General features: G+C 41.4%; 1 long non-coding RNA gene across 1 annotated transcript; it reads right to left on the reverse strand.

Moving 5' to 3' along the window:
* Nucleotides 1–5747: 5747 nt before the first annotated feature.
* On the reverse strand, nt 5748–46493 carry LOC119915566. Its single transcript, XR_005446969.1, has 3 exons — nt 46351–46493; nt 43175–43236; nt 5748–7483 (listed from the first exon to the last, which is right to left on the reverse strand). It is a non-coding gene; the product is annotated as an uncharacterized LOC119915566 (long non-coding RNA).
* Nucleotides 46494–66310: the final 19817 nt, after the last annotated feature.

The following is a 66310-nucleotide window of genomic DNA, read 5'->3' on the forward strand; positions in this document are numbered from 1 at the left end:
CCTTTGTGTTTCACTTGTAGTATGCCAAGAGAATAATTAATAAGTTCTGACCCCCTCCTACGCTGGTCAAAGGAAGACCTATAGGCCAAAGTGTTGTTGGCCTGTTTAGAATAAAATGAGGGCGCTAATACCCGGAGACTCAATTATTTAGCAAATAGTTTGGTTGACACTGCAGGTTATGACTTTGAAGACCTTAAGCTAGAGGTAATGCTGGTATTGGCACTAATTATAGATAACAGTAGGCTATAGCATGGGTTACTTGAAATTATTTTATTCAAAACAATTTTTACACCTTTGTGGTAATAAAAAACACACAAATGTGTTATATGCAGATTTATGGATCATGTATTTTGTGCCTGGATATTTTTAATATTATGAATCAAAACAAAGGAATTCAAGTCTAAAAAATAAATCTGGTTGTATTTTTGCTAGCCTATCTGGGGGAATCGTATTTTGGTGATTGAATATTTTATGTTTTTTTTAAATTACACTCATGATACAGCTCATATGAAGAACATGGCAGAGTGTTGTGATTGCTCTGATTTCGGTTGAATCCCACCTCTATGTCAGCTCTTCACTCTTGCCTGGTAGATCCAGACGATTCTCTTTACCCATAATCCCCCTGCTGACTCCTTCCCCTTTCTCTCACCTGATTAGAATTTCTGCCGTGGCCTCTGGGATTGGACGATTTCAACATATTTTATTTAACTGCTTTTGTAAGCCCTAATATTCAGCAGCTGTGATCTATGGCTGAATTACAATTTTCAGGGTCAAGGAGGGACTCCGCTGTGGAGAAGGGGCTGGTTACAACTGTTGTGCTGGTGGGGAAGTATGTGTGTGTTTATGTGTGTGTGTGTGTGTGTGTGTGGGTTGGGGGTTGGGGAACAGAGAGAAAAGGGGAAGGAAGAATCTCACGAGTTGTCTTTAAAAATGAATGAGAAAATGGGTAATCCCAGAGTCGCAGCATGAAAAGAGGGAAAATCAATATGGCCTCTCAGTTCACTGGGGCCCTCACAAGTCCTTGAGATGAACAAAAAGTTGTGCATTTTGTTGCCACATCCATACGTCTCAATAGAGGTGTGTTTTGTGTGTGTGTGTGTGTGTGTGTGTGTGTACAACAAGCCTGTTTGTTCTAGGAGATGTAGCTTTCTGTTTGCAGGGCTGTATGTGCAGTGAAGAGGATGCACACAAGGTTTTTCAGGGCAAGTTTCATAATTTGGATCTTGAGTGAATTATGTAAGTAATTGGGACTAGTCAAAGGGTCTGAGACTTGAACACCTGCCTTTAAATGAACAGATATGGACAAACCAGTATTCTTTCATGTGCTGTGAAAGAAAGAGTGCTTCACTTCAGGCAGAGGGATATAAGAGGACATCATACAGGTTCTGTAACCTTTGGACTCCCGATTCAATTGACCCCACGCACCAGCCTAAAGCAGACTCCCTCGTAAGTATCTAATTCTACTTCTTGGCCTATGTGGAGAAAACTGGCCAGCGAGCTCTGAGATTGGATGCCCTCTCATGAATATTTAATTACCACCAACCATCTGAGGCGGAGGTTTCATGGGGCGGGGTAACAGGCTGCTGGGGGTATTGGAGGGGGTGCACTTTTTTTACCCAGACAATGCAAACACACATTCCTGTCTCGCTCTCATCTAGACACCCTTCCATCCACCTGCATGTCTAGGATGTGATGTTGCTCCTCAGCAAACAAGTGCACACCTTCTCCACCATACATCCATCTATCCATCCATACCCCACTCCACCACCCTTCTTCTCTGTCACGCTAAGCGATGACTCCCCCCCCTCCCCCCCCCTCCCCGTTGATTAGCGAGCTCTTCAGTAGCCTGTCATGGCGGATGTGCTCCATCAAAGCTGATCGTCTCCCCGTTTTTCCAGAAAGATGTCGTGGGTTATCAGTGCGCGCTCAGATCTCCGGCTACGGGAGGAGCGTGACTGGCAGGCCGTCTTTTGAAGACAGTGATTCCTCCACTGATGCCTCCCAGTTGGAAATTTAGAATCGTGTCTGCTAAGACACCATATGCAAAGTAAATTACTGTACAGGGATGAGCTTGAGTAAACCCTCCTCTCTCTGACCGTCCAAGCCACTGAGTGCCTTCCGGGCAGCCTGGCCTCCTTTGCGCTCATCCTCACTTTTCTTCTGATTCGTCCACTCTAAAAGTGGACAGCAGCACATTAAAAACTATACTGTTTTTAACACTTTACACCTCACCTATTACACCTATTTAATATCTTAAATATCTAATTGGTCACACTGTGCAGTTATTTACAAACAATAAACCACAGCTAGGAATTTAATTCAAAGGGCAAAGGACTGATAAATAAACAAATAAATGAATGTAAGCAAAAGCTTCTGCCGCTATACAACAGCTCCATTTTCTCCAACTGCCCATTATCATGCAAATGACATTGCTGGTTACAACTGTATGTCTTTGTAGTGGTAAAGTGTTAATTTCAGTTCAAAGGCTGCCGCAGTATTCTACAGGGAGTGAGATAGAAGGTAAGATGGAGGGGGGAGGGGGGGGGGTGTCTTGAGTGGTTTAGCCTGGCTCAGCCTGGCTCTGACCCAGCTCTTTGTGTTTCTATTGTCTCTCCGGCAAAACAGCATTAGAGCGTCTTCTGCACACGGCTAGCTGTGCCTTGAAAATCAAAAAGAAGGCAGACAGCGCTGCTATAGGTTTAAAAAATGTCAGCTCCTGGCTTTACCACCTTATTTTTTCCCGAGGAATCATACAGATTCTTCCCTGAGTGTTTGTGTGTTGAATGATGGCGCATGGCGGCTAGAGGAGGGAAGTGCAAGTTATGACGCAGCATCTTGGTTCCCGAGATTCAGGACTGCTTTAATGACAGATGACGACACTGACAGAGATCACAAAAGTCATCTTTATAGTTTTAGGAGAAGTCCAAAGTCTTGATTGGTTATACTGAAGGGATAAGATAAATTGAAGCGGTCAGGGAAAAACGAGTCACGGACACAACCATACAATTCAGCATAACCTTCAACACTAAGCACTCCGGCTCCATCACAACCCCAGGGGGACACATCCTGCTAGCACATGCACATAAACATCCATGTATGTATGACTGCAACCCTCATGACTTCCTCATATAATGGGGGGCATTGTCATTTCTTTGTGAGCGCAAACACCATTAAAATGGACGACAGCTCTGACGAAAGAAAAGACAGATAAAGGGCCGAGGAGAGAAAGAAAGCCATTCTGCTAGGACTGGTGGCATGTACAAAAAGAGAACATGGCTCCTCTTCTAACAGCCGTACACTAGAGCGTGTGTGTCTTTTTATTGGGGAGCGTCCACCATACGTGGGACAGTGTTTGTGCGCTGTTGTGTGTGCGCTGAATCAAACAGTAGAAGATTCATTGTAGTTCTCAAACAGTGCCATTGTGGGTTTTTCTTGGGTAGCTGTTGTTGAGGGCCCCTTTAATGTGTGTGTGTGGCAGGGGGTGCCAGCATCATGGACACTCCTGGAGATGAAGCGCCCACCCTCCCGTCGTGATCCCACCACTGGAGCTGTTTATCCCATTTAAGTCCCGCCCTTCGTCGGGGGACAGACAGCTCAAACGATGCTTGTCACAATCCCTCGTCGTCTTAAATGGCTGACAAACATCAGGCTTTTTGCAATGGTGGTGCATCACAGAGGTTCCTTGTTGAGGAACCGTCTTTTTTTTTGTACCTTTATGTAAACCTACTAGAAAAGACGTGGGAGAACTGAACTGAGCTTGGCACAAGGGATGTTAGCGAGAGAGTCTGACGCAAGACGGTGGTGTAAAAAATTATAATTTCCGCTGATGAAATAAGACACCAAAACCACTGCTATGTGATCACTCGTGTTGTCATTACTGTACCAAGCCAGGCACAGCGGAGCGAGGATCTAAATGTGATTCGAGTGAAGATGTTCCCGCTCTCACAGGACAGCCGGGCTGAGGACGTGGTTGGTGTAGAAAATGAACAGGGACACCCAAAGACTCGAGCCTTTCTCTGGCAAACAGGAGAAGGCAGGGAGAGCTTCAAAATCACTTTTCAGACATCAAATAATTAATTGCTCTCCCCTCTTGCTTGCTTCCCCCCTTTTCTCTCCTGGTGTCTGTATGGAAGACACAGCTCCAGTCACTTAAGGAGGGTTAACACCCGTCTAAATTAAATATTAAAAGGTGTCTGTACCTGCTGCTATTGTTGCCCCTTGGAATAAGATATAACCTATTTTTGACAAGTTTTCATCCTCAGCCTTCTGCGGTGAGACGCTTGTCGAAAACCAAATCAGCGAATGGGGGGAGTGGTGCTGGGGAGCGGGGGGCACTGATGAATAATCTAGTTCATATTCCAAAGACACCAACCGCTCAGAGGGAGAGAAAGAAAGGGATGAAGAGAGGGAGAGAGATGAGGCAGGTGGAGAATGAGAGATGGACAGAGGAGGGGAAGATAAAAGCTGGGGGGAAAGTGAGGGATGAGTGAAGAGGAGAAAAGAAGAAAAAGAGGGGGAAAAAGGGAGGAGTGGCAGATGATAGCCGACGTCTGCCAAGGTATCACATGACAGTGCTCCTGTTTAAATTATAAAACAGGATGGGGGCTCTAAACAAATCGTTATCTTCCCACCTCCATACATCCTTGCCTTCACTCTGCCCCTCCCTCCCTTTACCCGCTTTTAAAAACTTGTTTTAATGCCATTTCTTAATGAACATAATAGCTCTGCGCTAATAATGAAAAGAAAATAAAAACATCTAAAAACGCGGAGGGGCCCCTGAGTTGTCGCCGGCGCTCAATTATTTCCTTGTCAAGTGGGTCTGTTTTTAATGAGGCCCTGTGGGACTGACGTCTGTCAGTCAGCCCTGACTTTTTGACACCATTACAACTTCAAATAGAAGCCGCCGCCACGCTGCCTTCCACCGCTCACTCGCTAGCTACTGCTCCGCTCATCTGACAGGCTGGGAGGGAGGGAAGGAGGGAGGGGAGGACAGGGAGGGGAAGAAAAGGTGGCAGGAGAGGTAGAGTGAAGGGAGGGGGCAAGAGGGATGGGGAGGGAGAGAAAGACAGATAGAAAGAGAGAGGAAGAGAAGAGAGCACATTGGCACATAGGTAGGCGCGCACACGCACGCACGCACGCACGCACACCACTAGGTCAAAAAACAATCACTGAGGGTCATTACCAGATGAGGTTTGTCATACTGCCAGGGATTTCACCCCCCTCTCCCCCACCTCCATGCTTCCTTGTTCACTTCCTTCCATCTCCCTCTTTTTTCTTACTTCCTTTTTTCATTATTCCTTTACTTTAATGATAAGTCTTGGTGGGTCGGCCCCGCATGGGACGGTCAGAGGCACACTATTTTGTTGGCCATTAATTTGAGGCTTTGAAGCAGACGGCGGCGCTGCGGCTGGTGAGGGCCTGTGAAATGGTGGTCGGTAGGAGTGTGTGTGTGTGTGTGTGTGTGTGTGTGGGGGGGGGGTTGGAGGCTCACCACCTCGACACCCCCGCATATTTGAAAATGAAGAGCATGGCCCTGAAACAGAATAGCAAATGTCCTCGCCGGGAACCACCACAACGAACACAGGAGACACATGCGCACTGCAATGCTGCACCCGTGTGTGTATGTGTGTTTTGTGGCGTGCACATCATCACCTTCAAGTTTTGAAAATTCTCCAAATGTGCTCTTAAATTTAGATTTTCCAAGACCCCCTGAAGAATGGCTTTCCCCAGACGCATTAAAACAGCAGTAAACTCACGCACACATTTTTTTTCAAACACCTGCAGATGTATCACATCATCAATCAGCGTACAGATAAACACAGAAACAAGAACTGCATCACAATCTTCAGAACTTGACAAGAAAAATATAGAACAAAAAGTACAAGTTCTAAAACAAGTTAGATCCATTTAAAAGAACAGAAGAAGAAGAAAAAAAAACTTTAAGACACAAAACTTGAAATCTACACATTTCAGTTGGTCCTGGTGTACAGTCTGCATTTTAGTCTAATCACTGAACGAGAACAAGAAAAAAAATAACATGTTGCTAATGTTAATTTTGAATACACCTTAACTTCATAAAATAAACAGTTCTTGTACAGAAACTTTAATTCAAAACTCATTTATGCATTTATAAATAAATAGTAACAGAATCACTTGTATTGAGAGCAAAACACTATACATTATGTAGTTTTAAATGTTAGTACATACAGTATGATGTCTATACTTTTCCACAATGGTAGTTATGCTAAATGTCCATGGGAATGAATTGTGGAAATCTGTGTTTGGGAGGTGCAGGGGAATTTTACCAAATGTGTATAATAAAGATGGTTATGATGTCTGAACCTTTCTCTGTATTTTAGTATGTATTGTATATGCCAAGGTTGGGGTCAGTTCCATTTTGTATTAAAAACATATTGAAAGAGTATGTTTTATTTTATCTTTTCAATCTCCAAATTCTATTAAAATGTTCATATATCCTTTCCTGAACACAGTAATTGAAACTAAACAGTTTCCTCTTTATAAAAACAAACAAAACTTTCACCTTGATCGACTACACTTAAGTTGAACTGACCTCAACCTTTTTATGTGCATCCTCTTTCTAAGGCAGCGCCACTTGTCTATTTTGGGCTCTGTTGAACTTTTTAAAGATGTTGTGAACAGCATTTCTTATCTGAAGGCACTGTCCTCTGTGATGTGTAGGGGCTACATGAAGATCAGCTGAATCATTTAGTTACAGAAGCTCATACATACTGCAGTTTGTGTGTCTACTGTTGATGTTAATAACAAACACCGTGCGGGCCCTCAACCCATGACTGTCACTCATGCACATGTGAACATGCATACATGTGCACAACACTCGTATCTCTTCTTCTCTGTCACTCATGCATGCACACACACATCCTGAATAACACTTGACCTACCTCCATCACAGAAAAAAAAATCTACATATCTGCTTTGAGTTGGGGAAAAAATCCCCAGGCCTTGTTCACCTGGGGACAGGATGGGCTGCAAAACCACACCGAGGACGATACCATGAAAAATATTAACTATCATAAAACATCTCCCCTCTATTCTTGTCCCTGGAGATGTAAGAGTGAGCCGAGCAGAGAGAGGACAGGACTGAGTGGAGAAAAGAAAGAAAGAAAGAGAAGCGCAGAGTGGAAACAAAAGGTACAGAGAGGGAAAGAAAGGGAGAAAGAAACAGGAAAGGAGAAAGAGCTGGAAAAAAGCTCCCTGTCAGGCTTTGGAAACAGTGATTCATGGGGACCATTTGTCCAAATTACAGCAGAACAACGCTTTTGTCGCTATTAATCACACGTGTGTGTGTGTGTGTATTTGTATTTGTGTCGGGGAGGTGGGGGGCGAGTGTATATGTGTGTAGAGGGGAGATCAGTGGCCCCGCATATTGAAATAGATGGCCAGGATTATGGTGAGAAGGATGATGGCTCCGAGGATGAAGACCAGGACGCGATTCTGGATGATCCTGCAGAGAGAGAGAGAGAGAGAGAGAGAGAGTGTCATATTATGTCTACAGAGAAAAGTTAAAAACACGTAAACCAGTCACATGTTTATGCCCAAACTAAATGACCGGCCATCAACTGGAGGCTTATCATGCTTAATAGCTACCATGAGGTCTGTATACATTGTATTTACTGCTATACAATCGCTGGCAAGGAGTGTAAAACACACAAACATACAAAATTTCCAAAACTGCCACACTTTTGTGCAAAGATCCTGTCTGAAACTTCTGAGTTATTGAGGTATGAATTATTTCTGACTTGCATACACATAGTGTAAAAATTTCATACTGACGTGTGTACACATACGAACAGAGCAAAAACACTAATGAACAAGCGTGACACACAAACATGCACACACAGGCTCTAAAAATTTATTTGCACGATAAAGTGGAAAAAGTGGCTCAGTAGTTTCCTGGAGGTAATAAAATCACTGAATTACCGATGGAATTTGCCATAAAACGACTCACTCTTTTGCACAGTTAAACGTTCCCACTGTGACCTAAGTAAACTTGACAAGAGGGGGCTTTGAATGAAAAAACAAAACAAAACACAAAGCTGCAAAAAGAGAAAAAGAGGGTTGGAGAGAGGGAATGGGTGTTGGTGTGCGGAGGCGTTGCAGGCCTTTAGAGAGAGTGTGAGCAACTCATCTCGTGTGTGTGCGAGTTTGCATCAGCACACACGGACGGACACAGACAAACACACACTCCGAACCGTTCGCTGCTCCTGACAAATGAGAGAATTATCACATTTGCTGACATGTGGAGGGGTGGAGGAGAGGCCAAGGAGGGGGGCACTGTCCACTTCTCTAAGCAGGAGATGAATAGCCCATGCTGTGGCCATTTATCACTGGGTTGGGGGAGGGAGTGGGCGGGGGGGGGGGGGGGGGGTGCGCTGGTTGCTCAGTCACCCCTCTACCCTCTAAAGCCCTAGTCTCAGCCCGACACATCAGCCGAGCTCACAGCCTCCTCCAGTCCACCAGCTCGGACCTGCAGTAGCCTCAACTAGCCACTTAGTTTAAAACCCACAGCTGCAGAAGAAAGGACGACAGAAATATTACACCATACAGTGTTGTTATGTATCACAGTAGTGCTTTTCATGCTTACGTCTTTGTATTTCCTTGGTGTATATTTTTCGCAAGTGACAACCCTTTGCACAAAGGACCCTCCAGCCACATACAAAACATGTTTATACCCACTGCTCTATATCGGTTACAGAGGATACTGTTATAAAACCTTCTTTTCAGGAACAAGACACATTGTCTTTTCATTGACTTACTGTGATGCTCTCACTGGATAACACCAGAAAGCTCATTACAACTACTGCTTGTAAGCAGCACTGCTTTATAAGTAGACTGTTTATCCTTGAATATCTGCATACATTATCATGGCAGTGTCATACTGTATACAGTAAACCATGTTTTGTGCAGCACAAGTAACAGTTATGGTATATTTGAGGTGCTACAGGTCCTGTCTTAAACTTTGCTGAGGTTTCACCCTAGTAATAAAGATAAAAACATCATATGCCCACATATCTATGTTGTGGTAAGAGTTGAAACAGTATTAGTGATGCTATGATAAGCCTGATTCTGGATGAGGCTTAAATGATTGGCTGAAGCCAGCTGGGGAGGAGATCCCACTGAAACACTAATCAGAGCATGCTTAGCAAGGCCACGTCTCCGCCTATTAATTGACATTCATTATTTAGAATGATCCTTTATCCTAGCCAAATACCCAGATGAGGTGCTTGTGTGTTATGTGTGTCTCCATGTGTTGGGAGAATCCAGATTGCTTTGTGTTGTTTGTTACTTTTTCAGCTGGGGAGAAGAGGGGAGGGTGACTTGAGGCCCGGGGGTGGAAAAATGAACAGGAAGTTAGTTTTAGCCTCATGCTCAAGGAGCCCGGGTACTAGGAAAGAGAAAAGGGGGGTTCAATTCTGTAAAAAAAAAAATTGCATTCATTAAAAAGGAGTCTGATTTGGTAGCAAACAACGCTGAATAACTTCAAACACTAAAATGTTCAAAGCTGTGAGGAATGTGACAGTGCCGCGATTCAAGAACTTCTTCTCAGGGGACGGATATTTAAAAAATACTTACTTTGACCTAAACTGATTCTCTGTACACCAATCTCACAAAACACATCTTGAAGTCTAATGTAAAGTAGCTGATCAACTCAAACACTTAAACAGAAGCTTGATACAAATTTAGCACTGCCCAGTCAAAAACTTTTAGCTGCTGAAAGAGAAACAATATTAAAGGTTAAATTCAATCTGGCTTCAACTCAAACTCTAAGCATGCCTTTTCACTTTTCTAGCCTTGTGTTTTAATCCACTGTAAGCAACAAAATGTGACAGCAATACCAGTAATCATAACCTCCCATGTCTCTCTTCTAATGCTTGCAGTAATTCAAACGAAACTACAAGAATGCGCAAAGGTTATGAACTAAGGGACCTGCAGGCACACACACACATAGACACATACAGACCCAGCCAGACAGAGTGGGAGGAGCTACATGTAGGGTGGGGGGGGGGGGGGGGGGGGGGGGCAATGAGCAATGTTGAAATCCATCTGAAAAATAGTGTCTGTGACAGTGTAAAGAACCACAGTCTTTTCCTCTGACAGCTTGAGGAGCGAGGATATTAATGTCATCACTCTCCTTTCTCCACCACAGAGGTGAGAAGGCTAGAAAGTCACTTCTTATGTTATGTTATAAGGTGGGCAGGACATTTTTCTTTTTCTATTAGAATCACAATCACACAAAGATATACAAATCAATATTTAATCTCCAACAGAACACAACTGACAAATAATAAAGTTATTTTGCTCATTGCCATTTAATCTTTTTCCATTTGGTCACTCGTAACAACTGGTGTCTATAAAAAGAAAAGAAATTCCCTGCAGACAGATCACTTTCAATCCACTGGACTGCTCATCTAAATACTGTCACTTGCAGATTTAATCTACAGATTTGTGTTCTGCAACGAGCAAAGCACTTTGCTATGAGCTTGCTAGTCAAATGAGCTTACACAGCAAAAGTCTTTTTAGTTTCCATTTAAATTCCTCAGGCAACAGAAGCAACTAAAATAAAACTTACCCACTTACACCCCCCCCCATCCCCCCAAAAAAGAAATAAAAAAATCCCCAAAATTGGGAGGAGAGTGAAGAACATGATTTTCCTCTGCCGTATGGTTGATCCCGTCCTGACACGTGGCCAGACAGAACAGAATTTATCAAACCGGATCCATCCTCTAGCTTTGACACTTGACATAGAGGTGGGGGGGGGTGAGGTGTGTGTGTGTGTGTGTGTGTGTGTGTGTGTGGAGGGGAAGGTTTGGGAATGTGTGAGTGATGCACACAGCGCACGTACAAGGGTGCAGACGTACATGTTGACCCACATATACACACTCCTACACACCAAGTTTGAGTTTGACTTATCTTTACCGTGCTCCCTACTATGATACTATGATCCCAAGAATTGGGATCTCCAGGAAAGAAAAAAACATATGTAGACAGACCAACAGTAATTGTAACTGAGATGCCAGCCAATAGCAGCAAATAATACTGGTCGTTCTATTGGCTCCTGATGTTCCTTCATCGCATGGAGCCAGTCAGCTAACACCTTACTAGACGGAAATACACAGATACACAGCACTAATGTTAGAGAGAGAGAGAGAGAGTCAAAATGATGAGTGCAACGAAGAGCAAAAAATAAAGCAAGCAGGATGGACGGAAACGGACAATAAAGCAGCTGAGAGTGAAAAACAAGAGAGTGGAGAGAGAAATAGAGAGGTGGAGAGAAACAGGCAGAGTGAGATAAGAAAGACAGAGAGAGAGAGAGCGAGAGAAAGAGAGAGAAGTCCGTTTACCCGGGGAGGCAGAGCTGGAGGAGAGGCTCCTCGGAGACAGATGAAAATAATGAGGACTTTTCTGTCAGGAAAGATTTACAAAATCGTACCAGTGTTATTAAAATTTAAAATCTCCCGTTTTTTTTTCTTTTTTTCCCTTCCCACCCTCTTCCTCCCTCCCTCTTTTCCTTTCCCTGTTTTTTCCCTCCTCTTCCAGCAGCACAGCCTTATTACCAGCTCTAATGAGCACCAGGATACACCTCAGCTGTGTGTGTGCGTGTGTGTGAGTGTGTGTGTGTTGGGGTCCAGGTCCCTCGTGCCAGCTCCATCAGCGCCCCAGATTCCCCAGTCCCTTCAATGACACACACATATGTGTGCGGCCACACAAAACACACAAGGGTGGGCACACAAATACACGCTGACAGATGTGTACACAGACACACACAGACACACAGACGTTTTGATGGTTCTCAGAGGTGGCTGGACATGCACACACACATATACACACCTCTCAGACAGACAGATAAAAGCCCCTATCCCCAAAACAAAAACAGTCTCAGTCAGACAGACATAAGCAGATAGGCCCAACCCACCTTACAGTACACACACACATAAACACACACCGTCTCCACTAAGAACAAGCTCAGAGTTGCATCTCTCAGGCCCTCCCCTATCCCTCCTCTTTCCACTAGTAGACCAATAAAATAAAAATCAATGGCTGTCTGAGCCATTCTGGCTCTCCTCCCTACAAACCCTGGGAATATACAGCATGGGAGAGGAGAGGGGGGTATGGTGGGGGAGGAGGGAGGGGAGGATCAATGTGTTCACAAATGGTTTGAGTGATGGACATGGAGGTGGAACGCTGGTAGGGTTAAGTCCTAACTAATGCATCGACTTGTTATCGCAAACTAATACAAATTTATGTTTCATTGTAGAGGCACATGTGCACACACACACACAGGTCTGGGGCTCCCACAAAAACCTGCCAGAGAAACACGCGCATGACAAAACAAAAGGTGGAGATGGGCCTGCTATCAATCTAGTTTGAGTGAAGACAGAAAAAACGCTTCAACCTTGTGAATGAAATGAGGAAGAATGAGGTAGAACGATCCAGAACAGTCGGATCGGGTTCGTGTTGCTCTGCAGAGATAATGACTTGACCTGTTTGTGGGAGAGATCTCATCCCACTACGTATGTTCTGCTTATTGTCCCCAAGGGGGTGTTCAAGATAAATGATGATTTTTAACACACACACACACACACACACACACACACACACACACACACACACACACACACACACACACACACACAGCCGGAGTAGGTCTTTAATTGAAAGCTTGCTATTCAAAGCAAGTCCACAACATCATGTAATTCCCCAAAGAAAAACAATATTTAAGAACACGCCCACACCTTGACGCTCACTGTACAGACAAAACAAACATACATAGCTAGTCTGTTATTAACCATGTACACTGTCGTACTGTAGATATATGTCTACTAACACAAAATTAGATTCATGTTTTCCCTTCATGTTATCTATTTTACATAAAAGGCACAGTCTGTGATCTAAATATAAAAGAAAAATGGTCTACTCACAACCGAATAAACAAAACACAACACTGGAAAATCACTTCTATTCTATAACAACTGATTGACAATAAGGCAAAAAAAGGGTTTAGATTTGATTTTAGGATTTACAGAGGTAAACATTAGGGCTGAAACTAACAATTGTTTTCATTATTGATTAATCTGCTCATTATTTTCTCAATTCATCGAAGAAACATTTGCTCTACACATAAAATTTTTGTTAAAAGAAAAATGCACATTACAATTTACTATAGCCCCAGGTGAAGTCCATCCAAAACCTAAACATTTTTAGCTTTAAATGATATAAACTACAGAAATCTACTGTATATTCTAACATATAAACGACAATGGACAAATTCTATTGTTTTTTTTATTAACCTTTTTTAAAGGAAATATAAAAACTCAATCATCAATTTCTATTAAATCTAGATATCTTACTATTTTTCTTCTTTTTTTTTTTTTATTGATCCTAAAAAAATAAAAACCACAGACCTTCCTTTGACCTGTATTGACAAATTTATTATTTTTTCACAACTGAGAAAACTGACATAAAAGATGGACAGGTTTTTATTTGGATGACGTGGTGTGAGCAGGGTATTTCACGTCAGCCTGATTCTCTCACTCCCTCTCTTTCTCTCTCTTCCACCTTACTCTCTGTCTTTCTACCAACTTGATGCAGGAGAACAGCACCGTGGCTCTACAAGTTCATCCATTTTTTATTTGGCGGCTTAACAACCCTGGCCAGCAGCAGCCTAGACTGGGACCCAGTTCTCTCCCAGAAAAGTGTTGCAAGGAGGAAGAGAGGGAGGGGAGAAGAAGACAGAGAGAGAGGAGGGGGGGGGGTAGAAAGTAGGAGGAAATTCGGCGTGGGAGGAGAGTGTGTATATGCAAGAGTATGTGAGATGTGAAAAAAAGGAGAGAGAAAAGGGAGATGGAGAGGGAAATGGAAAAAGACAGAGTGGGTGAAGGAGAAAGAGAAAGAGAGAATACATTTTAACTGTGTATGGAATTTTTACTACCTTTTTTGCCCACAGCAATTTCAGGTAGCTGCTGCAGCTTGTCCTCATCCTGGTTTGATATACAGTTGGTTTTCTGAGCTCCATACATACACAGATCATTGCCCTGCCTGGTTACCTGTCTGAGCCCTCCTCTGCCTTCCCCATCTATCTCTATCTCCATCTCTGTGTCCTCTTTTTGTCCCCGCACTCGGACATTCAGTCCCTTCATTCAATTGAGTGATATTGCTTCTTATTTACTTTTTCTCAACTCCTGTTTTTCATTCTTAAACTCTTGCTGCAGGGGTGTGGTGATAGGAAGTGTTTTTTAAACTATGTTTGCCCTATGTGCTTGTCATATCACCGGTTTACAGTCCACAGCAGTGTGTCAACAGCCCATATTTATAATTTGCAATGTAGGCTGATAAACACAAACACAAGGGTTCTGTCATCACATCAGGTCTTGTATACTTACTATTCTGGGTTTTAATGCTTTGGAGCTCCTAATGGAACAAAAGACAGTTCAGGAAATTAGATGATTTCTTGACTATACCTCTTATAATTAGCTGGCTTTAACTGCAGTAAGGTACCAAACTTAGTATGTTTGGTAAATCCAAAAAACACAAGCACAAAGCTTTTAAATATTGTGTTAAACAATGCAAGGTGGTTGAACCTGGAACATATAATTACAAATAATGCTTAAGTGCTACAGGTATTCTGTATTGGATTATATTGTTGTTTTGCAATTATAGTTATATTAGAGTAAATATTTCCAGGGAGGAAACCCATGCCCCCAACCTATAGTGGGATTGCAACTCTGTTACGGTCACTGTCAAGTTTGCCTGGGATGGAAAGGAAATCCAGATCCATTACTTGTGTGAACAAACCAATTTGTGCTCAGTGTTTGTTGCTTGGTATGCTGACTGCTAAAGTATGCCTGAATTCTAATTATAAAGAAATAAACATGTAACAGAGTCCCTCTTAGTTCAACTGCAACTTGACTTGTGGATTATAGAATACGTAGATGCAATATTTCCACACCCTGATAACATAACATTCCTCACCATTTCTCCTTTCTGCAAAGATTTCCCAAAACACAAAATCCCCCTTGTATGCATTGTGCAAAGGCCAGGGGCCAGCTGCAGATCCGATTACTGGCCCTGATGAAAAAGGGCGTACCATTAGCCATTAGAGCTGTAGGCCTCCAAAACTATGATGTCCATAAATTTTTATTGTTGGTTCAGTATTGAAATCTCATTAAAGGACATAAATCATTTGTGCACACTACTGCTGACTTTCACTAAAGGACATGAGGAAGAAAAGAGAAGTGGAGCTAGGATGCTTAGGGAGCACAGGACACCTGAGGCAATAGTTAAAGGCATCTGGATGCTTTGTTAATGGTACAAGATAGTGACACAGATTGGGAGGGAAGAGACTGCTTAACAGGGCTCAGACTACAGGAGTTTTAAAATCCTTACCAAACTAAAATCAGCTTGCATTATGCACATAATGAGAAACTTCTCAGATGTTCTTCTCTCTAATCTCATCCTTGTGCACAGTACAAGATTTGAAAATAATGGCGCATCATACTCTACAGGATATTATTTAGATTACCGTGCCAGAGGGAGCAATGCACCAGCTCACATGATCTCACATGATGTGGAGGCAGATGTAAACAAATGGAGACTGATGTCGTGCAACACCTTGCAGTAGTGACGCTTTGCAATGAGAAAAAACAAAAGCAGAAGGCGTGGGACTGGGTGTGAAAATGATTGGGGAGATGTGGTCAACACGGGTTGTTCCACATTCAGCCCTCTTGCATTGTTTGTCCACAGCAGTATACTAGCTAACATAAGCCTCAAGGGCTACAATGCTTACTATTACTACTGCTTGGCAACACTGTCAGTTTCTTGGGGACTAACTTTAGCTTTTAATGCTTCCATCTGCTTGTAGACTTGTCTCTCTCAGTGGCTACTGTGGTCCCGATCAGAAAGTAGGTCTGTAATCTGATTTATTGTACAGCTTTTTCCAAACATTACTTTTCGACCTGTGTGTTTTCATTGTTGTTACTTTAACAGAAAGATACTAAAATGTTTTTCTGTTAGTGTTCGCGTCATGGAAGCAGGGATTAATGCATCCACAGTTTGTCACCTAACACCAACTCCACTGTTGTGAAATTTGACCTGAATTCTTCAAGCTTACTGATGAAATGTTTGGACACTTTCTTTTGACAATTTAAACATAATTTAAAGATGTGATATTTGGGAAAAGATAGGACATCAATTTCCTTATCATGCCTCGTCTCCCATAGTTATTAGTTAATTTTATTTTATTTTATTTTTTTTACACAAGGTTGAATCAAGGCACTTATCTTTATCTTTCCCTTAAGCGCTTGTCCCGACAGTTTCATTTCGTGAGGTGCCTTAAACTAGTTTCCGCTCAAAACAAAACCATTCATCAGATAAATGCTTTAAACTCTTTGGGCCAAAAGACACGTCTGTTTAGGATTCCACGACAAAAAAGCAATGAGGATATTAGTGTTTATGTCTAAGTCTTTTTATTAACTGGTAAGGAAGCTCCTTTGCGTGGTGTTTGTTTGCCATTTTAAATCAACTCTCCAAATATTTGCTTCAAGTCCCGTGTGGTTTTAGTTCTGCATCCTGTGTGTCTTCAGATACAGATTAAGTTGCATTATTGTCCACCAGCATGCACACAAAATATCCATGCACAGAACATACAAGTACACACACACCCACACAAGCTGACCCACTTCTTACACGAGTGTCCAAAGAGCCTGGCCGAGTCATAACCATATTTGCCTGGAAACTACATGCAAGTTAAAAAAATAAAACACTTACATACACTACTGTGACTTTGTATGGCAAAGTTTGTTCACATCACCAGTCATTCTCGAGAGTGTATTGTAAGATGTTTTTCATGAATGTTAAGCCTTGAATCTTTCTTTTATGATTATAATAATCTGCATTTTAAATAATGCTGTTGCAAGTGACAAAACGTTTCACTAGAGTTGTGTATTATATACTGTCTAGAGAACTGAATGCTCTGTTGGGTCAAAATAAGATCACTTAAAAACACTTCTGAACTAATCCATATGGTATGAGTAACTTCATGTGTTTATGAGATGGCTATTTTCATTGAGAGGATTGTGAAATTGTAACAGTTAGGTATTGTCATCAAGGATATGACAGCAACAGACTTCCAAAACTAGGGAAATAGGGAATAAAGTGGACGGGGACTTCTCTTCATCTGCTGCTGTTTATTCGGTTTCAATCTGCCACAGATCAGATATATAGGACAGCAGGACGTCCGCCAGTAAAGAAAGCAACCAAAGCTAGTTTCCTCTGTTGGTATCCAGAGGTTAAAGGTCATGTTTGCATGTCAATGTGGACAGAATGGAGACTAATCAGGCTAGGATTTCATATCAGGGCCACAAGTGAACAAGACAAGAAACCATTTCTTGAACTTGACCTCATGACTGTCAGGCTACTCTTGCCTCTTGCTCTGTCCTGCAGGTATGAAAGAGCTAAGCCAGCCAAAAGGTCACAGCGTCACACTATACATGGACACGTGTGAAAGAGAATTTTGCACGTGTGTGTCCGTATCAAACGAGTGTTGCGTAAAATGTGTGAAAACTACAGGTGTGCGTCTGGCAACCTGGTGTGAAATAACACAGAACAATTAAGGATTATGTGAACCATCAGGTCTACCTAGTTTGGACATGCAGGTACAGATCACTTTATCCAGCAGGTAAGCAGAGCAGAGAGAGAAAGAGAGAGGAGGAGAGTGGGAGAGAGAATGTAGGGGTATAATGTCATCCCACAACCCCCCATTTGACACTACAAGGGAGGCTTTAGTCAGTCTAAATAATCCATGCTGTTCCATTAAATTTGCAGACTAGCTTCCCTAGTCTCTGTGTCTAAGCTGAGAGAGCCTGAGAGACAGGAAAGAGGGGAGGGGTCGAACGAGGAGAGATGAGAAAGGGAAGTTAGATAATGGTTCAGAATAAACTCAAGCAACAGTCTTTTACATGGAAGAAATCCCCAGTTAAACCATGTTAAAGCCAGAATTAGATGTCCAGAATGGAGAAAAGACATGGTTTATAAAGTGAATGAGAGAGATAGAGAAAAAGAGGGGAAGCATAAGTGTGCCCACCCAGCCCTTTGAGTGACACTGATTTGCTCATGATTGCCTGCCTCACTGCCAAATCTTTCCCCCTTTCCAAGCCATGAAAAATAACCACTCAAACTGTATGGGGGAAGCCACCAGTGTGACGGGGATTGTTGCAGTAACAGTGTTATTGACTTGTTGCTCCAGCTACATTTGCTTAGTGCTCCGGACGCCCGATCAATAGACTCTGGGCTCTGAAGAACTGCTAATCAGGGCCTGCAGCCATGCGGAGTCAGCCTTCTGCAAAAACTCATAAAAAGAAAAGAGGGAGGAGAAAAGTAAGACAAAGTGAAGAAGCAAAAAAAAAAAGGGGGGGGGGGGTAGGGGGTAAGAGAAAGTGAAGAAGAAGAACTTTGAGGGCCGACGATGACAGCCTGAGTTAATCGACCAAGAATTCTCCCTCAATTCATTTCCTTTTCTTCCATCGCTAGAGGTAAACTCATGTGGCATTCTCTCTCTCTTTCTCAGCAGCAGTGTGGGCGTGAGGCACCATGAGAGATGCAGATTGCTGCTTCACCTCTGCTTTCCTGTGAACCGTGGTTCAAAAGTCAAGGGGCATCTGGGCTGCTTTGGGACTTTTGAAAATGCAAGCGCCAATCCATATTTGCAGAATCCAGTTGTAAGATCTCAAGAGGATCCACAGTGGTTAACATCGATATAAAAAGACAGAGTTAATCTAAAGCATGTTAACATGATTATTCAGGAGGGAATTTAAAGGCAAGCCTATTTAGAAAGTAGTGTCAGTGTCAAGACATGCACCTGCTTAATGACATGGTGCTCAGTGGTGTGAACATCAAATGCCAAAATACATATTCTAACAAGGCTAACAAAAACACAAAAGTAGTACATGTGGACACAAATGCCTGACTTTTTCTTATTTTTCTGTGGTGGAGCCGATCCACCTGTGTCACAGTGGTCCTGATGCTGACCCTGAGCTGTGCATCAAGTCCCTTGAATCATCTTCATCTATAGTCTTACATTCTGCACATCACAAGCCCACTATGGAATGCTATGGAAAATTCATGGCGGAACTGCCCCTTAAATATTAATGATCAAGCTGAGCGAAGTGGGTTTTCTTACTCCTATCTATGGTCACTGCTGCTCTAAGAGACTTCCCAGAAGAAACAAACCAAAGAGAAAGGGATTGGATATAAAGAGAAAAAGGGCAAAGAAGGGTAAGGAAAAGTCTAGAAGTGCATATGGGTGTTCGATATTTTTTTCAGAGGCCAGAGCCTGGTTAGCTTCAGTGCAGGCAGGCTACACAGGTCCCAAGGTGTAAACACAAACTTGTACACTGTTTGTGTCATTGTTTTTGCTCTTTCTCAACACTTCTTTCTGTTGTGCTGTCAGCTGGCGAAGTGGGATTCTTGTGCCCAGTGACACAGGTGTAAAGGAAAGGTGGTTTTGTTACCTTCTTTCAGTGACAAACTAAGACCACAAACTTAATTGTAGGATTGAAGTGATGCCTGGATGTAAAAGGGAATCGCTAAATTTCCATGAAAATTTTTGACTTTAGGAGAAGAACAAAATCTTCCCTGTGAATACAAAAGCCCTTTTGGGTAATGGCTGTGGTGAGAGGTCAGTTTTAGAGGATGCAAATCAGATAGCAGGAGGATGAACAATAAAAAAGAAAAACCATAGAACACAAACTGAAACAAACGCTCATACTTTCATCCACAAATTCAAACAAAAAATTCACATGCTATGAAGGAAATAGTGAAACTGCTCATCAATGGAGCCCTGTTCTATGTCTTTACCACAACCCTCGCAACACCCCCCTTGAATACCAACACCCACCATCACAGCACAAGTGGAAGTGCAGGGTCAGCAGCGTCCCCTCTGGCCTTGCTGACCAACAGATATTCTAATAATCACCTTCCTTCTGTACTGTCAGGCCTGCAACCAATGGATCGCTCGTCCTGCCTTCGCCCTCCATCTCCACTTATACTAGGGGCTTTACGGAGCGGCGCTGCTTCGATACATTAAAACTGCTGCCCCATGATCAAACGAGCAAATACCTCCCGGGTCAGCAAAGGGCTACCCCACGTCAGTTAACAATGCAGCATTTAAACATCAGTCGTATGCAAAGCGGCTGGTACACAGGGGAGGAGATGGGCGGCAGGAGAAAGCAGAGAAGCAAGGCCTGGACTGGAGAGATAATGAGCGCGGGAGTACACAGGAGAACATCAGCAGCTGTTTAATGCTACCGTGTCAGCTCCTACACAGCTTTATGATGAAAATATAAGATATGAGGCTCCCTCAGCATCATAAGAAGGATGAGCTAATGGTTGAGCGCATATTTGTCTTTGTCAAGATGTAGACTCAATATTAATGTATAAGATTGTGAGTTACACCCAAATATTCCCATTTGCTCTGTAAAACACAACTTGCCAAAATAAAAACAGTTCACCAACTCTGACTAAAATACTCCAACTGTAGAAAATACTGCCAGAGAATATAAACATTTTACCTTTATCACAGATACTGTGCCAGTTATAAAGTAAAGCAACCTCTTTTATTTAATCATTTCAATCAAGGAAGAATAATGAACAGATTATTTATCATCAGATAGTTCCAGAGGGCAAATTTTTAAGAGGTAACGTATGTTACATGCTTTTGTCAGCACTGGATGTCCACACAAGGCCCAGAAGATGTAGGCCAACACACAAAACATACATACAATGTCATATTTAACCATGAAATCTATGCACACACCGAGACATATGTCTGCGGACGTGTGGAAAGCATACAGTTGTCCCAATGAGAGTTGAAGCTACGGAGCCACTAATGTACCTTGTTCAATAAAAAACAATCTTTTCTGCATTTTTTTCAGTGCGAGCAACCCTTTAATGAAGCGTAAGGGTGAAAAGGTGAAGAGTTTTTCTCTGGCTTATCCCTCTCTCCCTCTGCCTACTGCTTGGTTAACCGACTGACCTGCTGTCAAAGGAGCCTTTGTGAGTGCGCTTTGGCGGAAGGCCAATCAGATCCTCCGGGTTGTCTGTCTCAGAGAGGAAAATGGCGCCCCTGGTATGCCATCAGCAGCAGAAATGTGCAGACAGTCTGACTGCTGAGGCAGGCTTGGCTTGCTGTGGCCCTTCCAAAACTATGCCGGAGGAATTACCTGTTTGGCACACGGCCAGAGGGAATCATTCTACAAGGGCCTGTGGTTATTTATCTATTTATTCACTTAAACCTCATGCACATGGGCACTTTCAAAAACATTTCAACTCTTTAACATCCACTTCCACAGGTTCTGACAACATTCTCCTTTGAACTACGCAGGTAGTTGAAGGGGTCTGAGTTAGCAACAATAGGTTTTATGACAAATGGCTTCCTATTCCAAAGCAAATCTGCATGAAAACATTTACTGTATGACTATTGGGTTAAATCACTTACTTTGCCTTCTACTAAGTGCAGTAAAGAAAGGCTGACCTGTACTTTATACATATCGATCTTCCAATGTCTTCTTCATCTGATAACTATTCCTGTGTTTTGGCAACAATGTGAATGATGCTGCAAAATGGTTCATTCATTGGCATAATTCAATTTTCTTTGGCACTTTTGACTAAAGTAACAAAAAAGTCTTATTGAATCAATATATATCCAAATTACAAATGTATAAGATCCCTGGTGATACATATGATACAGTATTTGTAAATATCCGGAAACTGAATTAAAGGTAATATTGCATTCTATCTTGGGGATATGGTGTCTAGGTGAGACTGTGGGAACTCCCAAACCCAAAAACAAATCAAACACCGAAACGAACACTACACAACAAGAATACAAGTTCTGACAAGGCCCCGGTTTACACAAAACAGAGATCACAACTTGCTCACTGCACAATCCCTGTTCATTTCCACAATGTAAAACCTGCCAGAGACAAATACAACTGCTAAACAAAGTGCCACTTGTGACACATCATCCGAGGAAGCAAGTGTTTAGGCTCCTGCTTCAGAAACAAACTTCTGACAGCGGGAGATGATGAAACAGAGCACATCCAAAATTATTCTTGCACTCCTCAGAACCTGCTACACCTGCTGCAGCCTGGAGCGTGCCCCTCACCCTCCCCCTGAGAGAAAGACAGATAGAAGGTAAGGAAAGGACCAGAGAAACTAATAAAAAGAAGGTAGAAAAGGAATGGAGGGTGAATGCTAGACTGTATAAGCCTACCATTATTTAGGATTGTAAATTTCCACTGAGCAAACTTCAGGCCATTCCTTTGTTAACCCACTAATGTGAATGTAATTGCAGCAGTACAGAAAACATACACAAACTCCATCTCACTTTAAGAAAAATCATAAACACACACTTGAATGTACACATACAAACATTTCACCAAGCACTGTGACACACTGTACGACCGCATTTCAAATGACACACTAAACAGATCATAAACTTCCACATGTTTACACCCAAACAGAAACACCATTCTTGGCAGAGCTCACGTGTGTCTGCGAGCTCACGGGGTGGGGTGAGGAGGATAGTCGAGACTTGCTCATTTCACACTGCGAGGTGAGCCAGGGAGCAGTAACAGAATCTAGCCATAAAACATGGACGGAGTGGAAAAGGGGGAGGGAGGATGACTACAGTGCATGGTATATAGTATGTGTCCAAATGCCACCTCTTCTAGAATCCCTCCCTCCTAGCCTTTCTCACAGTTATCCATTATCATAACCCCAGTCTCTGTGGGCACGTCTGACACACAAGCCCCGTTTTGGCTCTCATTTCGACCAGCCTCTTGCTGATGTAAACAAAGAGGGTGGGTGTGATTAAGAGTGTGATTAAGAGCTGAAAAATCAACTACAGAATTCTTTGTAATTGATAATAAGCCTCTTGCGCAGCACTGAATAAATATCTTTTTCCAAAATTAAAATTTCTTTGAATTATTCTCCTGCATTGATATTATTTTGATTTTAACGAACGTCGTTATTTTCACTTTAATGTCAGTAGTCAACTTCTCTTGGTCAGCTGGTCAAAGGCCACTTGACAACCTATAAAATCAAACACTGCAACTAAAATCATTTACTGAAAATGGCTTGCTTGTTTAAACTAGGCAGTGCAAACCTCTTCGTATTTCTCCCTTAGAAGTAGGGGGCCTTTTTGAATTTAACCCTTTGCAGTATTATCAAAGTCTGAGGTTCTCAGGAGGGGGTCCACACCTCAAAGGTGCTACTGTCGACAGAAATAACCCATATCCCCATATTTTTCTTCATTTGGGTTAAGTGCATCAGCTCAAGCAGCCCACGCAAGGCTAGGCAATTTGAGGAGAGTGGGAGCTCATTGGAGGGAAGGAGTGGGGAAAGAGAGGTGGATCGACATGAGAGTTAAAGAGGGATAGTAAGGCAGAAGAGTTTTTAATAGCGGGACTATCCTATAAATTATAGCAAATCCACATAAGATGGGCAGCTTCACAACATAGCAAATTGTAGGTAAATTTGGTAAGACTTCCAGATCGTTTGTTTTTTTTTCCTGAAGAAAAAGAGGTCATCAGGTGGATCCAGAGGGCACTCGTTTGTCAAGTGTTCCAGTGACTTTGCCATACTGAGTCTGAAGCGGATTTCACGGGTAATTCTATTCTCGTCGGCAGGCCACAGTGGTGTGTAAAATGAGAGGGAATGCAGTGTTTTGGGAAATCTAATTTAAGGCCTGTGTTTGTTTTCGCGGCCTTATTTTGCAACCAGGAGGTTGGCTCCAAAGAAGCTCAACTCTATCTTTTCCCCTAGTTTCATAACAACAATGTCCAATACCAACATCCAACCAGAACACTTATACCGAAAGGAGGGAAGGGCATTAAGCTCAAATGGGTATCTTTTGCTCTTGTCCTCTCCTAGGTCCCTCTCAGTTATACCACAAAATTAAGCAGACAGTTAATTGGGAGGTTATTCACCGTGTCACAGCAACATATGCACACAAACGTACATATAGACGAATTTAAAAAACACAAATATTAGCAGCCATCTTTTGGCAGCTAATTGCGATGTGCTCCCTGTGGGAGGAGAGAGAGGTCCTCAGTCGATAATTAATCCTCGTTTGGAAAAGTAAATGACATTCATTAGTGGGGAATCGAGCCAAGTGCCATTATTTACATGGCAATAATCTGGAGCATGCTGGTGGTGCTCTTTTAATGTTACAGAAATAACTCTGGGACAGGGGACGAGTAGAGTTGCTTTCCTCCCTTTTCCCATGTCTTTGCACCCAGCCACAATTAAGCCCAGGCGAACAGATGGGGACGCCTCTGAGTGAGAAAGCTTCTCTGAACAACTCTTCATCTCCTTCTTATCTCACTCCCTCATCCACATGTACTCGTGCACACACACACACAAACAGCTGAAATAAAGACAAATACACAAATCTAGGCATGCACACACAAATACACTTCAGAAATATATACGTGCACTTTCGGGCACACAACAGAGCATACAAAGTACTGAGCATACTGAGCTAACTTTTAACATTTACTGCAGAGAGACAAGCCTCTTACAAGAGGCTAAACAAGAACTTTGAAAACGTGGGCACATTGAAAACCATGAGCTGTGACTTAGTGCAGACATTCAGAGAGAAAAAGACACTAGTTTTCAATGTTGCTGAAAAGCAAGGTTTTACATGGCAAATGTCAGCTGTTTTCTGCCAAGACATCTCTGTTTTTCTTACCACGTTTGTTATTTATGAGTGTTAATTGAGAATACATTCTACTCATTGGTTAGTACTATAGGATTATAGATAGTGCATGCTTTGTACACATTTGCCGTACAAAACATTATACAATAGGCTTGGGCTGATGTAATGATCAAAATGTTATACAATGGGCCATTTGTTGCACAACCCTGAGGTTTTCCATAATGGTGCGAGCCTCTCCACAGTGTACTGTTAGGGATGTACACAAGAATGGAAAGCTATGAATGTAAAGACAATGCAGATCAATTCCGGCATATGACTCAGCAACTTCAGGGGTGTATTTTAAAAATGAGAAAAGCAATGAGAGGATGCATAGAAGAGAAAAATGGTAGTCAGCTACTCTACTTTACTATGTATGTTATGTATTATAAATATAATAATATATACTTAGAGATATAAAAAAGCTTTTGCTTGCATGAAATCTAATCCAACTAATTTTCATTGTTGCTAGTTTTACTGCATGTAGCGTACACTTTTAATATGGACCCCAGAAAGAGTAGCTGATGCCAAGAGTAATTGCTGACAAGGCAACAACTAACGGGGGATCCAAATAAACAATAAACACAATGCCCTAATTTCAAACAGTTAAACCCAAAATGTGATTAAAACACACTTTCCAACACAATGCTTCATATTGAAATGGGACGTGTAATTTCTGATTATGTGCTGAATGGAGACGGAGAACCTTTTGTTGTAAACCTTGTATTTTGTACCTTGCTGTTTTCTTCTATGCCTTCACCTGTAATTGTCTGTGTTTCAGCAAACCACTTTGAGTTACGTTTCTTTTATAAAAGGTGCTACATAAAGAAAGCTTTGTTTGAATAATTGATTAGTGGACTTTTGTGTGTCAAAGTCAAGTATGTGTCATTTTACAAAACATCACCCCATACTTCATCTTTTTCAGGATCATTATCCCTGCTGACCTGGATCCTCCCGGGTTTCTCACTTTGTCCAATATCAGGCAGCCATGAAAACCAACACGCCTGTTATTGTGTAGCCTGTTACCTATCTTTGTCCCACTAAGTACAATGATTAAGGTATCAGTCCTTGGGGAACAAAGTGACAAAAACAGAAGACAGAATTGAGCGTATACATCACAGCGTCACAGTTTCAGCATGCCCTTAGCCTCCTTGGACATGGGGGACAGTCCCTGCCCCCACTGGTCATGCTGCTGGACAGGGAGTGTTCCATCAGAAAGTGTAACCCCTCCTTTATCCATAAGATTAGGTAACATCATCTTATGTTTTCTGACACCAAGGAAGCAGCCCAGAGCACCGTAGGGCCTCCTCCTCTGTCATATTCTGTTACGTCTCCCAAACAATGGACCCTGTCAAAAACACAAACATTATATATCGCCTTATCCCTCCTACTTCATCCCTGAACTGTGAAGTTGTGAAGTTACAAAAAAGCCTAAACAAGGGCATTGGGGATTGTTAATTTTGAGCTTTTGCTTGAGTAACTGATGAATTAATGAATGCATAATGGTGTCCATTATGTAAATGTAATGGTTGTCTCTCCTTTGTGACCAAACTTGAAATTAAGTCTACTTGCGGTCTTTCCTCCCTTGACGCTGGATGCCATGCTGTTATTTTAGCTATAGGGAGGACTGAGGCCTAGCATGACCTTTCCAGAGCCAAAGGGAAACTTCCCCGAGAAATCCGATAAAATCCAAAGTGCAGGCCTCGCTAATTCGTTCGTCCAGCTCGCCACACTTCCGCGACCTCTTTTCCTTCAGCCACCCCCCACCAACACCCAATCGATCTGCTTATCTCCTGAGATCAAAGGCTTGCACCGCCGTTGTACATTTAGCCTCGGCTGGGTCCTCCCACGTCATGTCTAAATATTAATGATAATAAAGTCTCACACCCATCCCTGTGTCAGGCAATTACAGCCAACATTGATCCTCGGCTCTCTACTCCAATTAGAACTCACCGCTCGTAATGCGTCCTAGCACATCAAAGGATAACAGCCATTGATCCACTCCTGGATCTTAACGTTTACCGTTAGGAGAGAGGGAGGGGGTTGTGGCACGGCAGTGGAGGGAAGCAATATTCTCACTAGAGAAGAAGAGGGGAGAAAAGAAATCATTTTATCCACCCAGTCAGGTAAAGGAAGTGCAGAAACTCAGAGGGTAAGACATGGCAGAATAGGCTCAATAATAACAGACATTCTGACAGTTCAGAAGCCAACTAGCATCCGGAACCTTGGAAAGACTACTCCAGGACGGCATGGCTACATTAAACACTGAAAACTCTTCTCTATTTTATTTTGGCCAGTTTTTATCAATCAAAACCATGGAGTGCATATTCATCAATGCTGTGGTGGTCTGCCCATCATACTTGTAGACACAAGATCACTAACAAGTGACTGAAAAGTCCATTTGTAAGTTCACATCAGTGACAAAAATTCCTACACTGTTGCCCATCAACTGACTCACTGCCAGACTTGCCAACTTCCAAATATCGATGACTGAACTACAACCAAACTTAATAAAAAAGGAGGAAAAAACTCTGATCAGGCTTATGGAATACAGGTCTCAGTGGGAGGAAAGACAAGCTTCAGTGAAAAGTGAGTTATCATGTCACCTCCTACATCTATGTCTTCAGGCCAACTATCTTTGACAACTGACCTTTCTGACATCTTAAAGTTTGAGGAAAGGCAAATATTTTAAATAAATGTACAGCATACACAACAACATAGCATTCTATAGCAAAACACGCTCAGAAAGAGAAACATAATCAACAACAGGGTCAAATCTGACCCACTGAGTCAATAGACAGCGACACGTCACCATTAAACCAGGGACATTCCTTGCACAAATGAAGCTAAACAATCCCACTGTTGACACCATTATTTGACAGAGCTTGTTGTTATGCTCTTTCTCCGCTGGACTGATAGCTCGGATAGTCCTGGCCTCGGGCACGACCTCACAGCTGCCTTTGTCACAGAGCTGGAGGAAGGCTTAACCATCGCTCTGGGCTACAATAATACTCTTCAGGGCACCATAATACACTAAAACACTGTCCAACTGGAATGCAACCCAATAGTTTGTAGAGCTGCAATTAATTGACTGACCGTGGCTCGCTTCCTGAGCTAAGCTGAAATATGTTGAGCGATAAGCTAACAAGGGAAAAGACATGAAAGACAGGCACAAAATAACTGCACCAATTTAATTAGTAACCATGCAGTTAGAGTGCTTGTATCAGTCGTGGATCCTGTTGTCTGATGTGTTGGGGTTCATTCAAAGGTCATGGCAGAGGAACTGTGTAAACTTCTTCTATGTTTATTATAAAATGTAGTACCTTATGTACAGGTTACAAAGTGAAAGAACAGTAACGTCAGATACTCTGAAAATGACCGCAAATTTCTCAATTGCTAACTTTCCACATCTATCATCAAAAAACAAATAGGATTAAAGTGCTCAACCCAGCAATCTTCTAGGCCATTATCAAATCATCCAAAAAAAAATTAAAAGTCTGTAAACCCTTAACACCTTCAGCTATCTTTCAGTATTTGTTTGTGTATATTTTTTCTTCTTCTCGACCCACTGTTCTCTGGCTGTGGTATCCCTCACTATTATACGCTTTGCTAACATGGTGCTTTGCTTCAACTCTGTACCTCGGTCTGTAAACGATGTAATTAAAGATGGGTGAAATGAAACCAGTGTTTAGAAATGGTTTATGTCAAGTCTGTTCTGAAATGCTATACCACAGAGAAACTTTTAGATAGAATGGGTGTGCATCGACATCTTGTTAAATAAAATAGAGTCTTGGCCTGAAGAGTCAGGCAAAATATCTAACCAACAGAACCTCAGTGTGAGCCAGGTCAAAGGACAAAGGCTGTGTAAAAGAGTAATGCAATGGTAACGGTAGGAAAACATTTGTTATATCAGGCTCCTCACATGTGTGTGATACTCAGTGATGCATTCAGGTCAGCTGAGGAGAATGAGGGGACTGGCGGGCTCCACAAACAGGCTGGGAAAGTGACACTAGGATGCTAGGCCAAGACATCAATGTCCTCACAACTTCCCTTTAACACTGAAGCAATGTTAGCCCTGGCGCCATCAGAATATGGGGAGGGATTTAAGGTTTACATGATGGCTGACAGGATGTACCCATGTGACCCAGCAAACAGTCAGAAAATAAACAAAGCGGCTCTCAATTTTGAGAAGCAATGGTTTTCATGACTTTAAGCGATGGTTTTGAAAGAATTGGCTTATTTGTGTAGAGGTTATCATTGTGGCTACCAGGCTAAGACACAGGTCATGTTAAGTAGTTGTGTTGTTTAAATTATTCAACTAGTTAAACTTACAGCGCAGTGTGTCCAAAGCACATTGAAAGAGTTAACTCTAGCTATACAGGTGTAAAAAGGTTAGGGGTGAGAGTCCATGGCCTCTTGTTGAACCTAGCTGCATAAAGAGCACAATCTGCTCTATGAAAAGTACAATGAGATAACTTCTGTTATGAATTAGTGCTATATAAATAAAATTGAATTAAATACATATATTCAAAGAAAAGTATCACAAGATCTTATGACTTTCTACTACAACTTAGTGTTTAAGTTTTATTTTGTAAATTCTGATTAACTTTTATTTTTTGCTAGTGCCAGTAGCATAGGAAATAACACTCGAAAGAGTGAAGTGAATGACGTGATAGGTCAGCATATTTCATTTTCACAGCCCTGCAAAAACTTTGGCAGATGCAAAAGGGGCAACTAACCTTTGGACTGTGGAAGCAAAGTATATGTATGTGTGTGTAATTAACATTATTTGTGTTCTAGTATACCACAGGGATACTCAGAAATGCAGTAAAAACATTAAATAAAAAAGTGGTCAGTTGTGTTACTGTCCACAAAAAAAGGTTTGGCTGCCAAAAGTAGGAAAGAAAAAAATAAATATATATGTTTGCAAAGTCTTCAGTGCTGGTCTGTGAGCAAGGTTGTTGAGACAGATCACGATGGGATGATGTTGACCCTCGAGGTGCAAACTAAGATCTCTGTCGCCACAGAGACGTGATGCTCGTGGTGTGAGCGGGGAAGTCTTCTCTCCAGTTGGCAGCAGGCCTGGCCTAGCACCAGGGTGCTCAGCCAACAGCTCCTCTCCTCTGTCAGACCCCCCTCCTCCACCTCTTCCTCCACAGTCTCCTGGATGCCAGTCTGCCTGGCTGGTGTGGGCCAAACAAGCCCCAGCCATCGGGCCGAAGGGGCAAAGGAACTGCTGCCAGCTGGGCCAGCACTTCACGGCCGAGCACCACTCTCCAAACAAACAGTGCAGTGGGCCACAGGCCACGGGCAACATGGAACCTGTCATTACCAGCCGTGCATGGCTGGTTCACTCCCCAAAATCAGAGCCAAGCCAAGGGCTTGAACGTGTACTGCACTTGACTCAAATTTCTCAGCCAGGGTATGTCATAAGAGAATCTCTTTCCAGAATGATGCTAGATCATCAGCATATCAAGGTATATGTATCTATTTATCCATTACAAATAATGTTGACTGTAATTGTCATGCAATAGGAAGAGGAATTTTAAGTTCAAGATGATTACATACGAGTGGAAAGACCTGCCTGCCAAACAGTTTCTTAGGATTAACTACATACCATCTAATTATACAACATCTAGAAAACTTCCTATGGTCCCTGGGCTAAAAATGGACTCTATGGGTATTGGACTTCTCTGGGGTTTTCTCCGCTGATCAAGGTTCTACAGGATTTTGTGGCCTAACTCTGCTTTGTCCTTACGACTTTGGCTACAGATGATGGTTTGAGGCATCCATCATGAAAAAAGGCCTTTTCAACATCATATGAATCAGTCAGAAGGAAGACCGTTATGATTCAATGTCCAACCATGCTTTCGCTGGAATGCACCACTGGGACAAAGGCATCGAGGGAGAGATTTGGAGTAACAAACAAAAAAACCTGTGTCACAAACTGTGTGACTGTCAATACTCGCACAGAAAGAGACAGTGTTTCAGTGGGTTTAGTGCCATAATTTAATAGTCTACATCCACAGGTCATGCCTGAATCATTGTCAGAGCCTGCTAATTCAAATAACTATATATCTCTTTCTGTTTTGTTTGTCACATGCACATTCTCAAACATCCCTGACATTCTGATGCAGCATTTTGAAATGAACACCGACACTGATGTCAAAGCCATATCCCAACAAAGACAGGTAGTGGCAAACACACTAAAAGTTAACATTACCTAAGCAGGCTTGGTCAAATGGTCCTCCTAATGAGTCGCTGAAATTTTGGGGGGGAAAACCAGGATCATCATAACGTACATTAAAATTTAAGAATCTAATTATAGTGAAATGAAAACTGAAATTTCAAAGAACACAAATTAGTTGTAAAATTCAGAAATGGGCACTCAAACCTTTTCAGGTGAATGATTGAAAACATCACATTTGGCCAATAACCTACAAAGTTCTAAAAAACAAAAAAAACAAATTATATAGTAAATGGTCTGAGAAGATCAATAATACTTGTTTTTGGCTTTTTCTAGTCTGATTTATATAAAGTATTATAAGTATCTCATTTAAGCTTTTGGGAGTTTTTATGACATGGCCAATGGCTGGTGATTCTGTAGAAATTGCATATATGTCGATGAATATTGTTGCATGATGCAAGAAAAGTTTAAAATTTCTATAAATCAGGATCACCCGGCACTGATCAGTTCTACTGAATCTAATTTGTGGGGGTACTTGGCTATGGATTACAAACAGAAGAAGAATAGATCTATTTTACCATAATTCACATTTACAGTACTTTTACTACAATTTAAAACTAAGGCCTTGGAAAGCTAGCGCTGCAAGGCCGATATACTGTTTAGAGGTTGCTGCTCTGGCAGTTTAAAATGGGCTTTTTGAAGGAAATGCAGTATTTACTACTATTAACTAATTTAAGTATTCAACTAAAATACAAAGGCTAGATGACTCAAGAGCAAAAAGGCACAATCTTACTTTGCACTTTGTCATCTCTTCTTTTGTTATATTTATTTTTTCTGAGACGCTTGTATCCTCTCAGTAGATAATCACACCAATAATTGTAATATGACAATAGAGGGAATTCAAAAAAGATTGAGATGGAATTTTTGTGTGATAGAATACTTCCTTGTGAGATTGTATTTGGCAACTTTTTTTTCTACAGTTCTATAAACTGGAAAGCCCTTCACAGCAAGCACCACCAAACCAAAGTAAGGGATGGGTGGGGTGAAGGTGTTTGTCCTTTTGCCTTTCCAGTGTTTGTGAAAGAAAAAATGAAATTCTATATTTGTGTTTAGTATAAAAGCACTCAAGGTTAGAAGCCTTTTGCTTAGAAAAGAAACCAATGCACTGTTTAAGTATTTTGATGGGACCTACCCTTGAATCCTGATGCCTACAATGCCTTGGCTTACAACCTTTTCACTTCCTTGAAAAAAAGTGGTCCTCTTTTTATAGTTTTGCCCATTGTGATAAAAGGGAACTTTTATGCCATCAACAACATGGCAACAATGTACTGCCTTTGTTTCATCGCACCATCCTGGGGGTCTGCCAGGATGAGATACAGACATACAGAGGCACAGTAAATGATTGATGGGTTAGAAGAAAATATTAAAAAGAGAAAAAAAGTCAAAATTCAGCATTTGTAAATATTTCAAGCTCTTGCACCCTGCCAAAGAAAGATCTGAGGGGCAACAACAATAACTATACTTAACCATCTATCCTGATGCAAACACGACTTAGACAGCTGACTTATATTTTGTTGAGACTATCACTGTTTTGAAAAAAAACTTAGATATCATTGTTGGGAATAAAACTATACACAGTAGCAATGTAGAACCGTGAGCCCCATTGGACATGTTTACTTATTAGGTTATCAGCTGTAATTATTTGGAATCATGTTGTTCAAGAGCACATGGGACTGAGGTCTTCTCTTTCCACTGTTGTATGCCACTGGCTGTTTTAGCCAACAAAATGGACTGCACAAAGATGGCAGGAGGAAGAATTAAATGAGAGTTGACGGAAAGTGTAGGAAAGGTAAGTACAGTGCAAGTGTTTGGGTAAGAGCCACTTCATCCTGGCAAGCAATGCAGCCCAAGAGCAGCTTATCATGGCAAAGGGATCCCGTGTCCTGGCATGGCTCAAGATGGAACAGTGCCTGACATGCGCACACGGGTACAGAGTCCATTGCGAAGATATAGCAAACAAAATAGGCATCCAGTAATGCTGTGGCATTCCACAATATTCTAGGCAGCTGTTGCATAGTGTGCCCAGAAGTATGCACAATGACTTGCTGGGAGGGAACAACAGTCAGATAAGAGACAGTGTTCTAATTGCTTCAAAATGTCCTGGAGAAGGCCCCCTATTATCTATTTAAATCGGCTGATAATGGGAGGCTAGGAGGAGGAGGAGATGGAGAAGGGGGAGGAGGAGTAGGAGGAGGAGGGGGGCGACCTATGCAGAGGGAGAAAGCTATCCTCTGCGCTGCTGTCGCCTCATTATTTTCCGTCTTGACGGACGCCCGCGCTCAACCCCTGGATGAATGGCCCTGTGCTGAATAAGTTATCGCCAGACACACAAAGGAAGAGTGCCACAAACAACACAGCAGTACTGCAAAGCATGAATCTCTTTTTCCTCTCCTTCTCAGTCTTTCCTCCCCCTTCAAATCCCCCCACCCTTCCTCCTGCTCCCTCTAGACGAAAGGCAGGCCCTGCCACAGACTGAGATCTCACCTGTAATTTCTACAGAAGCTCACAGTAGGTGGGGGAAAAACGTAACGGATATAATAAAATGAAAGGGAGGAAGGATACAGGCATCTATGCTTGCTGAAAAGATATGTACCTTCATTCCTCCATTTTGATTCATCTGTCCTTTTTGTTTGTGCAGTTCCTTACTAAAGACAGGGACCTCCTTTGGACATCATCTGAAGTTGTTTGAGAGGATGTTTTTTTATTCTTCTTAAGACAAGGCCCACAGCATGATCAGTGAAGCTGGTTTGGTTTCATCTGATGTTTATTTTGTTTCCTTTTCTGTTGTTTGGACTGCTGGGGCCTGGCATATCAAATCAAGATCACCTCTATACAATGCTCTCTTGTAGGGGTGTGTGAGAGGGTTCCCTGTAGCTGCTAAATGGGAGCTAGGGAATAATGACAACAGGAAACAGTCCATTCCCAAACGGTTATGGCTATCCCTCTCCCTTGCTGTCACTCAAAAGTAGAAGTGAAACTTTTGGACAGGAGAGCCTCTTTTCCCTCTGACCGGGAAATCAGAGGGTGCCGCGGCCCGACAGGCGCTCGACAACAGATCAAACAGGGCGGGTACCCTTGGAGTGACACCTGGAGCCACTTCAAGGGATGAGAGCGCCACTGATCTCCAGTCATCTCGTCAGAACGACACTCTGTCAGGGTTAAAGGAGGGGAAAAAAGAAGCTCTATCAACTAGGATGGTATGAGCGAGGTCGAACGAAGCATCACCTCAATGTCGTGGCTGGCTGACCCTAGAGCATTTGGAGAAGTGATGGTGCAAAGAGTGCTTTTTTTTGGAATGCTCAGCCTTGACGCCTGGTTCAGGGACTAGGGGATAGCTAATTGTGCAGATATGGCAGTTTCACTCAAGATATGACTGAGTTTTTTGCTTTTTTGCTTTGATTGCGAATGTCATCTACCTTAAAATGAATTATCATCTTTAAAGCTAGCTATCTGTGATTTTACTTTTCAAAGATCCAAAGAATTTCTTTCCCACCACATGTGGAATAATTAGAATTCAACTTTGTCCTGACCTATCAAACAACAGAAGCCTGCTATGGGCTACATAATAGAGAGAGGGAGATATGTAGGGAGAAAAAGGGAGCTTTGGCAGCCAGTTAAGCAAGTCAATCCTCAACAGACAAATGCATCCCTTATATAAAACAACAACACGTCTTTGCCCTTGTCAACAACCTCTTCCTCTACAGCCCAGGCTTGTGTGTGTGTGTGTGTGTGTGTGTGTGTATCTTCTCCTTTCAGCAAAAAACGTCCCATCAGCACTCTCTAATGGGCGAGGTGGAGGAAGAGAGAAAAAGACAGATGAAGCAGGAGGGAAAGTAAGAGAGAGAGAGAGGGGTGGCAGTGGTGCTTGTTTGGCTCAGGAGCAGTGAGTAATGAGGCTGAGGCGCACCCTGTCATTGTCCCAGCAGTAGCCTGTAGCCACAGAAACACACACATAGACACACATGAACATTAAAAAGTATCACCTATCTCCAAACAAGACACTTATCTGACATTCAAAACCAAAAAAGTAAAATAAATTGATAAAAATAAAACAGTACTTTAGTATCAAAATGTATGAATTATAATTTTCTCTTAAGAATCCCCTGAATATAAGATACATTCATAAGAGATACTTTTAATAGCGTGAGCATGGTGTAAAATCTCTGACATTCAGTCATCTGATCTCTCGATGATCTCATGATGATGTGTTCCCTCTACAAAGCGTGAATGGAGAGTGAACAACTTCTACTACTACAATGGATGTCTGATAACATGGCCAGTATGCTTCTGACAGTGTACAGTCTGCATGGTTAGAAATGTGAGTGGTCGTCTGCAGGGATGTCCATGTGGACATGAGCAGCTGACACAATTTACTTTATCACACGGACCCTCACGGCTATGAGGATGTGGAAAGCATAATTTTGCCTTTAGAAACCTATTTTTGCTTCTTCTTTTTTTTTTTACTAAAGTAAATGGGCCAAAAACATCAGTAAGGTCTTCCATTACAACTTCCTTGTCTGCCAACAGTAAGAACTACTGCTTTAAACACCAAATATCTTCCTACAGGAGGGTAACATGCTATCCTTAATCCACTTAACATACCCATGATATGCATGCATGCACACACACACAACATCTGCGCTCATCTTGATATGTATAAAGTTTAGCTTAGAGGTTGTGGTAGGGGCAGATACGATTCATGCTTTGGCACTTTGCTGCTTTGCCAAAATAAAAACAGACTGGACATAAAAAGCACAGAATGCTTCCCTGGAGGTGGTAGAAAAGGCCATGGATAGGACTGACCTAGAGGGATGCAGAAATATGAGGGTATAGAGCGAGGGGGTTGACTAGGATGGTAATGATGCCAGGCTGAACAAATTGCAAAGCAAAGGGAATGTGTTTAAATGTAGTACATGGAATTATAGTGGCAGCAACATGGAGAGGAGATCAGAGAGAGGGGTATCCACTGGGAGTGATCTGCCACTCTCGGGACAGAAAACACGAAGTTCGGCTATGGCTACTGTGATGAGTTCAGCTGTAACACAAAGTAAAATATAATGTAAAATAGGGCAAAAATGCCTTACACAGTGTGATACACATGGAGTATACTCCAATATTCAAATGTAAAACAAACCAAGACGAAACATATGGGTGTGTAGGATTGTAAATGCATGTTGCATTTGATGCCAGAAAGTCTGCCGCTGTTCCCACTTTCTGACTCTCGTGACCCCACCACATTGTAATTGAGTTTTTCCTTTGCTCTTGTCACCCTATAACAGGGTAACACAACTAAATTAATGGAAAGAGAAAAAAAAAGAAAAGGGGAGGTAGAAAAACATCTGACTGCAATCTGTCTCATCTTTCAGCTTAAATTAAAAAAAGACTCATCTTTTTGTTCAACTTCATAAGACTTCAATAGGGCCCCAAGACTCCAATCCCACTACAGCTCACTGGTAGAGTTGAATTCCATTAATTATGTGACCTACATATCCCAGCAGTTAATATTCCAGACAGACTGATAGAGAGAGAGAGTATATATTTGCCAATAATACAGGAGAGGGGCAAAACTTACACATCTTAGGGAATCAAAAGTTCCCTTCTCCAGATGCTTTTCTGGGGCCATACACATCAGTTTCTTGGCTCAAAAGAGAGAGGGGGGGGGGGGGGGGGGGGGGGGGACTTGGGAATTTCCTATAGGCAAGAATGAGTTGTACATATTATTTTTTATACTAATTACTCAAACCAACAGGACTCTATTTTGCACTCAACTTGTGACATCTGTGTGAAATCAGAGAAATGAATATGGCCACACATTAAGCCAGCTTGTCAAGATATGTCTTAAGAAAGGAAGTTAGTGTCTTGGTATCAGTGCTGCTGCATTAGCTTGTGAGCTACTGCATCACCCTCACCCTGGCTCATGGGCTGATCTCTTAATCAGTGTCCAGAGCGCATGAGTCCTCTTCTGAAGGCTGAAGCTCTGTCCATCCTGCCTGCCCGTCGCTACTGCCAGTCCCAGCCATGAATATGGAGCTGTTCTGTGGCTGGGAGCTTGCTTATGTTTTCTGTCTGATATCTAGGCCCCATTCCCATTTCAAAGGGAGGTCCACCCGGGGCCTTGACTTTTTGATCTGCCTGGCGACTGAGTCGACCACCTGCATGTGGGATCAGCTGCCAGCGAGAGCAGACAACCCCTCTGCTTCAAAATATACATCCTCCCCCCTTCGTCCTCCCTGCTTCATTGCCCTTCACCCCCTCCTTCCATGAAGCTGCCAGGAGCCTAACTGGATCTGGAGCTGCATCCCATTCCCAAATGTTCTGACTGTGGTGGCTGAGATGCTTGAGATGTTCAGAACGGCAGCAGGAAGGCTCACGCTACAGTCACAGGGCCATTTTGTATTTACACGTTTAATGTCAGTGTGCCACAGTAACAATAGAGACCAAAAAGGCTTCTTGCTTCTCTAATCATGGATGGTGATCCACAGCTGTAACACTTCGCAATGCAGACTGTACCAAACCGATACATCAGTCAAACTTGATCAAATTGGTAGGCAATGAAGGGCAATTACAGTAGTTGAAAGGAAAATCCATAAATAGTTTACATATATAAGTCCCTTGATATTAGAGAGCTAATATCTGTGAACCCAATCAAGTCTCAAATGAGTATCCTTGCTCAAATTTGTCACCTTTGGTGTCCTTTATTTTACAGAACTTCTAAAAGCGTTGAATGATAAAAAGATACCCATGCACATGGTCTTATTTTTAGGGATCCAAATACTGTTTTTGTTCTTATTATTTTCTTTCTTTCTTTCTCTCTCTCTCTCTTTCTTTCCTCGCTCTCTCTGCTAAAAGTGTTTTGTTTGGGAAGCAAAAACTCCTGGACAAAACTCCCAAAAATGGGCACATACTCAGGCAAAAAATAAATGGCCCTCATAGACCTCATGGTGGCACTATAACAATCAATTTTGCGTTTTTGCAATTATCTTGAAAACGGCTTCATTTAGATTTGAACTTCTTTTATTATTTTAATTTCTGGATTCATCTGCATCTTTGCTCCAATGGTCTTCTGCTCTACAAATTTCAATATATGACTTTTTATCACTTTTCTCTAAAACCTATTTTTGCAAACTCGTCCCAGATGGTTTTGGCAATCAAGCTGAAACTTTGGCAGGATCATCTACGGACGTCGCAGATCAAAAGTTATCAAAAGAATTTTGATAATCTGTTTTTTTTTCATTGATTTTTACTTTTGTGTATTTACGTACAATTTGTAACCAAACTTTACATGTCTGTGCAGATGCTCGGCCGAGCTTCATTGAGCAGTCCTGGGATATTCTTCCACTAGGGGGCGCTACACTTGCAAAAAGTTTATACCTCGTAATTCGCTTGATGGATTCGTACAAATTTGGTAATGATTGCGCAAAGTGGGCATGGCTTATTACAAGAAATGTACATTTGTAGACATTTCTCATTCCTAACTTCAAAAAATCTAAGAAAATCATCCGTACATCCTAGAGAGCTGAAGTTTTTTCAGCACATCCACTGATTTGTGACTAATGTTTGCCTCACTGCAACCTATGGTCAATTCAGAAGTCAGTCACACTATATTTTTCAGAATATGCTAATTCAATTAACATCTATATCTCCACAAGTGTTTCTTCAAACACTGAGAGTCATTCTTCAGGAAACGCAAAAGTCGCAGGTGGGTTAGACATTTCACCCAGTAGTCAGGTACATATAATGACACTCTCTGATCTCAAGGTGATGCTGTAAAAATCAAAGTCTGCGTTTCCACAATTATCTCAAAGTCCAAATTCTTTCATCACTTTAATCTCTTAAGTCGTGCATCTGGTCTCCTCTGAAAATGTCAAATGTTGCGTTTTTTGCGACTGGCTTGGATGCCAATCATTGCCGCTCGCGGCTTTATTTACATTTTGGTTAAGTTCAGTCCCTAAAAAGTCTTTTGTTCAATGTCTATGGAGCAATCTTAGAAAGTGTTGCTTGATGGCAACACATTAAAACATGAACTATTAGGCCACCACTCTAAATGTACCTACATTTAGGATATTCTACAACTGACTAGTTTCTATTCTAAGGGTGCTTTCACACCTGTCTCATTTAGTTCAGTTGAAATGCACTAGAGTTCCCCCTTGGTGCGGTTCATTTAGGCAGGTTTGACTGCAGCAATCGTCCGCTTTTGCACACCAAAAGCGGACCAAAAAAGCATACCGAGAACTTCTAGAAGAGGCGGTCTCGGTACGCTTTCTAACAAACTCTGGAGCAGTTCGCTTGTGGTGTGAAAGCAAACGAACAAACCACAAGTCTTGATAGCAGAGATGTGATCTGAGCAATATTTCCAGCCACTCAAATCCATCTGCTGATCACAAAATGTATTCAGCATTCTTATAATTGATCTGTATAAGCCATGCTATGTTTATGAAAATCATTTGGTAACGTATACTTGTCAGTCCATAAAACATTTGTGACAGCGATACCACAGCATACTATAGGCTAATAAGTTCCCAATTATTACTGTACATGTCCTGTTTTTACGTTTTCATTCATATTAGGCTATGCGGTTGATCTGCAGTCTGACATACCTAATCATGCTTATAATAAATGATTACTTTGTGGGCTCTTTACAATACAGATCAGAAGCATTACAGTGCTTCATAGACTTCTGTCAGTCACTGAGGTTTGATTTCCCCATGTGGGCCCTGATGATGCAGGATGACAATCGCCAAAGCTGTCCAATCAACAAGTTACCTGTAAGTCTGTAATGTCATGCTTACTTCTCTTGGTTCGTTTGTAAAACTGCAGTGTGAACATGAACCGGACCAGAACTAAAATGCAACAGTGCATCATTTTTTTCACTTGGTCTGGACAAAATGAACCCGAAATACAGGCGTGAAAGCACCCTAAGATGCCAATGTGTACAAAACCTGCATTTTCCAACAACATAAGTTTAAAACTACTACAAAAGTATTTCTGTATCATATAATATCAATACAGCTACACTAAAATCATCTTTTAATAAGAAATGCAATAAAAGTTGCTAAAACTATTGCAAGGCCAAGCTATTGCCAAATCTTTGTGGGACAGAGGGACTGGTGTGGTGGTGCTAAACAGACATTTTACAAAATGATAATAGATAATTTGATGATCATAGGTATTAATATAATTTCAGGCTTGCCTTTCTGCCTCATTGGGATCATTGCGCCTTTCACAGTATAATTAAAACCCAAAGGATTTCAGAAAACTGAATTAAAAATTAACCACGAATGGATGGCCTGGATGCTCACCACTAGACCACTGACATCGTCTAAGTAGATGAATAGAGCTGACATGATAGAGGCTATGTTTGTGAGACCGTTATCAACAATGACCCAGCCAATCAACAGCACCTATAAACAGTGTTTTATACTAATTACCCTCAATGGCAGTGATGACTTTCACATTCATACATTTGTAAAGATTCATTTTCAAACAAAGCAACAGCTATTTATGATGCGAGAGTCTCTGAATGTTTCTTAGAATAAGTGATATTCACACAGCCTTTAAGTTAATTGGCTTTTTTTGAACCCTGACAGCTAGTTTATTGAGTGTCTAATTGTTTCTCTGCTGGGGTGATATCCACCAGACCATAAAGACACTTCAAGAAGAGGTGTGAGTTTAAAAAAAACTCCAACACTCAACCAAAAAGGAAATTTGTCCTGTGGATCACAATAAATTCCACCATTCCTCTACTTCCACTCCAGTGTTGACGGTTTTAATCTACTTAAAATTGCTGCAATATTTCTGTATCTGCTCCCTACCACAGTTAAATTGCCAAAAATGCAAAAAGTTTTGATTGTCCAAGGCTCCTGGACAAAGGACAAAAATATGATACTGGCTTTCAAATTTTGCTAATTGCTGCATTACAACTAAAAGGAACAGCAAAAATGTATTAAGCCACCAATTAGTTGTCCACCTCAGGTTTGTGTCATAAGTGTAGAGGTTATAATATAATATATAACAGGAAAGATTTACATCAATATTTGTAAAAGTCATTTACATATTCATGCTAGACTTACAGCAATACACTACTTCTATAGCTGAGACAAACAAGTGGAGAATGCCAAACTAACCACCCCCTCAACCCAAACAACAGTGTAAAGAAACTACAATTGCTCTGACATCGCACACAAATACACAATTAATCACAAGGCAGAAAACCAGGGAAGCAAATAATGAATTGAATGGGGAAATGAGGAAGAATTGCCTAAAAGGGGGTTGGGTGAGATATCATTGAACCATCCTGAACTTATTTTTCTCTCTCAGTTCTCCATCTCTGGTTATAAATTACTTCAGACGTTTCCAGCCCACAACCTTACAACAAAACACACTTTCTTTTAGTCCAACAGCGAAGAAACGACAAGAAAAAAATGACTTTACGGGGGGTGTATGTTGTGCTGCTCCCATCAAGCAGAAAGGCGGGTGGTAGTCGGAGAGGCTCACAGCCGGGCCCCACTTTGGAAGGCCCTCATAAATCCTGATTTGAGCGGGGTGCTAACCAGAGGAAGAGAGGCACGTCAAGAGGGGGGCTGGAGAGTGTGGGTGGGGGGGTGTCTGGCTCTTAAAATGCTACGTCTGATTAAGTCTTCCCATTAGGTGACAGCTGAACTTTAACATTAATATGATAATATTGAAATAAGTGTGTTATTTACTTCAGCACCAGACCAGAGGGGGGTGGAGGGAAGAAGAGAGGGAAGGAGGAGGGAATGATGAATGATTTCTGGACAGCTTTGGGTGACATATCAGGCAAGTTGACCCCCCCGCGACACTCTTCCTCTTCCCATAATCAGACTTGACAAAATGGAGACATATGCAGAAATATTGGTTACAGTCGGCGTCACAGCCCTTCTCAGGCCTTCCCTCTCTAGTAACTGCCGGCCGCCCTGTGAGCCGCCCTCCAAATTGTCTACGGGCACTGAAGCATCTATTTCAATTGGCACTTCCTTCCTGGCCCCAGGATTTTACATTTAGTCTGTGTCATTTACATATTACTCTTAATCAAAATCCACAGTGGGCGACAGGGAGAAAAAAAAAAACAAGAAAGAGGGAGCGAGAAACAAAACCGTGGCGTCACGGTTCAGGGGTAGGCACACAGGCACTTTATGAAATGGAGATGTGACAAGACATTACGGGGAGTGTGTGTGTGTATGTGTGTGTGTGTGTGTGTGTGGGGTGACGGGTGCATAAGATAAAGTAAGGGCTATTCAAATATGTGCGTGTGAATGCTTGTGATTGTTGGGGGCTGCCTTGTGCATGAACTAGCAAAAGAGACAAAGACTGTAAGTTCGATATGGGCTGTAAGTACAGTTTGTGAAAAACAAAGGCAAAGAGAAGAAAAGAAAAGGAAAGAATGGAGAAATGTACAGTGCGCACTTGTCTTTACCAGCCTTTTTCTGCTGGATGTTATGTTAAGCGACTCTTCTCCATCTACCCAGGCACTTAACACCAATACCACTGCATGTGCCAATACAGGCATTCGCACTGTTTGTTCAAACTTAAGTTAGTTTGTTCATTCAGACATACAGTATGTGCCATATTTCTGGAACATACAATTGATCAGATTTATTAGAATCACAATTAAATATAACTATCTAATTAATAAATATATATTTATGACATATTGAGGTTAATATTACAAATATTGGGACAAACTATATTTTGATGCTTTGGAAACATTGTCTCTGAAACTTAACAATAAAATAAATTCACAAAGAAAACATGACCCTCAAGATGATTCTACAGCAAAAAATGTACCAAATACTGCAACTATTGCAATTATACGTTGTTCAGTAGTTGTTTGATAAATGTAGCCCGAATAAAATTCCATTTAGATGGACAAAATCAATTGGTCACAATTTAACTAGTTGTTACTACCTGTGTTTTCTGGTAAAGCAATGCAAAGCAAAGCACTATGGCCAACAGCAACACAGTGTTTAACACCGATCAGAAAAAGAAAGGAAAAGATCATTTTTATCTGATTACAAACTTTATTAGATGGTGATGACTTAGAGCAAGCACATCACGGCACAGTTAACGCACAATACACATACAGAGGTGCAGAAACAAGGTCCCTACCTGCCTCTTACCTTCTCAGCATGCCGGTAAGGATGCGAGAACTCTTGCCCAGGTTGGCGTCTGTTTCTCTCAGCTGTGGGGACAGAACCGGTGAAAGACAAGTTTTAGTTTCCAAACAACTCTCAAGGTTATTAAACACAGTCAACAAATAAACTACAAAGGTCAAAATTAGAGTGGAAAAATGACCTCTGACTACAAATAACCACCTCATTACACAATGAAAATAAAGTTAATTTCTTGTATAAAATGACAATTAAGACCCTATATCTTATATCAGTAACAGATTGATGAATAAACGGCGAGGGCACCTACAGTACATATATTTACACAGTACACATTTTTACCAAAACATTGAATGTTGTAAAAGTGTTCCAACATTAAAGCCTCACAGCCCTGTAAAATCAAACAAGTCATGTCATTCTAACAGCCTTCACCTCATCTTGCGGCAATGCAAAAGTTAGAGTGGTGTAGGAAAAAGAGTGAGAAGAGCCCTTTATTTTTGACTTAAACAGCAGGCACAGGGAGTTCTTGAAGGCGCACTTGAAATAATGATCATGGCTATTAAAGGCTAATTGCCTCGGATATTGTCCTTTTTCTTGCTCCACCTTCTCTCCTTTCTTTCTCTCTGCCCTTTTTTTCCCTCAGGGGATTGTCGAGATGTTTTCATTCTATTCTTTTATCAGATGTAGGGACTTTCACTGGGAAAGGGAATTGGCAGAGATGTTGCCAACAAGGTGCAAGTGTGACTGTGAAAAAGTGCTGACACCGCACTGAGTGAGCTGCCACTAATGTCTACCTGCAGTTGGATTTCTAGAGGATGATGAGGGAATGTGGGGAAGAATCTTTGCAGAGAAGTTCTCTCTAGAGTCAGCAGGGAGTTATTCATCTGCGATACTAACTGCTGTCCCAATAACGCCTCTCTCACTTAGTATGTTTTCGTCAGTGTATTATATTGTATTCTATTCTATTTTTAAGTCCTCACTTTCACATCTCTACTTCCAAACTTCCTCTTCTCTACAATGGTTCCAGCATCACCCGTTTCCTGTTTGTTCTGGCTCATCTTGCAGTCATCTCTCCTGCCTACAATTCACCCTCTCTTCCCACCCCTCCTTTACTGCTACTTTTTTCCTCTTCTTCCATCCATCCTTCCTACCCTCTGGCAGCCTGGAGTGGTGCGATGCAGGTTGGAAGACCCAAGGATACATGTGGTACAGGGTATGAGGTGGGGGACCTGGGGTTTGGGCCCTCTGGCAAAGACAACAAGTCCTGCAGTTGCCTGATGTCTGCCTCTACCCACAGATCTGTCCCCTAGATACTTCACACTTTCTCCCAAAATACATCTCTGAATCATTCCTTCTTTCCATTCCTCTTTCTCTCTCCACAGCCGCTCACCAAATCTCATGCTTTCCTCTTCAACCTGAAATGGAAACCAACTCAAATTCAAGCGCATTTGAGTTTGTAAGCTTATTGAGAAGGATGAGGGACAATAAATTACTAAATTATGCAATTAATCCACTTATATTAATAATCTGTGCTCTCAAATGACAAAATACTTATTTCATTCCCTTACATTAATAGCTTATTTTAACTACGGGCACTGAAGTTATACCTTTTGTGTTTAGTCTGGTCAGTTAGGAAAAAGAGGCAAAGCAGCAGGCTAGCAGCTAAGTTTCAGTGTTGAGGTTGCCAATTAAAATTCATGGTGCCTAATTTGTGGCTATAGATAGATGCACAAACAACGCAAAGATCACAGGCTACTGGGTAAGATGTGCATCTATCAATAGAGAAGAGGACTAGTGCTAACCTGACAGAATGATTTAGTAATTTGAGGGCAAAAAATATTAATTTATGGGAGAAAATTAGCCATTTGTGCACACAAATTGCTTATTTTGTTCCCTGAAATGAGTCATTCCTACCCTCAGATAAATACATTTAATACAGTGGAATTACTGATTCAAGGATATAAATTACACATTTTGGGGTGATTCCTGTCAGTATGAGCTAGCCTGGAGAATGGTTAAATCACATTCTTCAAAGTTGGGAGCATACTGCTTTGACCCAGTGCTGAAACCTTCCACTGACTTCTATTTGTACCATAAAAGCAAAACAAAAGGCCAAAACCCCTGCTGAGCATAGGGAATTTGTGTGTATTTGTGTGTGTGTTTACAGTTGTGCATGTGGATTCTTGTGTTGGCATTTATGCTAAAACTATACCACCCTCACCTTACATCTCTTTAATGTTAAAGAGCTGTTAACCAACCCTTCCATCCTGTATCTTTAGATCTACTTTTCACTTTACTTTTGCCCCACAAACTGCCTTTAAAGCCCCGATGGTGGTGGTGATGGGGGGGACTCATGGGAAGAAGGAAGAGAGAGCGAGAGAGAGAAAGCAAAAGAAAGACAGAGCAGGTACTCTCAGTAGACACTGTGGACCGTTTTGAAAGGAGATGTTTGATTTCCTTTGAAATCGCCTGTGCGAGGCCCACTGCCATGATGTGGTCTTTAAGCATTCTGCGTTGAGGATGCCGTCAGGGCTGGGCCCCCTTCCTGTGTTTGGTCTTTTCTGTGTCTGCCTACCTGTCTGTTTGGCAGGTGCTAAGGACTGGGGAGGAATCTCTGAGGGAAAGTGGGAAGGAGAGAGTGAAACAGGAGAAGAATGCTGAGAAGTGAAGGAGGGTAAGTGAGGAAAGGATGGCAGCTGGTAACGTTAACCCCATTCAGGTGAGAGGAATAAAAATGGGAAAATCCTGGAGAAAGGTGTACAGGTACTAACAATATATAGCCACAAGCAAGCTAATTTTACTAGCTGTTTGCGTGGAATAATCTGGAAAACATTTTATCTCTTAATAAACTTAAGAAAAACATTTACAATTTACAATTGTGAGGTGATATTGACGGCTAAAAATATTTACTCGGATGCAATACTGTGCTATCAATAAATAAGCACATTACATACCTTGTCAATACAATTCAGCTGACTTGGTGTGTGTACACCTGTAAGTAAGACAGTGTGTCTGTGTGCCATGTTTTCTGTGCGTGGACTTGCTTGTGTGTGTTTTCTTGGCAAACCATGCAGAAAGTGGTGGATGCTGTCAACGGTGCTGACCAGTTGTCACACCTCTACGGTCTCACAAACAGTTGCTAAAATAGACAGGGAAGTGTGTGCAGGTGGCATGCGAGTACTCACCCTTTCTCTGGCTCTTTGGATCTTCTCACGGTCACTGTGCAGGTTGGAAAGAATCTCCTGACCCACTTGCTCTGTGAGAGAAGCAGATGCGGTATGAGAAGGTGTGTGTCACAATTTACAAAATGTTGTGTTAAAATCCTGGAAGTGATAAAAAAAAAAAGAACTGAAAATGGCTTAACTTGCGAAACGTGGTATCCACATTCTTGAAATACTCACAACATTAAGATTGACCTTGAATGATTTTTTAATAAAACACTTCATTCTCTGTCGTTGTCATCAAAACTTAAGTGTGATCCTTTTTTTTGCCTGGATTCACTCTTAAAAATAACAAGAGCATTCTGTATGCAGCCATTGTGCAACATTTTGTACACAAACTGTAGAGTGTAAAGAGAAAACACTGTCTACAGGGAGTGTCAGGCGGGCAGATAGTAGAATATTGTAGCTAAGGAAAGTGATTTTTAAATTTTCTTAAAATGCTGAGGTAAATAGACATGAAGTTCTAGGCAACAATACCCCAGCAACGAGTCTGCCAGTGGGGTCCACTCAGCCAATACAATATTCATTAAGCCATTCTTTTTTTAAATGCCTCTCGTCAGTTGCAGATGTAAACACATTAACGCACAGTTATAAAACATCCCCGACAAGGCACCTGACAAGCTTGTCAGTGGTCACTGTCATTTTCCTGTCCCCTGGGTTGGGTATGAGAAAAAAAAAGGAAAATAAAAGATAAACCAAATAACCCCCCCACCCATCACCAAAAAACCCACTGCTGCCATCAATGTAACCATACTGCTGCAGCATTAGCGCTTAAAAATGAGGGAGGCAGACGATGAATCAGGAAAAAAGGAAAAGAAGTGAAGAATCTTTGCATGGATCAAAGACAGGCTTTCAAGCGCACCAAACAAATCCGGAATAAACAACGCAGTTGCTGACTGTATTACACTACACAGGTGCCGCACACCAAAGGGCCCACGTGCTGAGCGCCTGTTTGGGGGGAGCAGTGCAAAAATGGGCTACATCTGGCAGCTAAACAAGAGAAGAGAGAGAGAGAGATAGAGAGGAAGATAGAGAGAGACAGAGACAGAGAAAGGGGATCAGGGAAAAGTAGAAAAAAGAGAAACGCTGTCAAATGAACGACATTCGTCTCCCATTCATCCCATCCCTTTTACCCCCCTACACTGTAACTGACTCAAATGTGTCTCTTCCTGCCTTCATTAATTTCTAATCTGGGACGAGACAGATTGAAGGATACCCAGATTAAACAGTGCAGTCAGACAGTCACATGTGACAAATAGGGCAGATTAAAAGACTGAGTGCAGGTATTAATAACCATAAAAATACAAGCCCTCCCCCGTCCCCATTGGAGAAGAACAAGAGATAAACAGGATGGGAGTTGTAGTGGAAATATTCTGTTAAAGAGACAAATAAGCATATCTATCCATCTCTGTCAAGGTTGCTTTTTTTTTTTTTTTTAATAAACGAGTGTGACGAGGACTGTAGCGGCAGAGTTTTTTTGACATGCATTATTGGAAAGGTTTGCAACATGTAGAAAGATGGATGGTGCTTAGCCTAAGTACTGGACATTCATTACACACATTCTGTTAAGGTGTTAAGACAATCAAGGTTTTCGTGAAGGTTTAGGTAGCAAAAAAAACCAAACTATTAAACAAAAAAAAGGAATAGAAATAAGCTACTTTTCAGTGGACAAGAACTGAAGCACATTGGATTCAGCTTTCTGTCAATTGTAGGGTGCTGTAGAGAGCACTGTGTTGGTGCTGTCTAAAGAATATGACTCCAAGGTTTTCAGTAGTCTGTAAGTACAAACATCCACCACTGGATACTGAGAGAATGTACAGACTACCCACACGTGAATGGTTGCCCTTGACAAATGTAATAGCTGCTGAATAGAAATTATGAAATGTATACTTTTTTATCCTTGCTGGAAGACAGCCACAATGTACAACCTTGACCAAGAGAGAGAACTTTCTACACAGAAAAAGGCATATTCACTGTACATCAACGTAAGAAAAGGAAATTGTGCAACATGACAACACCAGATCTGTTCAAAAGTGGCATTTTCAATAGAAAACCAGAATGAGGAGTATAAAACCATTTACAGTCAATATAATATTCTCTTGTTCCAGATGACTAAAAAAAAATCATCATAGCTTGTTAAGATAAACATTTGCTTTGCTTTGTGCTGCCATTAAGGTCTCTCCCCAGTCCTCCAAAATCTCTCATCATTCCTTTCTGGGTTTCCCCCCACCACATTGAGCCATTAGAGGCACAACACATCCCGGGGGAATGTATGATGTTTATTGTCTTTATCATGTATCTTCCCTTGCATCACTCATTCTCTGGCATGTATCTACATTTCCATTCATCTTATTTAACTCCTGCTGTCCAGCGGTATGTGTAAAACGTCATTAGTTACTGGGAAGATGAAGTTGTTGGACAACAAATGGTGCAAAATACTGAGTTAAAAACAAAAAATCTGACATAAATGATTAATGAAAGGTTCCTCAAGTAACAGACTACTGCCATAATGTGATAACTTTGTCATCATATACTTGATGTAGACAAGTCATTCACCATAAAACTGTCAATACCTGTGTGAAAAAAAAAATTGATGCACCTCCAGTAATATTATCTTAGCTCATGTTAATGTTTGGTCACTGGACACAATCACTGATCTTACATATTCAAGTTTAAACATATTCTTTAACTGCAAAAAATCGAAATATTTGTAGAATGTATTGCCCTGACAACAATGTGGAGTACTGAAAATAGAGACATCCTTTATAAATAAAAAATGTACAGTTGATAAAAAAGCAGGAAAGGACAAATAATTCACTGTTAATGCCCTTGACTTGTTGCTCGTTAGTGTATAAAATATTCTCCTCCTGTTTAAACAGCTATTAACAATTTAAATAACCCTGGCCCAGAGGCCTTGCTCTGACTCACTTGTTAAAGATCCCCATCCCCCAAGGTCCATTTAACAAGCCCATTATTCCATTACATTACAGTCACACCAGCACCAGAGAGCCTTAATTTAACTCGATCCTCTAATGCAACTGTAGAAAAGAATTAGTATAGAAAAGTTGAAGGCCCAAATTAGAGTGAGGGGGAAATAATGTCTTGATCAGGAATTAGACACACTCCTGACATAGCACAGTCCAGTTGTCTCAGCTCAACCATTTTGCTAATAAATATATTTACTGGACAATTAACTTTACCAGTGCATGTACTTATGTAATCTGTAACACTAGAAGAAGCACCATAATATAAGCCAAAACAGAGTTGGAGTGAAACATTTCTGTATGCTCTGACTCTTGAACAGAGCTGCAACAATTAGTCTATCAACAGAAAAATAATAAGGAAATGTTTTACTAATCATTTAAAGTTTTTAGTCTTCTGTGGCAGTCAACTGTATATCTTTGCATTGTGGAACAAGTGGAAAAGATAAGCAGTTTGTATCATCTTAAGTCTTAGGAAATTTGTGGCATTTTTCACTACTTTTCGACGTTTAATAGACCAAACAAATGTTATCAGAAAAATCACTGGCAGATTAATCAATAAGATTAACTTATTTTATCTTACTGTCAGGTAAAAACAAAAAGAGAAAAGGCACAGCTAAACATTTATAATTCTGTACCAAATACCATGAACTGCCCATGTCTGCCTAGCCTGGCCCAGGACAATACAGTTCAGAAAGCAAACAATACTACTATCATCCAAACCTCCACAGCCTTCAACTTTCTCCATTTAATTGGAGGCATCATCTATTTTACAGCAGCAGTTTCAGAGCAGTTACACATTGTCTAAAGGCTCTGTCACTCTTTCTGTGTTGCCTTTTTTGCCCTGCCCCCTCCGTCCCCAGAGCTGAAAGGGTACAAGACCTGACAGTGGTGTGCTCTGAGGCTCAGCACAGCTCCTTTTCATTAAGCAGTTGAGACCACTTTTTGAAGGTTACCACACACACTTGTATCTGGACACAAGCCACACACTCCAACAAACGGGGTATGGAAACCCATGGGAGAGTTGAGGGGGAGTGAGGAGGCTGATAAATGTTAGACCATTTCTCTCTCTCAAGCTATCTCTATCTCACACACACACACACACACACACACACACACACACACACACCAGTCAACTTATATGCCTGTGACTCCCAGGTGAATAAAGTTACCTGTCTTTGTACACTGTCAGGGAACCTTTTTTTTAAAAGACTTCTCAAGTCTACAACAGCCTGGTGACACACTTTCATCACCTCCATCAAAGTTGTACCCACATTGGGATGTATTTGTAATGCTGAGCCCACAGGCCATGAGGCTAGCGCCTTTGCACCGCGCTATAGCTCAAAATAAAGAGGTGCCAAGTGCTAGGTCACGGGGGGGGGGGCATGTAGCATCTGGGGGCTGAGCGATGTTATGACAGGTTACTTATAATAATAAACCAACTCTATCGCATGGTAATCAGGAGCGGGTACTTCGCAGGACAGGCAATAAAGGATTTAAGTGTCAAAGAGATATCTAGTGTTTAATGAGAAGAAATGCCTTGTCCTCGATAATGGAATTTTTCTACCCATGTTTGTATGTATGTTTAACACTACCTCCTCTTTAACAGCACAGTGTATAGGTAGTTTTGAGATGGTCAACTGACAGAGCAGGTGAGGCCCTGACCTTTTCTTGCACGAGCCTAAGCACATAAAAGGCCCAAAACTAGTAATATTCTGGGCAGGGAGAAGCAGTGCCATAACAGTCAAACCTGACTTAGCCCATGCATCTGCGCTTCCCTTTGCATGTGTATGAGTGGTGGTGGGCAGTCAGGGTGGATTTCTGGGGCCTTTCTTCACTCCGCCAGCCTCTGTTTTATTCATCGCCTGCGCCCTGACCCCGCAGAGCTCCTGTTCTGACAAATCACTTCTGATTAAGACAGATCTCTGTTAGTCAGCCACTCAACTTGGCCTATTCATCATTCCATAGAAAATATCCGTCTCTCCTCCCCCGGCCCTCCTCCTCCAGGCTCGTTTGCCTGTCCATCAGACCGAAGCAAGGCCCAAAAGAAATTTCCGATGCTGTTTTAAATAGCTGATTATGGACAATTGGTAGATGGAGATACGTAAAGGCGTCTTATGGGTGATAAGACGCAAGTTTAATGGGTATAAATGATCGGGCCTGTAGGAGAGCATGTGGTAATAGAACCATTTGTTTAAAGCTGAACCGGGGTTGAGAGAACTGAAAGCTGCATTTTCCTTCTATTTGAGGGCCCCCTCCCCTTTTCCCCTCACCTCAGCCTCAAAGTCAAATTCTCAGATCACCAGATTTACATTTCTTTTAAACAGTCCCCTTCACCCTCATTCAATGAGAATTGATGAGGCTTGGAAAGGAATGGCTTGTTTTACATTTATGAAATTACCCATACCTACATATCCCTGTGGACACAGCTGCAGATACTCTGACAAAGCGACTCATATATTACATAGCTTTCAATGGGTTAGACACAATATAAACAGAATATTTACTGTAACTGTAATTACAAATACAGTCAGATGTCTAAGCATTCATCCACAAAGTTATGCCATAATAAACTACAGCAAACTCAGGCAGTGCCAAGGCATCTAGACAGGCACAAAGCTATTGTGTTAACATTTATAACAAACCAGATTAAATTAACCTGAACGACAACCCGGCTGGTGGCAGAGGGGTGACAAGCAGGGGGGGGTGAGTGGAGAATGAGGGTTCCTACAAGCAAATTGCCTGGACTTAATCAACCAGTCTTACCAAACCATCCAAATGAAAACTAATGGACTTGGGTGCTTGCTGTGATTGCCCCACATGCAACAATGTGTGGGCAGAAGCATTGCTTTCTGAGGTCTTCAATTAAAAAACAGGGAATTTCTACAGACGGCTGGTCAGCCTATACACCTATTCTACGTGCATCCCGATTGGTCAAGTGTGAAGCTCAATCACAGCAGACTTATTAATTCTATTTCCAGTGCTAGGAAAATGATTTTTTATGTGTTGATTAAACTTGGTCAAAACTGTAAAAAATGTATGAAGTGTAGAATTAAAACTCACATCCAAATGAGCTAATTTGGGTATGCATTATTCATAGCGCTGACATTTGTGTCACACAATTGTGCTGGCCACGTTGCAACTAAAATATATTTTAAAAAAAATATTCCATGAATAAAAAAACAACAACATACACTAGTACATCAAACTTTATTTAACCAGTCAGCCTAAATAATAAAACTAGAGTTTAAGTGCTTTAGTCTGCAACTTAAATAATTTGATTTTATTTATCAGCCAAGTAGCTGTATAAATGATGGCACTAGAGCACATGGGCATTGTAAAAACATAATGACCATAACTGAGCTGAAGGTCAAAGTTATCTAAAATACAAAAGACCTTAGCAAAGTAAAAAATCAAATAGAAGCCTATTCTGTTGGATTTGGAAGATAAACACATTGGGCAAATTTGAGCTCTTCCAAAAAACGCAAAGATTAGAGAGACTTGTATGTAGGAGGAAAAACAACATGTCAGTTGGTCCTAATCAAATACAACATCTGATTTAACAACCCCTGGTGGACGTGACTGAGGGGAAAAGTTTGCCAGTTTGCCAGAAATGGACTCAGGGAGAGATATATGGAGGAGGAGGGAAGAAGAAAGAGAAAACTTGACGTTCCTCGAGTTCATTTTCAACAGTTTAGGAGCGTTAATCATCACATTACTGTTGATTAAAGGGTTTTACGTCTCTAATCAGAACGTTGACAGGCAGATCAAAGAGCGAAACACAAATTTCTTGCCTTTTAATTATCTGTACAACACCACACCTCAGGCAGCTCTTCCCTGCCTATCTACTCAAACTCAGCGAAAGACTGCGAAAGGAGATCTAACACTTTACAACAGTTCATTATCCAATAAATTGGGAGATGGGGGAGAGAACACACCAACACACACACAATTACACACACCCGCACACAAAGCTTTTAGGCTTTATGATTTGTGAAGACCTGGAGGAGGCTTGCAGTCTTCTTTATTAACATGTCCCGAATTGGAACACCTTAATTATGTTTGTCAAAATCGGACTTGGCATCAAGCTCATTTGCATGTTTTGACAAGGCCTGTTGGGAGCCTCCCTATATTTTTCTTCAGAGTGCTAGGAGTATTTAGCGCTTTTCAACACCTACTGATAATAGATTGTGGTTGTAAAGAAATAACTTGGTAAATGTGATTCTTGGATCCACCCACCCTAACACTGTTTGTCTGTTAAAGTCAGAACTGATGCAACCAGTGAGTGGAGTACATACAAAGGAGCCTCTAAACTGTCTTGATCAATGCTTGATCATAACTCCTGTTCAAACCAATGAGGATGTGATGCCTTCCGCTGGCTGACTCTTCTTGCCCAGCTGTTCCCTGTCAAGTGGTTTAAACTACTTTTAGAAGATTTGGCATCGCTTTGGAGGTTCTCAAAAGTCATACATGTTCCTTAGCACATTCTGCGCCACAACAGATTGCTACCTGATTCATGATCACATCCTATTTGAATATAAGAACCCAACGGACCACTCCCTCCCCTCCCCGATTAACAGCTCACTAAATTAGTCCTCGTTACGTCGATGATATGCAAAACAAGCATGGTCGAAAACAAACAAATAATCTGTGGGGACACAGGACTGTCGGCAGCAATTTAGCAAGGGAGAAAAGGGGGGGCATGAAAGCAAAACATCAAACATTAGACTGAATGGAAGGCGCAGGCCATTAGAAGTGGTTGCACTGACAGGATCTGACAGTTGGAAACACTTACAGATTATTTTCCTCAAACTTTGCATTCATTAATACTCATGAGCTGAAGAAGGACTCCTAAAACACAGCAACAAGGAGAGAGCTGGGCTACGTGTTGAAGCTGGCTGCAGAGTGACAGGTTGCACCACGGAGGCCAGTTCAATCTTGTTTTCTTGGTGCCAATTAGTACTGTAACTAGGTTCCTGGTTACCTCTGTTCTGCTTCAGCTCTTCTCAATGAAATTTGAATTTGGAACATAAAGCCTAGTTTGTTAACATTTTTCCTTTAAGATTCAGTACCTCAACTAATGCAATCTAATGAGTGAGAAAAAAATTCATAGAGAAACCTCAAAAGTTAATGTAAACTGAGCAAATGTAACAATACAGTCTTGTGAAAGTAATGTTCACATACATCAATCATAGTAACCTTGGTTTAGTGATTCCAATAGCTCCTTTTGTGGGGTCTTGGGATTGCTTTCACCAGCAGGCGAACCAATCAGAGCCTCTGATGAGACCAAAATTGCTGACATAACACGTCATAGTGAAACACTTCTAAATCACTTCTCACCGGTTTGATCTGCTCTGTGCTACGTGATGCGGCTTCCATCAAAAATAGACTAATTACCTATTCTCTGTGGAACGGAGTGGAGAACCGTGTCTGGGAAGCTTCTGGGACGCACCGAGACCGCGTCTGGTGGAATCACATGCATTGACTAGAATGGCTGCGATTAGCTCTGGCTGCCGCGGCACAGCTGCAATGCAACGCAAGCGGATTCAGTGGACTTTGTAGGTTAACACTGTCAACAATTGTAACTGAAATTTTGACTGCATTTTCCTTAATTATCATGTCCAAATGAGTGGTTAAAATAATCCTATTATACTGAGAAATTGTTAAAAATCTTTCTGATCACTCTAAAAGACTTGAATTGTTTCCAGCCAGGAATTAAGTTGTTAGGTAACCACAACTGACAGGAATGACGATGATGAGGAAAGCAACACATTAAAGACCAAGACTGTAAAAATCTTAACTTCCCTTGAACTTTAAGAAAGAAAGTCAACTTTCTGGTGATATGAAAATAAAATACTTGTTCTCTATTTGTCATGTATTGTAGAACTGAAAATAAAATTCAGATTTCTTTTATTATAGCATAACTTTAATATTTCATGTTAATGGAGGCATACAATAAACTCTTAACTCAATGCAACAGTCATAGTTGCCCTCTTGTGCTGATGATACATCAAATTCTCTTTAGAAAATCTAAGGTGCTCTGACAATTTCTTTTGAGCAAGCAACAGTGGAGACTCTTACGAGAACACTGCGTCATTGTGTCTGCTCTGACAGACAGCACAAGCAGAAGTTTGTGTTTTACTATACCATAATACCATCACACTTCCCTGCTCTGGCAAAAAGAAAATAATACTGCTATTATAGGGGGAATAAGAGGCACAGAGGGCACTCACAAAGAGGGACACATCATGCGCCTCATTTAACAATGACCAGGGTCACAGAGTGAAGGCAGATTATTGTCAGCTTCCACTGTGAATACACACAACATGGCACGGCACGTCAGGGCTGACATTGTTTATTTGTGCTAACTTTATATTGTTCCTTTATAAAATATAGTCCTTTACAGTGCTGAATAATTAAATCCTTTAGGCATTCTCATTGAAAGCCTCATCTAAGATTGATGGAACTTCTTTGAATATATATATATATATATATATATATATATATATACACACACATATACACACACACACACACACACACACATTTTAGCAAAGTGCTAAAAAAAAAAGATATACGTATATCTATAAATGTTTACAAGCACAATCAACTAAAATGTGGCTCTCAGCATTTCTTTATTCTACAGTATAGACCAAAGGCAACTTCAAGTCGTTGCTTTAATACTGCTGTTCTAAGAAAACACACAGGCCTTCACATTGTACTTGTATTTTAAATCAAGAAGCTTATATACAAAGAGGAGAAGAATATATCCAGAATCTCCTGACCAGCAGACACAGAGGGAACAACACATGTGTTGAATTCCTGAATGTGTCTGTTAACTGACATAAATGTAATATAACACTGTGCAGCACTGCTGGGGTGACAAGGTGTCTCCTGTTCCTCATCATTAGCTAAAGCAGGCTTAACTGAATACCCAACACGCCTGCCACTATCTTCCACACTAATGAAGCATATCTAAGTTTTGAGACATGGCAGAACTAATTTAATCTACCTTCTAAGGGGCCTTAGCACCATCAAATTAATTATTCATAGAGGACATGATATTATAACTCAATTGTCAACTCAGTAGCTGGCCCTTTTTTTAACCTTCCTCTTCCTGTCGCTCTCTTTTGTCTTGGACTCTCTTTCTTTTAAAGCAAGTCCTTCGCTTTTAATCTATAACTGAGCAATACACATTGTGATTGCAGCTGCTGAACAAAATTATTTCCTTTTTTGTGTTTCTTTTTTAAGTTTGCAGATGACGGTGACAATAGGGTAGGGGAGAGTTTCTACAATTGTAGCGGCTCCCTGAGGGTTTTACGGTATGCTGAGGGGCCAGTTTCACCACAGAGACAAAAGTAAGACGCAGAGAGAGAGTCATCAAGTGTGCAATAACACAACCTTAGATACATTTTATTTAAACCTGGCAAAGCTAATCTTGCCATAATGTTGCTTCGACAGGTTGACCACCAGGAGCTTGGTGAAAATTTCCTTTACCACACAGTGGTTCTTTTAGCCAGGTGTCATTTTCTCTTCAGGGGTAGGATGTTGGTATGAGGCCCTGTCATGACTGACAGGAACAGCAGCAGCCAGGCATGGCTACAACACCCTATAGTGCGAAACTAATACTAATATGCTGATTCTTCATATAAGTATGTGGATCCTCTGAACAAATCAGCATGTGGTCCTCACAGCCAGGCAACCAAAAGAAAAAATAATCAACAACTCTAATGCTTTCAACATATTTATTGTGTATCCATGCAAGATGCTACAAGATTAATCCATGCCACAGTACACTTGTATATACATATTCTCTGCCCCATAAATACACATGCAGATACACATTCAAACCACATGAGTGTGTAACAACTCTGCAGCTTGTCAAAAGACAAGATCTGGTTTTAAGAATATTAGACTGGAAAGACTGCAACGAAATAGTCTCACAGCCACACAGGAGCAGTCACATGCTGTTTACATTGCGTCAGATCGCAACATTTTTGGATAGACCAGCAGGTGGCAGACCAAACCAAACAGTTTTTCTGTCTCTCAACTTTGTGATCCTGTATTGTTAGAAAAGAGCAATTGACCTACACCTACACTACGTAAACTTTTATATGAGGGGTGGATGGGAGCAGTGAGAATCAACAATTCAGTCTGTGTGCAGGCCAGAGAACTAAAACAATGAGGTAAAACCTGAGCTATGAGCAAACCCTTTCACACAAAGAGTCATCTGATTCACTGTTAATGCAAAAAAAACAGAGCTGATTGCAGGTTTAAAAGGTTCTTTGTGGTACTTTTGGCCAGTAATAGCACAATGTACACAATGTTTTTATGAGGTTTCTCGTTAATCAATTGATCGATGGTTGGTGAGGGTTTATGCTCAAAGAAGCATAGCAATGCATCAACAAAGGCCAAGTAAGAAGAAGTGTCCAAGCTAGGAAACATGGGTGTAAACAATTTAAGATTTGGATCATGAAGAAGGAAATTCATTCAAAATGCTTGTTAGACCTCAAGGACACACACAATGAATATTGATGGGGAACACTGAATGCAAACATAACTTTTGTTTACAAGAAAACTCCACAGGGGAACTTTAATTGAACAGACACAATTTTAAGAAACTACTATTTCCGTTTTGAAAGTGCACCAACAACTTCAGTATATGGGAATATTTATAAAAAATATCTTGGAAACTAGCACACTGTACACTGTCTCTCAAGGTTTATATGTAACATATCTAGTATGATGAATAGCTGCAGACCCAAGCAGACATCATCAAATAAATCAATTTCTTTGACAACTTTAACAACAGCACTCAAGCTGAACAGCAGAGTAAAATTCAAGTACGTCAAATGTGTGTCCTTTGACTGATGAAATGTATGCCAAGGTAGTAAAATCTCTCCTTTCAGAGAGTTTTCAATAACCAGCATTTAAAAGGTTAAGTGGATGAGAAATCTTTTCAGTGTAGTTATGAAAAACAATTCAGTGGGTATTTTAAAAGTGAACAGCATTTTGAAATAAATCTCAATTCTGATTACCTACAAAATATTAATAGGTTATTAGGTGCATATCTAAGGTTATGTAGGTTTATCAATGTTAGAAAAAAAAAGTAGTTCCTCTGGCAGTACATCTCCAGCAAGCATAATCTGCATGGGAGCTAGGATATGATACAGTGCAGCTATTACAACAGCAATATGAGCCGTGACAGTGGGCCTTTGCATGCTCCATCCCCTGATTGTAATTGAGGCCGACGCGTGACAGCCCCCCATGTGCCCTCTCTGCAGTGGCCTGGGGCATAGGGCGGGCTGACAGAGGAGGCACCGGAGACAGTGGCACAGGGTCCTGGCCTGGCACGGCCATGGCATGGTACCCTTAGGGGCACTGACCCTCCCCCTCTCAACCCACCGCAACTTTCGCTGTCTCACCTCTGTCACCAGGCATCTCGGAGGCTAACGAGAGGGCAGCCGAGACTGCTTAACAATTCCGCTACATCCGTTGGCTGGGTATGCAAGCAGCTCTTTTTTCCTCTCTTCCCTCAGTGTCTCCCACACTCCCCCTGCTCTGAGACCTTTGGTGAAATAAGTGTCAGCCTGAAGAGACAGGCACTCATCAACACTTTATACCTGGGAGGTATATTAATGCTGTGATGGTTTTCTGGAAGTGGAAAGAGAAAAAAAGCTTTGTCCTCATAGAGAGAGATAAAGGACAAAGCCTTGGACAACTTCTGAGGATGTTAACTTTGGTTGTGTTTATGTGGACATAATGTTAAAAAGCTTAAGGCAGAAGCAAAGACCAAAAATGATCCTATGTCTAGTAGTATCTCCAAAGACACTGGAAATACTAATACTTGGTCATGTGTTTTTAAATGAAGCTACATTTATATGAAGTTTCTCCAGATCAATATGTCACTGAGATATATATAGGAATAACATGATGTTGGAGAGAGAGCAAGGGAGTTTCAGGCAGAGAACAAGTGTGTGAGAAAGAACGAGAAAATGTATTAGTTCCTAGATCCTACCCACCAGGATCCAAGTTATAAATGAAACTTCACTTCTACAACAAGTGGAGCTAGAAGCCTACAGGGGCCTAGTGGTATCCAGTCAGAGATACATAATTAAAGGAACACGGAGAGGGAGCATGTTATTACCAATGTTTTCATTAGGCCAAGTTAACACATTGGTCTCCCCCAAGACCTACAGACAACAGACAAGGAAGGGGATGGAATAGGATGCTGCCTATCGGGGTCTAAAACACTGTTCAAGAACTGTTCGCATTAGTGCTAGTTCTGCATCTTTTCATTCTGGCCATAGCACTACTCTATAACCACATTTAATTTTGACATCAGAAATATGAAAAAGCATGCACAGGCCTGCTTTTTTTCATGATATTTTTACTCTTTTCCCCAACATCCAGGCTTAAATTAGCCAGGATTTTTAAGATCAGGGACTGTTTTTTAGGCTATGAAAAATGGATTAAATGAAGAGGAAGTCTGGCCTAATGAGCTCCCTGGGCTATGGAGCAGCAGGGACCGTGAGGGGAAAGAAGGGAGACGAGGCAAGCCTTTGAGGAAGAAGGGGCCGCAGCCATGCCCAAAGTGTGCCAGCTTCTCCTCGCTTTAGCGCCAATGGCACAGACGGCACCTGGGCAAAGCCTGGCCACCCTTGTCCTGTGCCAAAGGAGAAGAGAGGCAGAGGAGCAAGTTAGTGTTGAACCTGAAAAGTTATATTGGCCATCTTGTTCTTCTTTGAGGTACTTTTATATTTTGACTTATTTTTTGCTGATGATTCAGTCCTTCAATGGGGGATTTCTGTACTGTGTTCTGCATTGTGTGTCAGCCTATTTATGTCCTTTTATTAGCAACACTGTGGAAAACAAGTTGGAAATACTGAAAATGGCCCAAAAAAAGAGCGGTGTTTCAAATGTGTCAAAAACAGCATAGACCCGATAACAAAAAAGCAGTACAGAGGACTATCCCTTGCTGAGTTCAAATCAAGTTGTACCTTAGGTTTCTTAGCCAACTTTTATAGGTTTTGACCATTATTTTTCTTTTTCAGATATTCTCTTTGAAGTCTGATTTTGGGTGAACTGCTCTCTGTTTATTTAGGTTAAATCGCAGCTGTGATTCACCCACAACCTAGACACAATACTGTTGGAATATTGGAACACCAGCCAAAATGTCTTGAGATGCGCTACATTTTAAGACGGTCATCCTGAATACAGACTGAAGTTCCCATTATTGGTAGTGAGAAAAAGAGTCACTTAAATTTTCATTTAATTTTAATACAACCCCCTCATTTCAATGTATGGTAGTATATTATATATGGAGAATAAGTTAGGATACTTGTTTTGCTAACACTGATGCTGAATTTATAAACAGTAGACTCTGATTTTTGCATTGTTTTCATGTCCCTATACTTTTTTAGTTAAAACCATTTTTCATTTGGTATTTTATGCTCTCTAAGTTGGACTTTTGACCGAAACACCTTGTAATATGATGTACTGAATATCACAACTACAGCCTCAGAGATTACCATGGCATTTCATCTGAATAGTGTCTGAATACGGTCTGAACAAAAAAGTGAACACTAAGATTAAAAATGTTTTGCATTCATATGTATGAATTTATATGTAGAGCTATACTGATTGCACTGTACTGCACAGGTGTTCATGGCACTGTATCTATTATAGAATACTGTATGTTAGCAAAATCTATTGTTTAGTACAACATATTTTTTCTCAAAATGTGTTCACTGCGCTACTTAACTAACTAAATAGTAATCTGAACTGCAAAAAGTTTGCTGAAAGTAATCTTTAAATATTTTTAATCTTTTTAGTCAGGGCTTCCTGTCATGAAAATCACTGGCATAAGAGGAAAGTCACAGGAGTTGTGTAAAAAAAACTATATTAAGATATAAATACGTAATGTTGCTGGAGTCATATTTTCTGTGTAATTCACCTTTTTCATCTTTTCATTTGTCACATACTGTATACAGGCAAAGACACCAGACCAGGCAGGTTGCCACCATGGGATACACAAGGTCAGGACGAGTCTTTATGCCCAAGGAATGTCAACAACTGTCCACAGCAGTGGAAAAGAGGAGGTGGGGTCTATGGAGTGGGGAAGAGGAAAGGTAGGAAAAAGGAAGGAATTACACTGGCAGGTAGTGGCTCCTGGGTGCCAGCCAAAATAAAGAAAGAAGGAAAGAGAAAACAAAATAGGGGCTTTCATTCACCGTTAAGAGATACAAGTAGGAACAGAGAGAGAGAGAACGAGGCAGAGAGAGAGAAGAACAGCTATGGAGAGGACAGGAAGAGGTTGGGGGTGTAGCTGGCACATTCTTTAGCTACTTTTCCTGACAGCGATTAGGACATGTCAGAGCCTCTCAACCTGCCAATCCTCTGCGCTCATAGGAGGCCTGTCTTTACAAATAGCCCAGATTAAAATACCACACTCCCAGGGCACAGGCCTTGACCCCAACCTACCCTACATTGCCACATGTCTACCCACCCTGTTGAGAAGGGAGGGAGGAGAGAAAGAGTGAGGAAGGCTGGCAAGAGTGAGAGATGTTATAAGAGACAAATGGATAAGGAGTACTTGGACATTTGGTTAGGAATGGATAAGCTGACCTAAAAAAAAAAAAAAACAGCATGGAAAAAGAGAGAACTGAGGAAGAGCAAACGAAACCAGCAAGAAATAAAAAAGAAAAAACAAAAACAAAAAAACAAAAAAATTTTTATATAAATCTATACATTTGAAGTCTAACCCTGTATGTGCTTTCTCTTCTGGGATCCCCTATGCATTCATCCTTCGTACTGTGCATAGAGTATGTCTCCCACACTGCTAATAACTTAGACATTGTTGCATTTGTTTAGAGGGTATACATTTTTTAATTTCTGTCATATTTCGGTGTTAGTTAGACTCCATTAAACAGCAGAACAGCAGAAACTCAAGAACAAACAACTCTTGATTTGTGTGCATATAGTTCACTTGTACTGCACTTGAGATGCACAACAACGCAGCTTGCTTAGGCTAAGCTAGATAACAAAGCACCGAGAAGTGCAATAGGTTTTCAGCTCAAGCCTTCTGTGCACGTCGACTTGTATATCTGTATGAAGCAGACATATGCAAACAGAGAATAACGAGTCCAACGTGTCCCTGATCTATCTGGTGCCAATGTGAATTGTCTGTCCTGACACTGAAAAATGACCTATCTCAGCAAGATTTGGAGGGGGGCCGGTGTGTGTGACAGTCACCAGCACCGTGCTGACAGCCCAATAGAGTAGAGGAGGAAAGCATCATTAGGATCACACACACATAAATATACAAATACACACATCAACGCACAAATATTCATGTACAAAATACTCACATACACTCCATCAGACATGTGAAATTGTGTGCATGCCTGCTTGCACAGAAAAAAAGAAAGAAAACATTTCTTGACTGATATTTTCTACCTCAAACAGAGCATGACGTTGTGGCCGCTGTCATGTCACAGTGGCAAGCACACTGTGGCAGAGCCAGACAAGGCTAAACACAACCAAAACAGATTAAATGATACACCACATCTTAGTTATACATAGCCTTAATATAAACATAAACACATGACTGAGCATAACTCCACAGGGAATGAAATAATATAACAATATTAAAATAGATTAGCCTGAAATTACCTGACAGCCTTGTAAGCTAAAAATCAATGTCCATATGGTGTCATGAAGAAAAGCACAGGCTTCTCTCAAGCAAGGTTAGAAACCAATTCAAATCAGCGTGAATATGTTTGGTGGATCTAACTAAAGAGAGAAATTAACCCACAGGGACTGATGCCAAATACGGTACATCAAATCAGACCTAAACCTCTTTGTTTATTTTTAACTCTAAATAGTAGTCAAATGATCTTTGAAACATGAACAGCGTGTGAGAAGATGGGCTTGACAACAGTATTAGCTCACCACGATGAATTTAAATGAGCAAACTTGGGGAGTTGACAGACGAGTTTTGCTCATGAGTCCGTCTCCTGAGAGGAGATGACAACTGAATGATGTGCAATTAGGCCCATCGCTTGCTTAATTGTCCAAACAAGGGCCAAAGGAGACAAACAACAGGGATAAAAGCAAACCTACATGGAAACCTTTTACATAAAGGCTTCTACAACATCACTGATGAGAGGAATTTACTGAGACCAACCAGTAAAACTGAAAAGACTGCTCAAAGCTCAAGTGCTGCTCAACCAAACTTTTTCTGATATTTTGACCTAACAAGCACCTAATTAGTTAGAAATATTTAATGTCTACAATGAGTTTTTGTGGGGCTGCTGTCTGTTTATATTCTTGCCAGAAACAGGGAGAAACTCCGATTTCTGTACAAGCTTTTTTTGATAAATAACTTGGGTTTCTATGCTGTTGGTTCATTCTGTATTCCTCATTACAGAAAAGGAAGCAAAGGTCGAAGAGAAGGAAGGAGGGATACAAGGAGGTGACAGAGATCTCCAGTGACATGTTGAGACATAAACAGCTGATAGTTATCTGTGCACCAAGCCCAGGTGATGTTGCTGTGAGTTAGGGTTACAGCAATGATGTCTGAGATGGGAAAAACAAAATCCGAAGACATTGTACGACAGACAACCTTCACTCTTCTCTGAGTTATCAAGTGGCCAAAGCCAAGAAATAGGTCATCTTGATAGCTGACTTAGCTATACTACACAGAAAACTTAGCATACTTACTTCCAAGGATAGGTCATATCTAGTGACTATTCAGTCATGTTTATGACTTGATAAAAAAACCTTAGCTTAAATAACTTAAAGCATTTGCTTTGAGTTGTTTTACCACTGTGAAACTGACAATCCCTCCCCAAGAAAACAGTGGAGTTACTAAATCCAAAAATGGCATGACCTGAACAGAGGAGTGTCTCAGTTTGCAAGTCAGATTACTTCAAGACTGGAAGTTGAATTTCCACCTAGAGGTGGGAACACCGCAACACATCCTACACCCTCTTTTCTCCACTCAGGTCATGCTCTCCAAAAAAGTACAAAAAAGCCCCTCACCTAATTAAAATAACACGGGAAAAAAACCTGTCTGCCAGCTGCATAGTATTCATTCAGTATATCATACCTAGACGGAACAAGCATATAATGTATAATGTATAGCCCACTCGCCCACCACACGTGAAAAATATGTACATATTCCAAAACAATGAGGTGGTACACAAGAGCGAGTGGCAAGCGGGAGAGGGAAAGAGTGTGTGTGTGCCTATGTGTGCAGACAAACTCCTGATAGTGACCCCAAACCTCATCTCCAGGGCATAAATAAACATGTGTGTGAGCACGCCTGTGGATTATAATCAGAGAGAAAAGGGAATCAAATTTATTCTGCAGCTGTCATTAATATTTCAGAGCTGTTACTGTAGCCCATGTGAAAGAGCATGAATGATTAATTTAGACATCACCTCTGTCACAATCCCTTACCCAGCCTGGCCCGTGATCCACCTTTGAGAATAGTAAACAAAAGGTGGGCTTCTCCCTCGTTTTTTGTTTTGGTCTGGTTTGGGCTGTTCTTGCCCGACAAGTGGAGGGGTGGTGGGGGGTGGTGGGGGGGGGGGGGGGGGGTACTGTGTTGTTGGATAAGTTAGCTGTCTTAGTGGTTTGCCTGTGACATTCAGGTTTTAAGTGAATAAGTGAACAGCAGTTGCTAGGTGTGGGGGGACAAATCCACAAGTGGAAGCAAAAGTTATTGTAGCATCATGCGTAAGTAAGAATTTATGTACACAAAAGTGTGTGTGTGTTCAGGTTGTAGGGAATGGAGGTGGTTGCTGATTTCTTAGCCACTGCTGCTTTTTGGGCTAAAATCAAAGTGGAACTCTGGCCGTTCCAAAACGACTATTAATGCCCTGTCTATCTGTTTTCTCACTGACAACAAAGCTCAAGATAACGGCACTAACAGCATAAACCAAACACAACCTATTCAACCCATTAGTCTTCAAACCAGATACACCAATACCCCAAAACACTCACCAGTTAACACCCTCATTCCAAGTCGATGGATGAGCATCTTAGCCGCTGATGGATGGGGGGGCATCCATGAGGTCCTATCAAACTGACATGTGCCCCATACCTGTGTTTTTTTGATTTGTGTTTGGGCTTTGTGTGACGCTTGTCTGACAAGTGGAGATCACAAGGAGACAGGATCCATCTATCAGACCGCTGATGCCACTGCTTCCACTGCTGCCGTCTCCAGGGCCTGAGGGTGTGGTGCATATGTCTGTGTGTAGGTGGTTGTGTGTCTGTGTGTGTAGGAGAAAGTGAAAGTAAGTTTGTGTACAGTCTATATTTGTCTATCAGAAGATTGACTCAGTGTTTTTAGAGCATCTGTGCAAGAAAGCAAATTTATAAGGTTTATGGTTTAGGTTTATGTTTTAGAATGTTATATAGGAAGTGTTAATGTGTGTGTGTGTGTGTGTGTGTGTGTGTGTGTGTGTGGCTACCTGCTGAGCAGTGAGCCCACAGGGGCAAAGCGAGGAAGGATGACACTGATGCGATGTGTTGCCATGTGCCCTGGGGTGGTTTTGGTGTGGTTGTCATTTTGTTGTTTTCGTAGAGCTCCCCCTTCGTCATACCCCGCATTATTCAAATAACGCGCTTTAAAGTTCCATAAATAAATAATGAATTCACAACGAGATGGATTGATGAGCAGTGATGGAGAGGCATTTGGTTTTTTTTCCCCACACATATTTCTTGTTGTTTGGACAAAGTCTTTGACAGGCACTTGTCTCTTGGGAGATTGAGCTTATCAGAAAAAGAAGTGCTGGGTTAGAAGGATGCTGTCTCGCTGAGCTGTGTATGCATGCATGTGTGTAAGTCTATTCTAATTCAAAACCATGGGTTAGCTTTTTAAAAATAAAGAAGTTCCACTCTCTAAAATAGTTATCTGGATAAACTGGCTGTGT

The sequence above is a fragment of the Micropterus salmoides genome, unplaced genomic scaffold, assembly GCF_014851395.1.
Source record: "Micropterus salmoides isolate LMB-PRFRI ecotype aquatic unplaced genomic scaffold, ASM1485139v1 Ms_hic_scaffold_21, whole genome shotgun sequence".
NCBI classification, from domain to species: domain Eukaryota; kingdom Metazoa; phylum Chordata; class Actinopteri; order Centrarchiformes; family Centrarchidae; genus Micropterus; species Micropterus salmoides.